This window comes from Euleptes europaea, chromosome 8 (assembly GCF_029931775.1).
Source record: "Euleptes europaea isolate rEulEur1 chromosome 8, rEulEur1.hap1, whole genome shotgun sequence".
Classification (NCBI taxonomy): domain Eukaryota; kingdom Metazoa; phylum Chordata; class Lepidosauria; order Squamata; family Sphaerodactylidae; genus Euleptes; species Euleptes europaea.
The window spans coordinates 3,415,481-3,485,575 of NC_079319.1; the positions used below are offsets into that span (position 1 = coordinate 3,415,481).

At 46.3% G+C, this 70,095-nt stretch overlaps 4 protein-coding genes across 4 annotated transcripts; 3 read left to right on the top strand and 1 right to left on the bottom strand.

Moving 5' to 3' along the window:
- Positions 1–1,494: 1,494 nt before the first annotated feature.
- On the top strand, positions 1,495–20,201 carry TOP1MT (DNA topoisomerase I mitochondrial). The gene is made up of 14 exons (XM_056854209.1): positions 1,495–1,652; positions 2,664–2,779; positions 3,694–3,815; positions 4,673–4,795; positions 6,493–6,680; positions 12,136–12,280; positions 12,361–12,504; positions 13,822–14,007; positions 14,312–14,380; positions 15,976–16,090; positions 16,744–16,871; positions 18,321–18,415; positions 19,336–19,485; positions 20,081–20,201. Exons 1-14 carry the CDS (start codon positions 1,495–1,497, stop codon positions 20,181–20,183), a joined length of 1,842 nt encoding a protein of 613 aa, XP_056710187.1. The 3' UTR covers positions 20,184–20,201.
- An 8,976-nt stretch (positions 20,202–29,177) lies between these two features.
- On the top strand, positions 29,178–36,904 carry LOC130481844 (lymphocyte antigen 6E-like). The gene is made up of 4 exons (XM_056854627.1): positions 29,178–29,264; positions 33,264–33,342; positions 35,634–35,753; positions 36,753–36,904. The coding sequence occupies exons 1-4, from the start codon at positions 29,178–29,180 to the stop codon at positions 36,902–36,904; spliced, it is 438 nt and encodes a 145-aa protein (XP_056710605.1).
- A 5,189-nt stretch (positions 36,905–42,093) lies between these two features.
- LOC130482062 (lymphocyte antigen 6E-like) lies at positions 42,094–45,948 on the top strand. Its single transcript, XM_056854877.1, has 3 exons — positions 42,094–42,148; positions 43,526–43,642; positions 45,743–45,948. The coding sequence occupies exons 1-3, from the start codon at positions 42,094–42,096 to the stop codon at positions 45,946–45,948; spliced, it is 378 nt and encodes a 125-aa protein (XP_056710855.1).
- Positions 45,949–62,020: 16,072 nt separating this feature from the next.
- On the bottom strand, positions 62,021–66,772 carry LOC130481392 (lymphocyte antigen 6E-like). The gene is made up of 3 exons (XM_056853997.1): positions 66,715–66,772; positions 63,748–63,867; positions 62,021–62,136 (listed from the first exon to the last, which is right to left on the bottom strand). Exons 1-3 carry the CDS (start codon positions 66,770–66,772, stop codon positions 62,021–62,023), a joined length of 294 nt encoding a protein of 97 aa, XP_056709975.1.
- Between the last annotated feature and the right edge of the window lie 3,323 nt (positions 66,773–70,095).

A 70,095-nucleotide genomic window follows, 5' to 3' on the forward strand; every position in this document is an offset into this window, starting at 1 on the left:
ATACCTGGAGATTTGAGGGACAGGAGGGGCCTTGGTAGGGGAGAAGGTCATACAGCCCACCTAGGGTTGCCAACCTCCAGGGAGTAGCTGGAGATCCTGCTATTACAGCTGATCTCCAGCCGATAGAGATCAGTTCCCCTGGAGAAAAGGGCTGCTTTGGCCATTGGACTCTATGGCATTGGAGTCCCTCCCCTCCCCAAACCCCGCCCTCCTCAGGCTCCGCCCCCAAAACCTCCCACCAATGGCAAAGAGGGACATGGCAACCCTAAGTCCACCTTCCAAAGCAGCAATTTTCTCAAGTGACTGGAGAAAATTATGTTAATGAGTTTTGTTATGTCTCCGTTTTCATTTTTTAAATGATTTTCTTCTTTTTTTCTCTTTATTATTAATATTATATTATTATTGCTTATCAAAATGTATTAAGGGGAAAGTATAACATTAAAATAATGACTTATAAGGATTAGAAAATATTAATACAAAGGAGACACCAGATATTTGTAGGGAGGGAGGAAGTCGGTGGGGAAGTCAACTATAATTAATTATATTTAATTCTGAAGACATACACCTAATAATTCTTTAATTTTTTATCGATTCAAAGATTGGCATATAGGATGTGTGGTCAAATGAGATGTATAGCAATTATTGAAAATTATATATATATATATATATATATATATATATATATATATATATATATATATATATATATATATATATATATATATAATTAATTAATTAATTAATAATAATATATAATATATAATATATTATATAATATATAATATAATATATATAATATATTATATTATAATATTAATAATAATAATATTAATAATAATTATTAATAATATTATATTATATTATTATTATTATTAATAATAATAATAATAAAAAGCAGCAATATCCTCCAGGAGAAATTGAGATCTCCAGAGTACATAGATTGCTTATGTATTTATAATTTAAGCCCTCCGAGCTGGTGGGTTTCGACAAAAGTGATTTAACTGTTGTGTCCACACTGCTTGGCCTGTGACTGTCCCAGCCAAAAACTGCACCCCAGCCACAAATTAAATTCAAGTTCTGCCTCTTTAATTGAGCTTAGTTGCTTTGGCAGCTCCTGGTTGGGGAAAACCAGTCGCCTTAGTAACCGGTTTGTTTGCATCCCATGGTGATAGGCGGGAGTTACTCAATGGCTGGACTACATTTCCCAGCTTCCCTTGTGGCTCTGGCATGATGGGCAGAGCACCTTTGCAAAGCCAGGAACTGCAAAGGGGTGTCCTGCAGGAGCCACATGTTGTAAAAGTGGGACTTAAAGCTTTTGCATTTAACTGACTGCTGCTTTTGTAATGTCGAGCCGAGGGGTTTGGGCGGTGAGGTTGAAGCGTTCCCAGGTGGGAGGACGCTGGGCATGCTCTGATGCTCAGCTGTGGACGCATGGGTGGCTGCAGGAGATTCGGTGCGCTCCTTGATGCCCAGCTGGGGCAGCAGCCGGTTGCCATGGGGAGGAAGTGGGGGTGTTTGGGATTGGGATTGTTCTGGCTCGGGGGTCCGCCTGTCAGCTACGAGCCCAGCCCGGCTTTCCTCTGCAATTTCCTGACGTTTACTCTCCGGCGGTCTTCTGCGTTGCACAAAAGGATGCCGATTCCCAAGGCCAGGTAAGAGGTCAGAGGCTGGAAGGTTTCTCTTCCATGTGTGTGTTAAGTGCCGTCAAGTCGCTTCCCACTCTATGAATCAATGTCCTCCAAAATGTCTTGTCTTTGACAGCCTGGCTCAGGCCTTGCAAATTCTCTTCCATGCCTCATGTTTAAGCAGCAATGGAAACAGAGCCAGAGGTTTGGCACATCTGGTTTTAAATCTATGGGCCAGGCAATGCTAACATCACAGTTGGACCTAAGTAGCTGCATAGAGAATGGGAGCAGGGATATTTAAAATTAAGTATGCATCAGATTAAGTTAGAATAGTGTAATGCCGTTACTCTTTTTTAATTTTAATTTTTGTTGCTGCTGAGAGCCGGCGTGCTGTAGTGGTTAAGAGCGGCTGACTCTAACCGGGAGAACTGGTTTTGATTCCCCACCCCTCCACATGAGCGGCGGGCTCTAATTTGGAGAACCAGGTTCGATTCCCCGCTCCTCCACGTGCAGCCTGCTGGGTGACCTTGGGCCAGTCACCGTTCTCTCAGAACTCTCAGCCCCACCTACCTCACAGGGTGTCTGTTGTGGGGAGGGGAATGGAAGGAGACTGTAAGCAGGTTTGAGACTCCTGATGGTAGAGAAAATCGGGGTATAAAAACCCAACTCTTCTTCTTTATGGGTAGAGATGAACAAAAAACAAAACAAAGGGTCTTAATGTTTTGGTTCCTCTGATCTTTTTTTCATGCTGTCGTATTTTAAATATGCTTTTAAAACTTCTGTTTTCATATTTATGTATATCAGAAATCAAATGCATAAAAACCACTAGTTTAAAATCAATAATTTAAAACTGCTAGTATGCCGAGGAACTGGCCCAGGGATCCTGGAGGAAAATTCCTTCCTTTGGGCATAGAGCTAGGGTCACTGGGGGAGTGAGGGGGAAAGGTGGTTGTGAATTTCCTCCATTGTGCAGGGGGTTGGGATGGATGACCTTTGAGGTCCCTCCCGGCTCTATGTTCTGTGTTTCTGTCTCCCAAGGTGGGAAGAGGATAAACGGGACGACGGTATAAAGTGGCAACAATTGGAGCACAACGGCCCGTACTTTGCTGCGCCTTATGAGCGGCTGCCACGTGACATCTGCTTCTATTACAACGGTAGTAGTTTTTCCTTTTTAAGATTGTACTGCATTGGTGACTGATCAAGAGAGCATCTTGACCGACGGGGGCTCTCCAGCGTGTTGGGACTATGGGTTGAAAACCAAAACTTGGTCTTTGTGATTCTCTCTCAAGTGGGTCTCGAGGGGGAGGAGGCTGAGAGGTGGATTTTGGAAGGCTTGGTTGTAAATTTGGGGTTGCTTATGAAACGGCCATGAAATATAGAACATTTGGGGTAATACTGTAGTGGTTAGACTAACTGTTACAGTAAGAACATAAGAAAGGCCCTGCTGGATCAGACCCAGGTCCATCAAGTCTAGCAGTCTGTTCACACAGTGGCCAACCAGGTGCCTCTAGGAAGCCCACAAACAAGACAACTGCAGCAGCACCATCCTGCCACATCCAGTCTGACTAGGATGTGGGAGAACCAAGTTTCGATCACCGTTCTGTCACGGAAGCGTGCTGGTTGACCTTGGGTCAGTCACACACTCAGCCTGTCTACTCTGAGTGGCTTGCCTCTTCCATTTTATCCTCACCACAACCTTCTGAGGTGGGTTAGGCTGAGAGAGCTGTGACTAGCCCAAGATCACCCAGCTGGCTTCATGTGGAGGAGTGGGGAAACAAATCCAGTTCACCAGATTAGCCTCCGCCACTCATGTGGAGGAGTGGGGAATCGAACCCGGTTCTCCTGATCAGAGTCCACCGCTCCAAACCACCGCTCTTAGCCACTATACCACGCTGGCTCGCTGTAAGTGAAGGTGCTACAGATTGATCTGTGGAACTTTAGTGTGCAGTGAGGGAGGGGTTCTTCATGCTGAGAAGGTTGTCTGTGCACCCTTTGTTTTGGTGTGGGAGGCTGCGCTATATTGTGAAGGCAAAGCCATCGGTCACTGGGTAACTGTGGACTCTTCCAGGGAAGCCTATGAAGCTCAGCCTGGCCACGGAGGAAATAGCCACGTTCTATGCCAAGATGCTCGATCATGAATACACAAGGAAGAAGATCTTCCAGAAGAACTTCTTCAATGACTGGACGAAGGTATTGGCTGCGCACGTGTGCAAGAATCACAATGGACGCACGAACCTGCCTTCTATTGAATCAGACCCTCGGTCCATCAAAGTCAGTATCGTCTGCTCAGACTGGCAGCAGCTCTCCAGGGTCTCAGGCAGAGGTCTTTCACATCACCTACTTGCCTGGTCTTTAACTGGAGACGCCGGGGATTGAACCTGGGACTTTCTGCATGCCAAGCAGAGGCTCTACCACTGAGCCATAGCCCTTCCCTAAAACACAAAGCTGCCTTACACTGAATCAGACCCTTGGTCCATCAAAGTCAGTATTGTTTGCTCAGAGCGGCAACGGCTCTCCAGGGTCTCAGGCAGAGGTCTTTCATATCACCTACTTGCCTAGTCCCTTTAACTGGAGATGCTGGATATTGAACCCGGGACCTTCTGCATGCCAAGCAGAGGCTCTACCACTGAGCTACAGCCCCTCCCTACAAATTTTCCTGCCCAATTTGAACACATGAACACATGAAGCTGCCTAATACTGAATCAGACCTTTGGTCCATCCAAGTCAGTATCGTCTACTCCGACCGGCAGCAGCTCTCCAGGGTCTCAAGCTGAGGTCTTTCGCATCACCTACTTGCCTGGTCCTTTTATCTGGAGTTGCCAGGGGTTGAACCTGGGACCTTCTGCATGCCAAACAGAGGCATGGAGTGCAGATGACTGTGAATGTGGGTACTGGCAGGGCTTGCAAGCAGGGCAGGGGAAGGTTGTACAGGTTGGTAGTAGATGCATGGGTACATGGGCAAAAGAAGGCCCCTGGAATGTACAACCAACCCTGTCTTGGAATGAGACCCACTTAACCATTTTCTGGGCTGCTTGTTTTTCCCTCAGGAGATGACCTCGGAAGAGAGGAAGAAGATCAGAGAGCTGGGGAAGTGCAGTTTCAAAGAGATCCATAAGTATTTTGTGGAGAAGCAAGAGGCCCAGAAAGCGCTGCCTAAGGAGGAGAAAAAGGTCTGGGTTCTGCTGCTTGACAGAATCCGAGGTCCCTTTGACTGCCAGAGAGTTGGCAGAAGATGACGTTCTTCGTGCAGTATTTGATTCTTGAATGACTAGTTAGAGCAGTTCCTCAGTGGAACAGGCTTCCTTGGGAGGTGGTGGGCTCTCTTTCCCTGGAGGTTTTTAAGCAGAGGCTAGATGGCCATCTGTCAGCAAGGCTGATTCTGTGAACTTAGGCAGATTATGAGAGGGAGGGCAGGAAGGGTTGTGTCAGTGCTTGGCTCTCGTGGCCCTTTCTTGCATGCCCAGGGTAACGCCGATTCTGCTTCGGGGTCAGGAAGAAATTTTCCTCCAGGCCAGATTGGCCAGGGATCCTGGAGGGCTTTTTCCATCTTCTGGGCATGGAGTAGGGGTCACTTGGGGTGTGGGGGGTGGTAGTTTTGAATTTCCTGCATTGTGCAGGGGATTGGACTAGATCACCCTGGTGATTCCTTTCAACTCTATGAGGGGTCTGGAGACCAAGTCCTATGAGGAAAGGTTGAAGGAGCTGGGTGTGTTTAGCCTGAAGAGGAGAAGGCTGAGAGGGGATATGATAACCATCTTCAAGTACTTGAAGGGCTGTTATAGAGAGGAGGGTGCCGAGTTGTTCTCTGCTGCCCCAGAAGGTCAGACCAGAACCAATGGGTTGAAATTAAATCAAAACAGACATTAGGAAGAATTTTCTATCAGAGTGGTTCCTCAGTAGAATAGGCTTCCTCAGGAGGTAGTAAGTTCTCCTTACCTGGAGGTTTTTAAGCAGCAGCTAGATGGCCATCTGCCAGCAATGCTGATTCTATGACCTTAGGCAGATGATGAAAGGGAGGGCGTCTTGGCCATCTTCTTGGCATGGGGTGGGGGTCTCTGGGTGTGTGTGTGTAAAGTTGTGAATGTCCTGCGTTGTGCAGGGGGTTGGACTAGATGACCCTGGTGGTCCCTTACAACTGTGATTCTATGACTGTCTTGACTTCATGGTCTCAGAGGCTAAATCTAGAATTATAACCCCACCCTGAGTACTTTTGATGGACAGTTGGAGGTTGTGCAAGGGAGGGGGCAACTCCATGGTGGAATGGGCCACCATATGCCCCTAAACGCTGTATGAAATTCTCCCTTATATTGAATACCCTTGGTCCATCAAAGTCATTATGATCTACTCAGATTGGCATCAGCTCTCCAGGGTCTCAGGCAGAGGTCTTTCATACCAGCTGTTAGACAGTCCTTCTAACTGGAGATGCAGGGGATTGAACCTGGGACCTTCTGCATGCCAAGGAGATGCTTTGCCACTGAGCCACAGCCCCTCCCAGGGGTGCGATGTCTGCTTGGCCTTTTCTGTTCAACCTGTTCAGGGGCTCAGCCAGAACATCGCACAAAGCCATGGTTTATTTGGTCTGTGGTTTTTTGTGTGAATCAAACAAGCTTCAGACCTTGGCTTTAGAATCTTGTTCGACCCTTAATTAGGCAGAGGAGGTGGAGAGGTCTATACCAGACAATCACGTTAACAGTATTTAGTTTAATTAAACCATTAACTGGGTCAAAGTCTCATTTAAAACGATCAGAAATTAAGTTCAGCGTATTAATTTACCACTTGGTCTTTCTTTTAAAAAAGAAAAGATAAAACGCCAGATAAAATGTTATAAAAACAATACCTTTGTGGTTGGTTTGTTTTTTTTAAACAGAGATTGAAAGAGGAGGCTGAGAAAATCCAAGAGAAATATGGCTACTGCATAATCGATGGCCACCGAGAGAAGATTGGCAATTTCAAAACAGAACCCCCAGGTCTATTCCGGGGTCGTGGGGACCACCCTAAAATGGGGATGCTGAAGAAGAGGATAATGCCCGAAGACATTATCATAAACTGTAGCAAGTGGGTACCTGAACTGTGAAGGGTGTGTTTGGTCCCCATGTCAGACTGACAGTGAGGGAAAAAAGTATTTGATCCCCTGCTGAATTTGCCCGTTTGCCCTCTGATGAAGAAATGACCAGTCCATAATTTTAATGGTAGGTTTATTGTAGCTGTGAGAGACAGAATAACAACAGGAAAAACCCCAGAAATCCAGAAGACAAAAGTCAGAGATTGATGTGCATTATAATGAGTGAAATAAGTATTTGATCCCCTATCAACCAGCCAGATTCGATCCCCTATCAACCAGCCAGATGTCAGGCTACCTGGTATCTTTACTGTATGTAACGAGCTGAGATTAGAAGAACCTGCTGTAAGGGAGAGGTCTTACCTGTAATCCAAGCTCGTTACAGTACCTGTACAAAAGACACCTGTTGACAGAAGCAATCCATCAGATTCCAAACTAGCCACCCTGACCAAGACCAAAGAGCTGTCCAAGGATGTCAGGGACAAGATTGTAGACCTTCACAAGGCTGGACTGGGCTACAAGACTATTGCCAAGCAGCTTGGTGAGAAGGTGACAACAGTTCATGCAATAATTCGCAAATGGAAGAAACACAAAATAACTGTCAACCTCCCTCGGTCTGGGGCTCCATGCAAGATCTCACCTCATGGAGTTGCAATGATTATGAGAACGGTGATGAAGCAGCCCAGAACTACACGGGGGGAACTTGTCAATGGTCTCAGAACAGTTGGGACCATAGTCACCATGAAAACAGTTGGTAACACACTACGCCGTGAAGGGCTGAGATCTTGCAGAGCCCGCAAGGTCCCCTTGCTCAATACAGCACATGTACAGGCCTGTCTGCAGTTTGCCAGTGCACATCTGAATGACCCAGAGGAGAACTGGGTGAAAGCGTTGTGGTCAGATGAGACCAAAATCGAGCTCTTTGGCATCAACTCAACTCGCCGTGTTTGGAAGAGGAGGAATGCTGCCTACGACCCCAAGAACACCATCCCCACCGTCAAACATGGAGGGGGACATATTACGCTTTGGGGGTGTTTTTCTGCTAAGGGGACAGGACACCTTCACTGCATCGAATGGACGATGGACGGGACCATGTATCGTCAAATCTTGGGTGAGCACCTCCTTCCCTCAGCCAGGGCATTGAAAATGGGTTGAGGAGGGTATTCCAGCATGACAATGACCCAAAACACACGGCCAAGGGAACAAAGGAGTGGCTCAAGAAGAAGCACATTAAGGTCCTGGAGTGGCCTAGCCAGTCTCCAGACCTTTATCCCATCAAAAATCTGTGGAGGGAGCTGAAGGTTCGAGTAGCTACACATCAGCCTCGAAATCTTACTGACTTGTAGAGCATCTGCAAAGAGGACTGGGACAAAGTGCCTCCTGAGATGTGTGCAAACCTGGTGGCCACCTACAAGAAATGTCTGACCTCTGTAATTGCCAGCAAGGGTTTTGCCACCAAGTACTAAGTCATCTTTTGCAAAGGGATCAAATACTTATTTCACTCATTATAATGCACATCAATCTCTGACTTTTGTCTTCTGGGTTTCTGGGGGTTTTCCTGTTGTTATTCTGTCTCTCACAGCTACAATAGACTACCATTAAAATTATGGACTGGTCATTTCTTCGTCAGAGGGCAAACGGGCAAATTCAGCAGGGGAATCAGATACTTTTTCCCTCACTGTAAGGGGAGTTTCTAATCTTAGAAGAAGAGTTGGCCAGCGTTGTGTAGTGGTTAAGGGCGGTAGTTTGGAGCAGTGGACTCTGATCTGGAGAACCGGGTTTGATCCTCCGCTCCTCCATGTGAGTGGCGGAGGCTAATCTGGTGAACTGGATTGGTTTCCCCACTCCTATACATGAAGCCAGCTGGGTGACCTTGGGCTAGTCACAGCTCTCGTAGAACTCTCTCAGCCCCACCTACCTCACAGGGTGTCTGTTGTGGGGAGGGGAAGGGAAGGTGATTGTAAGCTGGTTTGATTCTTCCTTAAGTGGTAGAGAAAGTCAGCATATAAAAACCAACTCTTTTTCTTCTTCTACCCCAATTTTCTCTACCTTTAAGGAGTCTCAAAGCAGCTTACAATCACCTTCCCTTCCTCTCCCCACAACAGGCACCTTGTGAGGTAGGTGGGGCTGAGAGAGTTCAGAGAGAACTGTGAATAGCCCACGGTCACCCACTTCATGTGTAGGAGTGGGGAATCGAACCCGGTTCTCCAGATTAGAGTCCACCACTCTTAACCACTACAGCACGCTGGCTCTCTTAAGGGCAGACCAAGATGGGAGAAAAGGGATGGAGATGTGAGAATAAGGGGGCTGGGTTTTTTTAAATTTAGGGTAAAGAGCCGAGGGGAAGGGATTGCAGGGAAGCGGTACCGAGCAGGGAAGGCTCCAGATTTGTTGTTGCCTAGTGCAAAGAAAGCAGCAAAAAGGTCGTTTGTAATGATTAATTTCAGGTTAATTTGTGCATCTTGTTTTCATGGCCCGGTGTCCCATTTTATCAGATGCAATTACATGCTAGAGAAGAACAAAGATTAGGCGAGGTAGCACTGCCAGTGTTGAAATGCCCTTGTGTAGATCTGTGATACGCCCACATTTGGAACATGTGGTACAGTTCGGGTCACACCATCTTTAAAAGGATATTGCGGAATCCAAAAAGGATCCAGGGGGTGGAGCGCTTTCTTCACTGGGACAGGCTGGAGTGTTACGTGTTTATTTGTTTAAGAAAAATTAACAGGACATGTGAAATTATGCATGGGGTAGAGAAAGTGGGTAGAATAACTTTTCACCCTATCCCAGATTATTAGCATTTGGGGCATCTAATGCAGTTGGTGGGCAATAGATTCCAGGCAGACATGTGGGTACATATGAAGGTGTCTTATACTGAATCAGGCCCTCGGTCCATCAGTGTCAGTATTGTCTACTCAGACCAGCAGTGGCTCTCCAGGGTCTCAGGCAGAGGTCTTTCCCATCACCTGCCACCTGATCCTTTTAACAGGAGATGCTGCCAGGGATTGAACCTGGGACCTTCTGTGTGCCAAGCAGATGCTCTACCACTGAACCACAACCCTTTCCCTAAAGACAGAACTTCACACATCCAGAAATGTGCATGGAATTTCATGCTGCAAGACAATTACTTTGCCTTGATGCTTTCACCCTGACACTTTAACATTTAGTTAGCCGTGTTGGTCTGCAGTAGAAGAGTTAGACTCGAGTCCAGTTGCACTTTAAGAGACCAACAATATTTTGGGAGTATGCACTTTTGAGAGTCAAAGCTCTCTTTGTCAGGGACCTCACATGCAGTGACTTACTGCCTCTAGACATGGAGTTCCATCCTGGCCAATATCTTTTATAAGGTAGATTGGTGTGAAAGAGAACCAGTGTGGTGTAGTAGTTAAGAGTGTTGGACTAGGGGCTGGGAGACCCAGGATTCGAATCCCCACTTGTGCCATGGAAGCTCGCTGGGTGACCTTGGGCCAGTCACACCCTCTCAGCCTAACTTAGCTCGCAGGGTTAGGAGAGGAGGACGACATAGGCTGCTTTGGGTCCTCATTGGGGAGAAAGGTGGGGTATAAATGAATTAAATATATTAAAAAGTTCTATTTAATGGAGTAGCAGCAATTTTTCTGCTACTTAACCACGCACTAGGTATTCCCAGCAATGTATCAAGAGTTTGAAAATGTTATAAAAAACATCGCTTTAAAAGGGTTTTTGGATGCCACGGCTAAAAAATGGTTGGAAGACGTCTTCACAGCTAAAGGGGCCAAACAAAGTGAGAACAGAATTTTTTATAACAGTTTCAAACTCTTAATACATTGGGGGGAATACCTAGTGCGGTAACAGCCCAGCTTCACACTAAACCCATGGCTAGTATGGATAGGAGACCTTAAAGAGAGATTAAAACTGCAAGAGAGGGCAGTTGAGGTCTAAGAATGTTATTTAGTTCATGAAAAATGAATATCCTGCCTTATATTCATGGTGGCTTGCAATAACCAGTGATTGCTCACTGAATGCAAAAAATATATTAAAAAAACATTAATTCAGGTAGAACATTCAATGTTAACAGTTATTCAAGCCCCCGAGACTAGGGGAAAACAAACATAAATTACAATCCATATAAAAAGCCCTACAATAAAGGCAACCAAGATCAAGTTAATTCATGCCATCGTATTCCCTATTACTAAGTATGGGTGTGAAACCTGGACAATGAAGAAAGCTGACAGGAAGAAAGTAAATTCCTTCGAAATGTGGTGTTGGAGGGAGAGCGTTACGGATACCCTGGACTGCCAGAAAAACATATCAGTGGGTTATAGATGAAGCCTGAACTGTCCCTAGAAGCTAAAATGACTACACTGAGGCTGTCGTACTTTGGTCACATTATAAGAAGACGAGAGTCCCTGGGAAAGACAGTCATGCTAGGAAAAGTGGAAGGCAGCAGGAAAAGAGGAAGACCATCAAGAGATGGATTGACTCAATAAAGGAAGCCACAGCCCTCAGTTTGCGAGACCTGAGCAAGGCTGTTAAGGAGAGGATGTTTTGGAGGACACTGATTCATAGGGTTGCTGTGAGTTGGGGAGGGACCGTGGTTCAGTGGCAGAGCATCTGCTTAGCATGCAGAAGGTCCCATGTTCAATCCCCGGCATCTCCAGTTAAAGAGACTAGGCAAGTAGGTGATGTGGAAGACCTCCACCTGAGACCCTAGAGAGCTGCTGCCGGTCCGAGTAAACAGTACTGACTTTGATGGACTAGGGGTCTGATTCAGTAGTGACTTAACGGCACTTAACACACACAATAATGGACTGTTTCCATTACAGGAAAGGCACAAGATCTTGGGTAAGAAGTGCATAGCTGACGAAGGCAGGACCGTACTGAAAGTTTGTTTCAAGGACAGGAGCTTCTGCCCGGCTCATGCTGGGGAAGGGGCCCCCTCTTATAAATATGCAGGCTAATCAGGAGCAGCCAAGTAGTGTTTGGAAGGGGGGCGTGAGAGAGCTGGGGCTCATTTTTCTCTCAGAGGAGCTTGTGCCTTCTTCTTTCAAATAGGGTATGATTTAGATAGCAACACTGGCGTAGGGTGTTCTGTATGCCAGCGTGGTGTAGTGGTTAAGAGCGGTGGTTTGGAGCAGTGGAATCTAATCTGGTTTGATTCCCCACTCCTAAACATGAGTGGTGGACTCTAATCTGGTGAACTGGATTTGTTTCCCCACTCCTGAGTGACCTTGGGCAAGTTACAACTCTGTTACAGCTCTCTCAGCCCTACCTACCTCACAGGGTGTCTGTTGTGGGGAAGGGAAGGTGATTGTAAGTTGGATGGAGTCTCCCTTAAGTGGTAGAGAAAGTCAGAATATAAAAATCAACTCTTCTTCCTCTGCCTCTTCTTCTTCGTCCTCCTCTGCCTCTTCTTCTTCCCCTTCTTCTTCCCTTGACTAATTTCGTGTCTTGCTTTATTTTTCTTGCCAGAGGCTCGAAGACCCCAAGGCCACCTCCAGGGCACAAGTGGAAAGAAGTTCGGTGTGACAATACGGTCACTTGGCTGGCGTCCTGGACAGAAAACATCCAGGGGTCCATCAAATACGTGATGCTGAACCCCAGCTCCAAGCTGAAGGTGGGGGGTTAGAAAACTGGTTCTGCACGGCACACCAGCTACTCTTCTGGGAAGGTTCACAGCGCTGCCTTTCTTTCCAGGGGGAGAAGGACTGGCAGAAATACGAAGTAGCTCGCCGCTTGAAGAAGGTGGTGAGCAAGATCCGATCTCAGTATCGTGCAGACTGGAAGTCCAAAGAGATGAAGAAACGGCAGGGGTCCGTGGCACTTTACTTCATTGATAAGGTAAGGTAAGGGCAGGCTTGCTGAGCTCTGAGGCTGGACCAGTTCTTCCTTAAGCTTAAAAATATAGTATCTTCGTCACCAGTTACAATTTCACTTTCCTGTCCCCGCAATGGGCCTACCATGTCCTTGTTCTTTGAGCACAACAAAAGAACCCTTTTTTGTTGTGTTTAGCATCTCTTGCTAGCCTAAGCTCATACTGAGCTTTAGCTTTTCTAACTCTCTCTGTACAAGCACTGGTGAATTGTTTATATTCATCCTTGGTTATAAGGCCCTCCTTCCATTTCCTAAAAGTCTTTTTTATTTCTCAAATCTTTAGAAAGCTGTTTATGAAGCCACCCTGGTTTCTTTAGGCTCCTCCAATTTTTCCTTCGTGGGATCGTTTGTGCCTCCAATATCTCGCTTTTAAGAAACTCCCACCCCTCTTGAACTCCCTTCTCCTTAAATATTTCTGACCACGGGATTCTACCCAGCCTAACTTTTATGTTAGTTAAAATTTGTTTTACTAAAATTCGATCTATATGTCTGACTGCATACAGCTTTTTCCTTCCCCAAGATTGTAAACTGTAAGGTTGTAAATTACATGGTCGCTACTACCCAGGGTGCCCACTACTTTCACCTGGTCAACCAGTTCTTCCCTGTTGGTGAGAATCAAGCAAGAGTCCACCTTAAAGACCAATGCTAATTTCTCCACGCCTACTACCCTTCTGAATATCACACTTAATCCTCTGCATATCACACCTTATCCAATCATGCCTGCTAATGTCATTTACTTGCTTTTGACATTTGCATTGCCACTGTGGATCTAATTCACTCTTCCCTACTTAAGGATAGATGGACTCACATTCCAGTCTAGGCTAACAAAAGCTCCTACCCTGCCAGAAATTTTGTTAGTCTACTGGACTGTTACTGCTACTGGACTGTTGCTCTTTTCTGCTGCTATTGACAGACTAACACGGCTACCCATGGTGGTGAGAACCAAGGCCAAGATAGCAGGACCCCCTTGTTTCCCTCTCCACTTTCTGGAAAATAAAGTCATCAGCAAGACAAGTCAGGAATTTATTTGACCTTTCATTTATAGCAGGGGCTTCCAGCTCCTGGTCTGACGCTGTAACCACAGCACCACACCGGTTGTTACACCTGCCTGACGATAAAAGTCCCGGATGTTGCAGCAGCGAGGATAAAGTCCCGCCTGTTGCAACCATGCAGCTCTCACCTGCGCATGTTTGAAACACATGATTAAATTTGGGTTGTTTCGCCACAGAGTGGGTTTGGGCAGAACATGTGTCGGCTGACTTTTCCTTCCGTGTCCCTTCCCAGTTGGCCCTGAGAGCTGGGAATGAAAAGGAGGAGGGGGAGACAGCGGACACAGTGGGATGCTGCTCCCTGCGTGTCGAGCACATCACGCTCCACCCTCGGCTGGATGGGAAAGAGAACGTTGTGGAGTTTGACTTCCTGGGCAAGGATTGCATCCGCTATTATAACAAAGTGCCCGTGGAGAAGCAGGTGAGGAAGGGATCCCTGTGGGGCCAGCCCAGCCTGTCCCCACAGGGATGGATTGGAACTTGGATCTTCTGGGTATTAGTCTGATATTCTGATCACTACTGGCTTTCACAGTTTAGCCGTAATGCCAACTAGCCTTTATTTGGCTTGTGGGTCTTTGATTCAGGACAGACTTCCAGCCGTAAGATGGCCCAGAGACTTTCCTGGTTATTCTGGAGCTGCTTTGGAGATCAATTTCCCCATGATCTTCAGGTCAGTTTCGAAGCGGAGTCTTTTCCTTTAACAATTTTTATCTCAATCACTTTAGGTGTACAAGAACTTGAAATTATTCATGGAGAACAAAGATCCTGGAGAAGATTTGTTCGATAGGCTGTCTGTAAGTAAGGGGTCTGTCTGGGGTTCTATGGGGCAGGTGCGTCATGCTGTCTGGTCTGAATTTTTGGTTCCCTGTGTCTTTAATGACTGGCTTGTTCTAGCAATGACAACCTTTTTGACCCTGTTGGCATATTTGGAATTTTGACCAGGAGTTGATTGAGCACAACCCCCAAAAAATGGCTTACAAAAGAGGTGGAGCCAAATGGAATGCCTCCCTCCTTGTACCTTCTTGGAAGAAGGAAAGCCTGAAGGGAGAATCATAGAGTTGGAAGGGGCCATAGAGGCCATCTAGTCCAACCCACTGCTTAATGCAGGATCGGCCTAGAGCATCCCTGACAAGTGTTTGTCCAGCCTCTACTTAAGGACTGCCAGTGAGGGGGAGCTCACCTCCCTAAGGCAGCTGATTCCACTGTTGAAGAACTCTTACTGTAAAAAAAGGTTTTCCTAATATCCAGCCAGTCCACCCGCAATTTAAACCTAGTATTGTGAGTCCTATCCTCTGCTGCCGACAGAAATGGCTCCCTGCCCTCGTCTAACTGACAGCCCTTCAAATACTTCAAGAGAGCGATCGTGTCCCCCCTTTAACCTTCTCTTCTCCACACTGAACATCCCCAACTCCCTCAGCCTTTCCTCATAGGGCTTGGTCTCCAGGCCCCTGATCATCCTCATCGCTCTCCTCTGCACCTGCTCCATTCTGTCCACATCCTTTTTGATGCGAGGCCTCCAGAACTGCACAAGATACCCCAGGTGCGGCCTGACCAATGCCGTGTACAGCGGAACTATGACATCTTGCGATTTGGATGTTATGCCTCTGTTGATGCACCCCAAGATCGCATTAGCCTTTTTTGTCATCTACTCAGATCAGCAGCAGCTGTCTAGGGTCTCAGCCAGAGGTCTTTCACATCACCTACCTGCCTAGTCCCTTTAACAGGAGATGCCAGGGATTGAACCTGGGACCTTCTGCATGCCAAGCAGATGCTCTGCCACTGAGCCATGGCCCCTCCCCTTGTCCAGCCTCTGCTTGAAATCTGCCAGTGAGGGGGAGCTCACCACCTCCCTAGGTAGCTGATTCCACTGTCCAACAACTCTTACTTTAAAAGTACTTTTTCCTAATATCCAGCTGGTACCTCTCTGCCTGCAATTTAAACCCATCTCTAGTTAAAAGTATCAGATAGTAGGTGATGTGAAAGACCTCAGCCTGAGACTCTGGAGAGCCTCTGCCAGTCTGAGTAGACAATACCGACTTTGATGGACATAGGAACTTGTGAAGCTGCCTTGTAGTGAATAAGACCCTTGTTCCATCATAGTCCAATGGTCTGATTCGGTAGAAGGCAGTTTCTTAAGAACATAAGAGAAGCCCTGCTGGATCAGACCCAGGCCCATCAAGTCCAGCAGTCTGTTCACACAGTGGACAACCAGGTGCCTCCAGGAAGCCCACGAACAAGACAGCTGCAGCAGCAGCATCAGTTTCATGTGACTGATGTGGGGGAGAGGGAGGAGGCATGGTTTAGACCCCCACTCGTGGTCTCCTGAAAGCCGTTTATCATGAAATTGCCTTCCGTCTTCATGAAGTTGCCTTCCCGTCTTGTCTTCCAGACAGCGTCGCTGAATAAGCATCTCCAGGACCTGATGGACGGCTTGACAGCCAAGGTCTTTAGGACATACAATGCATCCATCACGCTGCAAGAACAGCTGGACATGCTAACCAACGGTAAAGGGCTTGGGGGAAGCGGCTGCACCCACTCAACTCCGTCCAACAAGACATCCCAGGGCTCCCTGACACTTGCTTGGCCTTCCATTTTGAGATTGGGGAAGGGCCATGGGCTGGTGGGTTCTGACAACACGACTTCCCAGTGGTCTTGAACTCCACTACCAGCAAGCGTGGTGTAATGGTTAAGAGCGGTGGTTTGGAGCAGTGATCTGGAGAACCGGGTTTGATTCCCCACTCCTCCACCTGAGCGGTGGAGGCTAATCTGGTGAACTGGATTTGTTTCCCCACTCCTACACACGAAGCCAGCTGGGTGACCTTGGGCAAGTCATTTTCTCTCAGCCCCGCCTACCTCACAGGGTGTCTGTTGTGGGAAGGGGAAAGGAAGGTGATTGTAAGCCAGTTTGATTCTCCCTTAAGTGGCAGAGAAAGTCGGCATATAAAAACCAACTCTTCTTCTTCATGTGGAGGAGTGGGGAATCAAACCTGGTTCTCCAGATCAGAGTCCACCGCTCCAAACTACCGCTCTGAATTACTACACCACACTGGCAGCTTATATGGGGACCAGCGCTTGCCTCAAGCCAGTAGGGATCTGGAGATGCTCCCCCATCCTGGCACCGCCATGTTCCAGAAGCTCTTTTTTTTTGCTTCCACAGATGACGACAACGTGGCTGCGAAGCTCCTCTCTTACAACCGAGCCAACCGGGCCGTCGCCATCTTGTGCAACCATCAGCGGGCAACACCCAAGACCTTTGAGAAGTCTATGCAGAACCTCCAGGCTAAGGTGAGCCAGCAGGGGAAGTGAGGGGGGTGTTTTGCGAACTGGTTGTTTGACAGTTTGTTCAGCGAAGGGGAAGGATGCTTCCGTGTTAAGCGGCTTCCTGCCTGAATCTGGAAACTGATGCTGCTGGCCTGTTGTGGTACACCCCTTGGTCCATCAAAGTCAGTCTTGTCTACTCAGACCAGCAGCGGCCCTCCAGGGTCTCAGGCAGAGAGGTCTTTCACATCACCTACCTGCCTAGTCCCTTTAACTGGAGATGCTGGGGATTGAACCTGGGACCTTCTGCATGCCAAGCAGATGCTCTACCACTGAGCCATGGCCCCATACTAGAAAATCTTCACATGAACACATGAAACTGCCTTCTACCGAATCAGACCCTTGGTCCATTGAAGTCAGTCTTGTCTACTCAGACCTTGATGGACTGAGTGTCTGATTCAATAGAAGGTAGCTTCACGTGCCTGTATGTTTGTTCATGGGTTGTATGTTTGTGACCTGGGTCCAACCTTTCGCCCTGAAGCTCAATAGAAGGTAGCTTCACGTGCCTGTATGTTTGTTCATGGGTTGTATGTTTGTGACCTGGGTCCAACCTTTTGCCCTGAAGCTCAATAGAAGGTAGCTTCACGTGCCTGTATGTTTGTTCATGGGTTGTATGTTTGTGACCTGGGTCCAACCTTTTGCCCTGAAGCTCAATAGAAGGTAGCTTCACTTGCCTGTATGTTTGTTCATGGGTTGTATGTTTGTGACCTGGGTCCAACCTTTCGCCCTGAAGCTCAATAGAAGGTAGCTTCACGTGCCTGTATGTTTGTTCATGGGTTGTATGTTTGTTACCTGGGTCCAACCTTTCGCCCTGAAGCTCACTGGCCAACCTTGTGCCAGCCATACAGGGTTGTTGTGATGACCAACTGCTGATGGGGAAAGCTATATATGCAGTTCTGAGCTCCTCAGAGAAAGGGTGGGATAGATAGGGTCCCACCCATCCTTGTCTAGGAAGAGAGGTGTGGTCTCAGTGGAAAGGGGTGTAGGATGGGCTGTGACTCAGTGGAAGAGCCTCTGCTTGGCGTGCAGAGGGTCCCAGTTTCAATCCCAGTTTCAATCCCTGGCATCTTCAGTTAAAAGGATCAGGTAAATAGGTGATGTGGAAGATCTCCACCTGAAACCATGGAGAGCTACAGCCAGTCTGAGTAGACAGTACTTATTGGGGAGGGGCCATGACTCAGTGGTAGAGCCTCTGCTTGGCATGCCGAAGGTCCCAGGTTCAATCCTTGGCATCTCCAGTTAAAGGGACTAGGCAAGTAGGTGATGTGAAAGACCTCAACTTGAGATCCTGGAGAGCCGCTGTCGGTCAGAGTAGACAATACTGACTTTGATGGACCACGGGTCTGATTCAGTATAAGGCAGCTTCACGTGTGTTCATGTGTGTCTGCATTTGTCTTGGTTTTTACCTTTTCTCAGATCGATGCCAAAAAGGACCAGCTGACTGATGCCAAAGCAGAGCTGAAGAGGGCAAAGGCCTGTCACAAAGCCAAAAAGGATGCGAAATCTAAAGCGTGAGTGATCCCTGTTCTTTTGTAGAATGAGGAGGCAGGGAACTAATCTAATCTTTCCCAGCAGCCGCTGGTTGGCCATTGTGGGAATCAGGATGCCGGCTGAAAAACACCCATTTCTAAATAGCCCCCTTCTCCGTAGGGGGAACATGACTGCCATCTTTAAGTATTTGAAGGGCTGTCACTTAGAGGAGGGCAGGGAGCTGTTCCTGTTGGCAGCAGAGGAGAGGACTCACAATAATGGGTTTAAATTGCGGGTGGAAATGTACCGGCAGGATTAGAAACAAAATGTTTTTAGACAGTGGAATTGGCTACCTGGGGAGGTTGTGAGCTTCCCATCACTGGCAGTCTTTAAGCAGAGGCTGGACAAGCATTTGTCAGGGATGCTCTAGGCTGATCCTGCATTGAGCAGGGAGTAGGATTAGATGGCCTGTATGGCCCCTTCCAACTCTGTGATCCTATGAAGCATTTGTCAGGGAGAGTAGGAGAGAATGTAGCAGCTTCTTCCAAGGTATTCCATAGTGCGGCATGAGGACTAGAAATCTTCCTTGTAGGTAGGGGCTGGCCAAACTGGATGCCTTTTGGTTCTTGTAGGTTATCCGGGCTGTGTAACCGTGGTCTTGGTATTTTCTTTCCTGACGTTTCGCCAGCAGCTGTGGCAGGCATCTTCAGAGGAGTAACACTGAAGGACAGTGTCTCTCAGAGACACTGAGAGACACTGTCCTTCAGTGTTACTCCTCTGAAGATGCCTGCCACAGCTGCTGGCGAAACGTCAGGAAAGAAAATACCAAGACCACGGATACACAGCCCGGATAACCTACAAAAACCAATGAACTCTGAAAGCCTTCGACAATATTTTGGATGCCTTTTGCTTCCTGCCCATTTTCTGAAGCGTTGCTGTCCTCCCTTCTCTTTCCAACTAGTGCCGTGGAAAAGAAGAAGAAACTGGTAGAAAGGATTGAAGAGCAGCTGGACAAGCTAAACATGCAAGCCACTGACAAGGAAGAAAACAAACAGATTGCCCTGGGCACCTCCAAGCTGAATTATTTGGACCCCCGCATCAGCGTGGCCTGGTGGGTGAAGGGCAGCCAGAGTGGATGGGGAGGCAGGCCAAGGATGGGGGGCTCAGTTTGGATATTCAAGTGCCTTTCCAGCATGGTGTAGTGGTTGAGAGCGGCGGACTCTAATCTGGAGAACCGGGTTGGTTTCCCCACTCCTCATGAAGCCATCTGGGTGATCTTGGGTGATCACAGTTCTCTCTGAACTCTCTCAGCCCCACCTACCTCACTGGGCTTCTGTTGTGGGGAGAGGAAGGGAAGGAGATTGTAAGCCAGTTTGATTCTCCTTAAAAGGTAGTGAAATAAGTAGAATTAATTCCATAAATCATTAAGCAGTATATTATACTATAACTAAAGAATTAAGGAGTTTTCTGTAATAGTGTCTTCCAAGTTGGTCATTTTTATTATTTTAGTTGCTATAGAAGGTAATAAACATAAAGCACTTTTTGGAAGGTTTGTTATACTGTATGGATGGTTTTATGTAAGTATGTTGTGTTTGTTTTGTTTTTGTAATTTCTTTGATAATAAATAATTTTTTTAAAAAAGGTAGAGAAAATCAGGTATAAAAACCAACTCTTCTTCTAGTACTACTTGTTTTCCTCGCCTGCAGGTGTAAAAGATTTGATGTGCCCATTGAGAAGATTTACAACAAGACCCAGCGGGAGAAGTTTGCTTGGGCGATTGCGATGGCTGACGAAGATTTTGAATTCTAAGGCGTCACTTTTGGGTTGGCAACTACCAACACTACCTCCAGCTGGCTTTGGGAGCTGCTCAGCATTTTTATGCCTCTTTGGGTGCAAAATACATCTCTAACGGAAGAACTTGAGGCCTTGAGTTTCTCTCACGTTTTGTGTAGCTGAGAAGAAATGCCCTTTGGGGCGTGTCGGGTACCGGAATGCGGGAGCGGTCTTCCCTCAGTTCATTATTTTGGGTAACTTCTGTGACTGTTTGGACGTTTCTTCCATACATTGGCTTAACTTTCATGGCATTTCACCCCAAGGATCTTGGGAAATGCAGTTCTGTATTGGTGACCGGGTGCCAGAGAACTACAAATCCCAGGGTTCCATAAGTAGAGGCCATGACAGTTTCAGGACCAATTCTGGTTTGTCCTGTTGATGTCGCCGTTTGTGTTCCTCACACCTTTTCAGATCTCTTTTCTATGTCCCAGTTCTGAGGTAGCGAATGCTGTGTAGGAGCCCCAGTAAGAGTACTGTTCCGCCATTTTGTTGAATGTCTCCCAAGAATTATGGCATTGATAAGCATCTCATGGAGGGTGGTTGGATTTATGGCCCTCCACACTACCCAACCCCTTAAAGAATGCATGGCTCTCCATTAATTTCTTTTGTAAATCGAGCAATACTTGTACTGACCAGAAGAAGTTCAGTAGTTTTTTCCTCTGGGGGAAGGAATGGGGGAAGAGGGGTCTGACCAATAATTGGATTAGGTGTTCCTAATCCAGACCCTGTTCTCTGTATCAGAGTTCTATTTTACCCTAGCCCTCGATTCTCACATTTGCACAACTGGAAATTTGGGACAGGAACAAAGGGTTCCTTGGTGTAATCAGACCAGAGTAGGTTGTTGGGATACACGTTGGAGTGAACAATTGAATTAGAGGGCTGAGAATCTTACTGGGGGGTCCACAGAGAGGTGACCCCCCCCCCAAACTTTGTTACTTCTTATCTTGTGGGGAAAGAAACCTAACATGCCTCTTATGGCACCAAGGGTGCAGAAAAGGAGCTTACCTCCTCCAGTGATATTTGGTGGATATCACTTGAATTCACGCTGGAATTAATGGCTTTCCACCATTTATCAATAGCTTTCCTCTCCTGGTAGATCTCGCACCTTCTTGGCTATCAAAGGGGATTGTGATGGCTTAACCCATTGAACCAGATTCCGGAACATTAGGCATAAGATAGGGGACAGTAAAGGGTCATGCTGTAGTTTTGTAGAGAAATTATCTGTTTGTGGCACAATCACTTTCACTTGTTGGACAATGTTTGTACTTTATTGTGGAGGGTGTGGGAAGCGTACGGTCCTGATCCTGGAAGAAAATAGCGTTGGATGGTCTGACAATCGTTTGTTATCAGTTCTGGTTTTGCTAGTAAGTCCTATGAAAAGGGTAAATGGTTATTTTTTTCTCATATGTCTGAACTGGTGCCTTTCATATAGGCCAAACAAGGTTAGTAATGCCCCTCTTAATTTCTCAGTAATTAAAACAAGTGCCATTGGTTGGTTGGAAGTGCTCTTAATAGCTGGTCGTTTTCTGTGTTCAAGGGGCTCAGTAACCCCTCCTGGGATGTCCTTCTTTTTTGATGTTGAGATGCTTGGAAAAGCTCTTCATTAAAATCTTAATATTTTTCTCTACGTTGGTTTCTGTGTTGTGACTGTCAAGACTGATAACGACGTTGGGAGAACTTGCTCTGGAACATAATCTGTAGTGGTGAGACAGAAAAGTCAGCGTTCGATGTGATCAGACGGAGACTTTTAGACAAAGAAATGCAGGAACTTAGAAGCCATGCAAATAGTAGATGTCCCCCCTTAGAATCATAGAGTTGGAAGGGACCACCAGGGTCATCTAGTCCAACTCCCTGCACAATGCAGGAATTTCACAACAACTTCCCCCACACACCTCCAGTGACCCCTAATCCATGCCCAGAAGATGGCCAAGATGCCCTCCCTCTCATGATCTGCCCAAGGTCATAAAATCAGCATTGCTGACAGATGGCCATCTAGCCTCTGCTTCAAAACCTCCAGGAAAGGAGAGCCCACCACCGGCCGAGGAAGTCTGTTCCACTGAGGAACCGCTCTGTTAGGAAATTCTTCCTAATGCCTCTTCTAAAAAACCTCCAGGGAAGGAGAGCTCACCACCTCCCAAGGAAGCCGGTTCCACAGAAGAACTGCTCTAACAGTTAGAAAATCCTTCCTAATGTCTAGCTGGAAACTCTTTTAATTTAATTTCAGCCCGTTGGTTCTGGTCCGACCTTCTGGGGCAACAGAAAACAACTCGGCACCCTACCTGAGTTGGGAGCCTTGGCCAAATAGACAACATACAGCACTATACTTTAATTGTCTAACTGCACCGCAACAGTGTAGAGCATACATACTTCCCAGGCTAAATGCACAACCCTCCGCCTTGTTAGATGGAAGATTTTATAAAATCCCATTTGCGGATAGAGTTTGCCCTTGCGGGAATGGTAAAATTGAATAACGTGTGTGCCCTTTTTATGCTTGTAGCCGATCTCAGTTCATTGACCTGCAGTTTGTAAACGGAATGGCTCTTTGGTGAAATCAGAATATCCTCTCCCCCCCTTTTTTTTTGGAGTTGGGAATGTTTAGTCTGGAGAAGAAGAGGTTGAGGGTGGACAGGATTGCTCTCTTGAAGTATTTGAAGGGCTGTCCCTTCAAGGAGGGCAGGGAGCTGTTCCTGTTGGCAGCAGAGGATAGGACTCGCAATAATAGGTTTAAATTGTGGGCAGAAAGGTACCGGCTGGATATTAGGAAAATTTTTTTACAGTAAGAGTTATTCGACAGTGGAATCAGCTACCTAGGGAGGGTGGTGAGCTCTGGCAGCCTTTAAGCAGAGGCTGGACAAGAACTTGTCAGGGGTGCTCTAGGCTGATCCTGCATTAAGCAGGGGGTTGGACTAGATGGCCTGTATGGCTCCTTTCAACGCTATGGTTCTATGAGCTCAATTGTAATAGCGGAAGATCTCCAGCTACCACCTGGAGGTTGGCAATCCTATTGTTTGGGCAGACATCCAAGGACACGCAGCTGGGAAACAGATGTCACTGTGTATTGCATAGGCAGCAGGGGAGTTTTTGTCTTTTAAGCATATGATGGCAACTGCAGAGCAAAGGCAATTGCATCATGCATTTTGTTGCGCCGAGCTTTAGCTGAAGGATGTGTCTCTTTTGCCCCTCTTTTTCCCAGGAACATCGTCAGGCGATTAATTTCAGTGAGGTAAGCTGCAGAAATTGCCCTTGCTTTGGGGCACGGGAGAACCTGCATAATTGCTGGGGATGATCAAAGAAGAACAATGAGCAATTTGTTGCATTAAGGAGCAATTAAGCCCTCTTTATCCCTAATGGCTTGGCATGCCCCTCTAGCTTCCCTAAAAGTATCACACAGTGAAGATCCTGGTGGTGTGGCGGCAGCTGCTGTCCAAGCAACATTTTAAAAAATCTGCACAGCCAATCATAGAGTTGAAAGGGACCACCAGGGTCAACTAGTCCAACCCCCTGCACAATGCAGGAAATTCACAACTACCTCCCCCCCACACCCCCAGTGACCCCTTCTCCAGGCCCAGAAGATGGCCAAGATGCCCTCCCTCTCATGATCTGCCTAAGGCCATAGAATCAGCATTGCTGACAGATGGCCATCTAGCCTCTTCTTAAAAACCTCCAGGGAAGGAGAGCCCACTGCCTCCCGAGGAAGCCTGTTCCACTGAGGAACCGCTCTAACTGTTAGAAAATTCTGCCTAATGTCTAGACGGAAACTCTTTTGATTTAAAATATTGTCGAAGGCTTTCACGGTCAGAGTTCATTGGTTCTTGTAGGTTATCCGGGCTGTGTAACCGTGGTCTTGGAATTTTCTTTCCTGACGTTTCGCCAGCAGCTGTGGCAGGCATCTTCAGAGTAGTAACACTGAAGGACAGTGTCTCTCAGTGTCAAGGGTGTAGGAAGAGTAATATATAGTCAGAAAGGGGTTGGGTTTGAGCTGAGTATTGTCCTGCAAAAGTAATGTGCTAATCATTGTCCTGTAAGTATCAAGATAATGTGCCAATGAGGGTGTGGTATATTAATATGGAACCATTGTATCCTGAAGTGATCTGTTAATGTGTGAAATCCAAAGCTAATCTGCATGGCTATTGTTGAATGTTGTCTTTGTTAGTCTGGAGGTTTTCAGGACAGGAAGCCAAGCCTTATTCATTCTTAAACTCTCCTCTTTCCTGTTAAAGTGGTGCTGATGTTTATGAATTTCAATGGCTTCTCTGTGCAATCTGACAAAATAGTTGGTAGAATTGTCCAGTCTTTCAGTGTCTTGGAATAAGACCCTGTGTCCTGTTTGGGTCAGTCCCTGTTCAGCCACTGCTGATTTCTCAGGTTGGCCAAGTCTGCAGTATCTTTCATGTTCTTTTATCCTTGTTTGTATGCTGTGTTTTGTGGTCCCGATGTAAACTTCTCCACAGCTGCTAGGTATACGATATACTCCTGCAGTATATAAATCATCTTTTGATTTAATTTCAACCTGTTGGCTCTGCTCCGACCTTCTGGGGCAACAGAAAACAACTCGGCACCCTTCTCAGTATGACAGCCCTTCAAGTACTTGAAGATGGTTCTCATATCCTCTCTCAGCCTTCTCCTCTTCAGACTAAACATCCTCAGCTCCTTCAACCTTCCACCAGTGGCTAAGACTAGGACAAGTGTTTAGGCCAGAAACTACTCCAGCAAGAAATTTAGCCCTGGGCTTCTCATAAAGCAGGGTTGCCAGGTCCCTCTTCGTCACCAGCAGGAGCTTTTTCGGGCGGAGCCTGATGAGGGCAGAATTTGGGGAGGGGAGGGACTCCAATGCCATAGAGTCCAGCTGTCAAAGCGCTCATTTTCTCCAGGGGAACTGCTCTCTATCGGCTGGAGATCAGTTGTAATAGCGGGAGATCTCCAGCTACTACCTGGAAGTTGGCAACCCTACGCATATAGAGGGCATTCAAATAAGTAGTGGTATAAAATGCAACATGTGTGTAAATGAACCATTCATAGAATATAGGGAAAACAGCTGTGGGGTAACCCTCTCCTGATGGGCTCCTTCATGGGAGTTAAAATCAAATAAATGCCATCTCAAGGTGTGGCAACGAGGTGTCCCGTGAGAAACTATGCAGTGCAGCCCCGTCTGAGCTCCTGCTCTGTGCAATCATTCTAAACACCAATAGGCATCACTTTACGCTTGCTCACATTGCGTCTCATTTGCCATTTTAATGCCCGTTCATCCAGTTTGGAGAGATCCTTTTTGAACTCTTTACTGTCTGTTTTTGTTTTAAACACTCTAAATAATTTGGGCAAGATGGATGCTTGATTCATCCTGACTTAAGGAGCAAAGAGGGGTGTGTGTGGGAGTCTCCTGACCTCTGAGGCTTCTGCAGTTGTGATAGGGAATATTTTACATTGAAGAGCAAAGTCCCAAACCCTTTCCATGTCATCCTGGCTTAAACTGAGACTTGAGTTTCCTTACTCATTGCAATCTCTAATATCTCTATGGAACCTTCCCCTCAGAAGTTCTAGTTGGCTGCTCTTCGCATGTTTTATCAGACCATAATCTTGTTACCAACAGCAGTTAATTTTCACTTAAATGTAGGACTGTGTGTGTTAAGTGCTGTCAAGTCACTTCCGACTCATGGAGAACCTATGGATCAATGTCCTCCAAAACGTCCTATCCTTAACAGCCTTGCTCAGGTCTTGCAAACTGAGGGCCGTGGCTTCCTTTATGGAGTCACTCCATCTCATGTTGGGTCTTCCTCTTTTCCTGCTGCCTTCAACTTTTCCTAGCATGATTGTCTTTTCCAGTGACTCTTGTCTTCTCATGATGTGACCAAAATACGACAGCCTCAGTTTAGTCATTTTAGCTTTTAGGGTCAGTTTAGGCTTGATTTGATCTATAATTCACTGATTGGTTTTTTGGCAGTCCACGGTATCTGTCTCATCCAAATCCACATTTCAAAGGAATCTACTTTCTTCCTATCAGTTTTCTTCATTGTACAGCTTTCGCACCAATACAATGGAATAGGGAATACGATGGCATGAATTAACTTGAGCTTAAGATCATAGAATCATAGAGTTGGAAGGGACCACGAGGGCCATCTAGTCCAACCCCCTGCACAATGCAGGAAATTCACAACTACCTCCCCCCACACCCCCAGTGACCCCCACTCCATGCCCAGAAGATGACCAAGTTCCTCTCCCTCTCGTGTTCTGCCTAAGGTCATAGAATCAGCATTGCTGACAGATGGCCATCTAGCCTCTTCTAAAAAACCTCCAGGGAAGGAGAGCTGACCACCTCTCAAGGAAGCCTGTTCCACAGAGGAACTGCTCTAACAGTTAGAAAATCCTAATGTCTAGCTGGAAACTCTTTTGACTTAATTTTAACCCGTTGGTTCTGGTCCAACCTTCTGGGGCAACAGAAAACAACTCGGCACTCTCCTCTCTATGACAGCCCTTTAAGTAGTTGAAGATGGTCATCATGCCCCCTCTCAGTCTTCTCCTTTTCAGGCTTGATGGCCAGTGACACATCCTTGCACTTCAGAATCTTTTCTGGCTTCTTCATTGCTGCCCTTCCCAGTCTCAACCTCCTTCTGATTTCTTGGCTGCAGTCTCCATTTTGGTTGATAATGGAGCCAAGGATTAGAAAGTCTTCAACCAGCCATAGCTTTTCGTGCTCCATACAGTCAAAAGACTACTTCCCCCTGAATTGACTTCATCCTCTTCCTTATCTGTTTGTTAACTGCTAATCCTGCTCTAGTCATTTACACAAAGAATTTACACTTCAAAGGCTCAGGATGTTCACACTCACTTATCTGTCTCATCCTCTCCCTGCCCCCATAGTCTTCTTTTTAATTATAATTCCTAGTTTGATTTGCTAACATATAATCAGTATAGAACTGTTGTGATGTGGTTTTCTCCTCTAGCCAGAAGGAAGGCTTTATAGACATCAACAAAATGACTTTGCAAAACCCCAATTCCCTCTCTGCATTTACCTGGACTTCTTACCTGGCCTTGCTTCTCATCTCACCTCTGACCACTTCTGGGGTGGGCCATGGCTTAGTGGTAGAGCATCTACTTTGCACACAGAGGGTCCCAGGGTTTGATCCCTGGCATCTCCAGGTTCAAAAAAGGATCAGTAATAGATGATGTGAAAGGTTTCATCCTGAGACCCTAAAGAGCTTCTGCCAGTCTGAGTAGACAATACTGACCTTGACAGACTAAGGCTCTGACTCAGTAGAAGGCCACTTCATGTATTTACCCTGCCTTGACTTCTACAAAGAAAGTAGCTCTTCACTGAAAAATAAATTAATTCATTGCCAGGGGAGGTCGTGACAGCTGCCATTTCTTAAGCTCTTTTCATAAGGGGACTAAACAGATTGATGGAAGAGAGATCAATCCGTAGCTATTCACCACAATGACTCAATGGAACTTCCATGTTTAGAGGCAGCATGCTTCTGTATAATAGTTGCTTGGAGGGCAATTACAGGGACTCAGGGCGGACTCCCTGTCCTGCTTTTGTCCCAGGGACATTGAGCTGGCCACTGTGAGAACACATGAAGCTGCCTTATACTGAATCAGACCCTTGGTCCATCAAAGGCAGTATTGTCTACTCAGACCGGCAGCGGCTCTCTAGGGTCTCAGGCGGGGGTCTTTCACATCACCTACTTGCCTGGTCCCTTTAACTGGAGATGCTGGGGATTGAACCTGGGACCATCTGCATGCCAAACCAGATGCTCTACCACTGAGCCACAGCCCCTCCCTGAAACAGGAAGGTGGTCTAAATGGACTCTTGGCATCTTCTTGTGGTTCTTCTGGCATTTGATCCAACAATACCGGCATGGACCTGGCCTCTTTGAGAACTTCTTGCTGTTATTTGGCCCTTTCCAACTTCTTCGCCTCTAGTCCAAAGCCACCAGCTCTGAGCTTGTTTCTTTTTCTCTGCTTACTTATTCCTGAGCCCCTTGAATCTACGCTAACATCGAGACTAAACTATTGTAATTAGGACTGCCAGCTTTGGAAACACCTGGAGATTTTGGGGCGGAGCCTGAGGAGGGCGGGGTTTGGAGAAGGGAGGGACTTCAATGCCATAGAGTCCAATTGCCAAAGTGGCCATTTTCTCCAGGTGAACTGATCTCTATCGGCTGGAGTTCAGTTGTAATAATGAGAGATCTCCAGCCACCACCTGGAGGTTACAGCTAATTGAACAACTCAACTAACACTGTTATATAGTATTGGCAAGAAAAAAAACAGTGCAGGCAATTATATCACAAACATATATTCATAGAAAAGTGCAAAACATGAAACAACTACAACAGTGCTTATACAAAAACTTCACAAATACACAGTGATGTAACTATGTACAGCATCATTCACAATGTGAAGAGCATATTTAAACAAAGCACAATGGCTATCTTCCAACGTGACAAGTTCTGGAAACCAGTCCACATATAAGCTTCTCAAGTCAGTGACTGCTGGAACGCCTCTTGCTGCTCCAACTAGGTGACAGAGGGAACGCTATCCCTGATATCTATAGTGCTTTCACCAATAATTTGGCTTCATCAGCCTCAGCAATATGGTTAAAGCCCACTAGTATGGATTCCTAATAGGAGGTATGTTCAGGTTGAATGCCTTCAACTTATTCCATTTTTGTTTCATTTTTTATTTCTTTATTGGCTCCCAACAAGGTGGGCTGCTAAAGATGGAAATGAGTTGTCATTCTGGAAGATCTCCAGGCCCCATCTGGAAGTTGGCAACCCTATTCTATTGGATCCAGCCTAGCGAATCTTCCTTTCTTATGTCTTCCCAAGTGACATCTCTGCAGGTGCGGTCTGTTGCCACACCACTTTGCTTGTTTGCGCTAAACATGTGCAACGCCACCCACCAGTTGGGCAAGACTGTGACATGTGCATCGGTGTCCAAATGTAGCTCTTGGCCTTCCACACGCCTCTGAACGGCATGCCCTGGAAAAGCCACGCCTTAGCCAGCCGCTTCCTGCTCGGCCCAATTATCGCCCTTCAGTGGATTCTACTGTCCCAGGGACAAGTGAGTCAATGACCAGGAACCCTCTTAATTAGGTTTTCTCATGAACAACCCAATAACTTTCAGTACAATAACCCAACTTGTGTGAGTTTTGCAAGGGGTGAAAATCACACCTGTTGAGCAAATGTAATTCACTGAATCACAGAACCATGGAGTTGGCAGGGGGGCAGATAGTCCATCTAGCCCACTGGTTCCCAACCAGGGGTCCGTGGACCCCCAGGGGTCCGCGAGAACTAAATTAAGGTCCGCGAAACAAAGTTATAAACCCATAATAAATTAATATTTTCAATTAAAAGTTCTCTATTATAAAAATATATGTATTCAAATATTATTCTAAGTTTAATGTTTAACTAACAGTTATGATTAAAGTTTATTTTCAAATTCTCTGAATTTTTATTTTGAACCTTGGGGTCCCTGCACTGAACAAAAAAGTCCTAGTGGTCCCTGGTCAAAAAAGGTTGGGAACCACTGATCTAGCCCAACCACTGCTCAATGCAGGATCAGCCTAAAGCATCCCTGACAAATATTTATCCAGCCGCAGCTTGAAGACTGCTAGAGAAGGGGAGCTCACCACCTCCCTAGGCAGCCGTTTCCACCGCTGAACTACTCTCACTGTAAAAAAATATTCCCCTAATATCCAGCTGATAACATCCCCCCGGTAATTTAAACCCATTATTGCGAGTCCTATCCTCTGCTGCCAACAGGAATAGCTCCCTGCTCCCCCCTGCACACAATACTTCAGGTGCGGCCTGGCCAATGCAGTGTACACGGGGACTATGATAACTTGTGATTTGGATGTTATCTTTCTCTTGATACACTCCAAGATCGCATCAGCCTTTTTTGCCGCAGCATCACACTGACTGATCACATTTAGCTTATGGTCCACCCGTACCCCAAGGTCTAGTTCACACACAGTCAGGGCCGGATTTAGGTTTGATGAGGCCCTAAGCTATTGAAGGTAATGGGGCCCTTTATATGTCCAGCTGTCCTTTGTCAACAACAAATTGTCACTGTTTTTGTGTTGAATATATGCTATATGGTAATTTATGCAGAATGTAGGCACCCTATATATAGAAATGAGCAAACCAGTGATATTTTAGGGAGCAGGCTAGCAGGCGGGGCCCATTACTTACATCATAGGAGCCTACACAACCCAAAAACACTGTTTTCTATTCTGCTAGCAGAGAGCAGATTTCCAGCATCCTGTTTTCAACCAATGGCCAGGTGAAAAACAAAACTTTTGGCTAACCCACAAGATGCCACTGATCAATCGGTCAGCAAAAGAGAGAGCTTCTGTTTAGATCAGTGGTTCCCAACCTTTTTTTGACCAGGGACCACTAGGACTTTTTTGTTCAGTGCAGGGACCCCAAGGTTCAAAATAAAAATTCCGAGAATTTGAAAATAAACTTTAATCATAACTGTTAGTTAAACATTAAGCTTAGAATAATATTTGAATATATATTTTATAATAGAGAACTTTTAATTGAAAATATTAATTTATTATGGGTTTATAACTTTGTTTCACGGACCTTAATTTAGTTCTCGCGGACCCCTGGGGGTCCGTGGACCCCTGGTTGGGAACCAGTGGTTTAGATGCTGCCTGCTACCACATGCAAATAACTACCCCTGGAGGTTTTACAGAGCTTCACGCACATCATCTGCAGGTACTTCTGCCATGGGCCCTGTGAGGTGGGGCAGTATTGTTCTATTTATATTGCAGATGACGGGCCAAGGCTGATTTAAATAGGACTGCTGTGCTTAATCAACTACCATCTCGATCATCCTGTCCCTGTAAGTATACATCTGTGACTCCATCCTCAATTAATTCTGCAAGGGTATAACTTTGCCAGATACTGTCTACCTTGGCCTTCAACGCCCTTTAGGAGGACCAAAATAAAAATAATTTGCATGGAACGTCCGTATGCTGAGTGCATGACGCTGCCAAGTCTGAGCACAGGTCTCTTTGTTTATTCTGATTTCCTCTCGATCCTAATTTAACCCCATGCGATCTTCTTCAGAGTAGCACATATGCTTCCTCTTCTTATCCTCGCCACATCCTTGTGAGGGAGGCTGAGCTGAGAAGGAGTAAATGGTGTTTTAAAAGGAGACCAGGCTGGCACTTATAGTAGAATGGAAACGTCTTCCAGGTAATAGACGCTTTCACCAATGATGGCTTCTTCAGCCTTGTTGTTTTCTTAATGCTACATAGTGGTCTGGTGGTTCTGGTTTGAAACACCTGCAGCACATAGCCAGTGGATATACAAGTCTGATTTCCCACTTGGACGCTTGGAAAATCTGTAGGAATTCTTTCTATTTTCGGGACCAGCTCTTACAAAGACTGAAATTATACTGGAAAGTCTTTAAGACTCAAAGAGAAACATTAGACATAGATTTGTTGCATATATTGTTCTTTGACTTGTCTTTTGATATTTTTGTATAATGTTCTCTTGTTTGACTGTCGCTCACCTATAGATATTGCTTGCACCACGTTTTGTATTGACTATCTCCTTTTGAATATATGTATAGAATTGAGCCTTGTGTGGATTGTTTTTGCACAACACCACCTGGAGGTTGACAACCCTATGAAGAATCCAGCCCCAGCGTTGACTTCCACTACACACTTCTGACCTCTTATCTCTACAGTTGCCATCACTTCTGGGCACTGGCTTTTCACATGGCAATCATGGCTGGCTTGTTAGCCAGGCAGGGTTGCCAACCTCCAGGTAGAGCCTGGAGACCTCCCAAAATTACAGCTGATCTCCATGCTGTAGATACCAGTCTCCCCCAGAGAAAATGACAGCTTCAGTGGGTGGACTCAATGGCATTGCATTCTAGCTGAGCCTATTTTGTAGCCCTGCCTCTGTTGTAGACTGCATCAGAACATGGAAGATCCATTTTAACTAGCATGGCTGATTGGAGGGGTTTTTGTGGGCACAGCTGGGAGGGAGGGAGGCTTGGGTGGGTGGTGCTGGGGTTGCCAGCTCCAGATTGGAGAATACCTGGAGATTTGGAGGGTGGAGCTGAGGGTGGGATTTGGGGAGGGGAGGGACTTCAGTGGGGCGTAATGCCATAGAGCCCAGCTTCCAAAGCAGCCATTTTCTCCAGGTGGATTGATCTCTGTTGCTTGGAGATCAGTTGTAATTCCAGGAGATCTCCAGCCACCACCTGGAGGCTGGCAACCCTAGGTGGCCCTGAGGTTCAGGGGGTGGGGTGGGAATGGCCTAGAGCAGTGGTTCCCAAACTTTTCAGGCCACCGCCCCCTTGGTTCCACAAACTCAACCTCAGCACCCCCTACCCTATGCAACAACACAGTTGAAGGGGGCCACCTCTAGCACCCCCCTGCTGCCCCCTTGCCTCTTAGTGCCCCCCTAGGTAATCCCACCGCCCCCCAGGGGGTGGTATTGCCCACTTTGGGAACCACTGGCCTAGAGCAACACAACTTCTATTTCTTCCCAGATGAGCCCCTCTTGACAATTTCCTCTTGACAATGGATAGGGTTGCCAGGTTCCTCTTTGCCACCGGTGGGAGGTTTTGCGGGTGGCGCCAGAGGAGGGTGGGGTTTGGGGAGGGAAGGGGCTTGAATGCCATAGAGTCCAATGGCCAACATGGCCATTTTCTCCAGGTGAACGGATCTCTATCGGCTGGAGATCAGTTGTAATAGCGGGAGATCTCCGGCTAGGACCTGGAGGTTGGCATCGAAGTCCCTCCCCTCCCCAAACCCTGCCCTCCTCAGGCTCTGCTCCACAATCCTCCCACCGGTGGCAAAGAGGGACCTGGCACCCCTACCTAGAGCAGGGAGCAGGCGGTTGGAGCATTTGGACGGCCCCAGCCCCGCCAAGCAGCTGCCTCCCGCCACTCGCCCACACGCATTCCAGTCTGCTCCTGGCTCTCCCAGTCCTTGGATAAGACCTGCCTTCCAACCTGCTGCCTTCTCAGTTGGTCCACCCTGAACGCCCCAGAGGTTCATAACCTGCCCTGGAGGAGCCTGTTTCTGCCCCCAAGAAAGGCAGAGGCGAGCTGCGGGAGACGATGAAGTCGTTCGTCGTGATCCTTCTTTGTGTACTCCTGTGTGCCGACCAAGGTAAGACTCCAGAGGAAACCAAGGCCTTTTATGCATGGCTCTTTCCCCCGGGTCACCCCTCCAGTGACTTCAGCTCTTTGTTTTGATTGTGCCAGCGTGGTGTAGTGGTTAAGAGCGGTGGTTCGGAGCGGTGGTGGTGTAGTGGTTTGGAGCCAGCGTGGTTTGGAGCCAACGTGGTGTAGTGGTTTGGAGCGGTGGACTCTAAGCTGGAGAACCGGGTTGGTTTCCCCACTGCTGCTGCTTCCGACCGTCGGAGGTCGCCTTGCTCTCCCCCTGCATTTCCGAATTCGAGATAAAACAGGTCCCGGGAAACACGGGCAAAACACTTGGAAACGCAGGGGGAGAACAAGGCAACCTCCGACGGTCAGAAACGGCATGCATGATCAAAGCAGAGACCCGAAGTCATTGGAGGGGTGATAGCGAGGGAAACAGCCATGCACAAAAGATCCAAAGGGCTCAAGGTCCCAGTGCCTCATGTGCATGCAATCTCCTGTTTTCAAAGGTGACGGGATTTTGATGTTTTTAAGGACATCCCCCCCTGGCATGGATTAACAATTTCCAGCCCTTCCCACGCTCACCAGAAATTTCTGTGCTCCCCTTACAAGAAGGAATTTGGTGTAATCCCATGAAATATGGATGGCTTTTAGATGCTGGAGAAAGGTCTCAGGGTGGCCCCTTATTTGCCGCTAGTTCTTGCCGTTGTGTGGTAGATGTGTTCAAACAAACCCACAAATGAAGCTGCCTGATACTGAATCAGACCCTTGGTCTATCAAGGTCAGTATTGTCTACTCGGACTGGCAGCAGCTCTCCAGGGTCTCAGGAAGAAGTCACCTACTGCTTGGTTCTTCTAACCGAGGAACCAAAGTCACCCGCTTCCATGGCAGAGTGGGGATTCGAACCTGGGTCTCCCAGATCCTAGTCTGACATTCTAACCACTACACCACACTGGGTTCAAGGATGGATGCCCAGGCAGCAAGAGGAAATCAGGAGAAGTGTGGCTAGCACTGTTTATCTGGATTGCTAACCTTTGAGCTCTGCACAGGGCGAGCTACATTTTAATAACAGTAATCTCCGACCCTCCAAGTGTGATGACCGTAAGCAGATGATGAGAGGGAGGGCATCTTGGCCATCTTCTGGGCACGAAGTATGAGTAACTGGGGGTGTGGGGGAGAGGTAGTTGTGAATTTCCTGCATTGTGCAGGGGGTTGGGCTAGATGACCGTGGTGGTCCCTTCCAACTCTATGATTCTATGATGAAAAGCGACATCGCTCAGTGATGTGTGCATGTCTTTAAAAAGATCACCTGCAGTGCAGCTGTCTTATATTCAACTTGCTGAACTCTTGAATATGTGCCGAATGTTTACAGATCTTCACCTGTGAGTCTGATATCTCTGTTTAATGCCAGTGCAATTTGGTTTCCAAATGTGAATGTCTATTTCAGGGGTCCCTAATTGGGCACCAGGGTGCTCGCCGATAACTTTTCTGGCACCCGCCAAGTGTTTTTAGGAAGCGGGTGGGGCCAGGTAGGGCTTTTGCCCTGCGAGGCTTCTCAATGGCTATCGGAGAAGTGATTGGCCGTGCAGATTTTTAAAAATGTTACTTTGGCACGAGAATCTTTACTGTGTGACTGAAGTAAAGCTATGAAAATAATTTTGTGGCTGGGTTCGCCTCCTGAGGAAGCCACTTTGTGGCTGTGTCTAGCGTGGCCAGCTCCAGGCTGGAAATACCTGGAGATTTTTGGGGTGGAGCCTAAGGAGGGTGGGGTTTGGGGAGGGGAGGGACTTCAATGCCATAGAGTCCAATGGTCAAAGCAGCCATTTTCTCCAGGGGAACTGATCTCTGTCTGTAATAGCAGGAGATCTCCAGCCACCGCCTGGGGGTTGGCAACCCTAGCTGTGCCCACCATGCTGTTTCAGAATTCCAGAGGTGCCCGCAGGCTGAAAAGGGTTGGGGACCTCCGGTCTATTTCAGTGCTTGATTCTTGTCTGTTGATATCTCTGACAGATTTTGAGAGATAACTAGCAATGGGATTTGGCATTTGACAGCTGACAGATTATGAGATTTCATCTTGGATACTTGCCACTAAACACCATGCAGGAGATGCCAGAGAGTGTAAAGTGATTTCAAACCTTCAGAGGAAGCGTGCCATGCGGAGTGTATGTTCAAAAGAATATTTGGGTTTCAAAGGTGAAATCAGCCGTGCCAAATTTGAAGGAGAGTGGAAATGTCAGCAAAATACTGCGTTAATGTTCATTTCAATCGCCGACACCGTTCTTTCTTTCTTTTCCGCAGTTCACTCGCTCGTGTGCTTCTCGTGCGAAAGGCAACGTCGGAACTGGAGATGTTTGAAGCCTACCAAGTGCTCGTCGGAGGACAACTTCTGTGTGACCACCGTTAGCACTTATGGGATGAGTACGTTTCAGGCGCATTAGTGGTCGGCTGCCGGCCAGACCGCACGAGCAATCGATATTCCCCCTCGGGCGGGGATATTTCTTACCTCCAACGGGGTTGTCGTCTTAGCCATTGCTAAAATATCACGAGTGCAAATCCAGAGAAGTGATCTGTCATGTTTTTTATCCAGTACTACTTCTGAAGCAGTCATAAGGTTGTCTCCTCAGCTGTAACCTCACGAGGATCCTGTCTGAGAGGTAGTAACTGGCCCATGGTCTCAAAGTTAGCTTTAAAGATTTGAACCAAAGTTAGCTTTGGGGTTTGAACTGACGTGACCCAGTCCTAGGGCATCTCAAACTGTGTATCTGGTTAGGTACCTGGTTAGGTTAGGGTTGCCAACCTCCAGGTGGTGTGGTAAACCAAAATTAGCGTGCTGTAGTTAGCTAGCAAACCAAGGAACAGCATACAATTGCAAAAGAACAAAAATTACTTCTTTATGCTACCATAAGCATATAAGAGTACAACCAAATTTTGGTACAGACATAAATAATGTCAACAATAAGACAATTGGCCACACTACAAGGAAAAGTCCTAGAATGTGACTAGGAGCATAACTTTCTTTCCTTTTCTTTTCCAAGAGGTAAGGAGTGATGGAACAGTCAACAGAAGCCCGGTTTCCTTTCTGTTTCGGCTTGTACAAACAGGGTTTGCCAACCTCCAGGTGGTAGCTGGAGATCTCTTGGGATTACAACTGATCTCCAAACGATAGAGATCAGCTCCCCTGGAGAAAATGGCCGCTTTGGCCATTGGGCTCTATGGCATCGAAGTCCCTCCCCTCCCCAAACCCGTCCCTCCTCAGGCTCTGCCCCAAAAACCTCCCATTTGTGGCGAAGAGGGACCTGGCAACCCTAAGCAATAGTGCTAATTTTTTGCCTAAACGGCTGCGATTTTGTTTCTCTTTGTCACATGTATGTGAACAGTAATGCTTCTCTCCTTTCTGTTTTTGCCTGCCTGCTTCAGCTTTCCTGACCCGCAGAAGGAGAATCTCCAAGAGGTGTTCGCCAACTTGCCCGTCTTTCAACATAAACCTGGGCTTCGCTTCCTACTCCGCCACCTGTTGCCAACATTTCTTATGTAATCTTTGGGGATACAGAAGGTGGAGACGACAGTGATGTGCCTGGCATCCCAACAGACGTTCTCATGCTTGCAATGGGAGGGTGGAGGGTGGGTCATCACCGGTGGCCTGGTTTCTCAGTGGAATTCAACGTTGCAAGCTGTTAGGCCCCTTCTCCGGGTTTTCAGCGGAAGGACTAAAATCGCACGGAGGACCCGGAACCAGAACGTCCTATTGTCTGCTTGGCTCAAGAACTTTTGCTTATCAGCTCTGCCACATGTCCTTGACTTATGAGTAGGGTTGTCAGCTCTGGGTTGGGAAATATCTGGATATTTTGCGGGTGGAGCCTAGGGAGGGTGGATTTGGGGAGGGAAGGGACCTTAAAAAGGTAAAGGTAGTCCCCTGTGCAAGTACAGGGTCATTACTGACCCATGGGGCGATGTCACATCATGACATTTTCTAGGCAGACTATGTTTATGGGTTGGTTTGCTGTTGCCTTCCCCAGTCATCTACATTTAACCCCCAGCAAGCTGGGTACTCATTTTATCGAACTCGGAAGGATGGAAGGCTGAACCAACCTTGAGCCGGCTCCCTGAAACCGACTTCCGTTGGGATCGAACTCAGGTCGTGAGCAAAGCTTTGACTGCAGTGCTGCAGCTTTCCACTCTGCGCCACGGGGCCCATGGAAGAGAGAGACGCCCGCAGGGTACAATGCCATTGATTTCATCCTTCAAATCAGCCATTTTCTCCAGGGGAAGGGATCTTGGTTGTCTGGAGATGAATTGCAAAAACAGGAGGGCTCCAGGTGCCACCTGGAGGCTGGCAACCCAACTTACGGGACATCGCCCCTTAGGATGGTTGCCAATTTCCAGGTAGTGCCTGGAGAGCTCCTGAAATTATACCTGATCGCCATATGACAAAGATCAGTTCCTCCAGAGAAAATGGCTGCTTTAGAGGGTGGACTGTATGGCATTATACACTGCTGAGCTCCCTTCCCTCCCCAAACCCCACCTTCCCCAAGCTCCACCCCCAAAATCTCCAGCAATTTTTCAACCTAGAGTTGGCAACCAGCCTCTTGCCTCAGAGCCATGTAGCTTGAAGAGGGTTGCCCTCTTGGGTCCAGAATATGCAGGCCACTCAATGTGATGTAATTCTTTTAAAAAACCCTAGGGTTAAAAGCTAAATTAGAAACCTCAGCATTCCCTTCCTCCTTGACGCCTGTTTCTAGAGAAGATCATGTGCTGGCTTATTAAGAACCCTAAACTCAACCTATGCATAAGAGGTAAACTTGCACCAGAGCTGAACAATGTCTATCTATGAAAGTGTGTGTGTGTGTTAAGTGCCGTCAAGTCGCTTCTGACTCATGGCGACCCCATGAATGAAAGTCCTCCAAAACGTCCTATCTTTGACAGCCTTGCTCAGATATTGCAAATTGAAGGCTGTGGCTTCCTTTATTGAGTCCATCCATCTCTTGTTGGGTCTTCCTCAATGTGTACGCTATCAATAAAGGGCACTTATGGCTTTTGAAATGTCTTTCAGTTTATTACGCTTCTTCATTGGAAATGTGAACAAGGGTCTTAAAGCAGCTCAGAAACAACAAAAGTCTAACTGAATAAACACTGTTACTACTAAAGTCTAGCAGCAAAGTATAAAATGTCAGAAAACCTGAACAGGAGAGGAAATGGGGGACATAACTCAGTACCGAGGTATCCCTCTCCAAGGGCCGGGGCGATATCTTCAGCCAGAGCCCAAAGTGCAGAAATATGTGCCAGGCAGAAGAGAGGAAGTTTCACAGGTAGGGTTGCCAGCTCCAGGTTGGGAAATACCTGGAGATTTGGAAGGTGGAGCTTGAAGAGGGCGAGATTTGAGGAGGGGAGGGAGTTCAATGGGGCATAAGGCCATAGAGCCCACCTTCCAAAGCGGGTGTTTTCTCCAGGGGAACTGATCTCTGTCGCCGGGAGATCAGTCGTAATCCCAAGAGATCTCTAACTACCACCTGGAGGTTGGCAACCCTACCCACAGGTGGGGTACCACAACTGCAAAGTATCTCTCATTGGTAGCCACCTCTACAGGTAGAGGCAAACTAAAGATGGTGTCTTGGCGAACACTTAGCCGATGGGTACACGGGATGGCTATCCAACCCCTGCCCTGCCTATGCCATTTCAGGCTTTATTTATTTATTTGATTACATTTTTACCCTGCCCTCCCCAGCCCGAAGGCCAGGTTCAGGGAGGCTTACAAGATCCAGAATAATAAAACTAATTGGACATTAAAATATAATTTAAATACAGCCTCAGGTCCCACCCCACAAATATCCAGGTATTTCCCAACCCAAAGCTGGCATCCCCAGCTATAGCGCAGGATGTAAGTGAGCATGCTGAGTAGGGTTTGTCGGATTGCCATCCTCCAGGTACATAAGAACATGGCATGCCTGCCATGGAAATGCTGCACTTCAGGGGAGGGGCAGTGGCTCAGTGGTAGAGCCTCTGCTTGGCATGCAGAAGGTCCCAGGTTCAATCCCCGGCATCTCCAGTTAAAGGGACCAGGCAAGTAGGTGATGGGAAAGACCGCAGCCTGAGACCCTGGAGAATTGCTGCTGGTCTGAATAGACAATACTGACTTTGATGGACCAAGGGTCTGATTCAGTATAAGGCAGCTTCATGTGTTCACTTTACATTGCTGTGTAATGGAGGGTCAATTCCATCAGCTCCCTTGCATTTAGGGTTGCCAACTTCCAAGTACTAGCTCTCCTGCTATTACAACTGATCTCCAGGTGACAGAGATCCCCTGGAGAAAATGGTCGCTTTGGCCATTGGACTCTATGGCATTGAAGTCCCTCCCCTCCCCAAATCCCACCTTCCTCAGGCTCTGCCCCCCAAATCTCCTGCTAGTGGAAAAGAGGGACCTGGCAACCCTACTTGCATTCACAATCCCAATCAGCCTGAGGATCAGTAGGGTTGCCAACCTCCAGGTACTAGCTGGAGATCTCCCGCTATTACAACTGATCTCCAGCCGATAGAGATCAGTTCCCCTGGAGAAAATGGGCCGCTTTGGCAATTGGATGTGGCATTGAAGTCCCTCCCCTCCCCAAACCCTGCCCTCCTCAGGCTCCGCCCCAAAAATCTCCAGGTATTTCCCAACCCGGAGCTGGCAACCCTACAAGTCATCTTTTGATGAACGTGATCTTTCTCCGTTGTCATCTGCCAGATGCCATTGGGACATCTCTGAGCAAGGCACACCCTCAGAGTACTCACAAATCTGACACTGCCTCTCTTTGCTCCAAGTTTCACTCCTCAGCAATTATTGAGCAACCAAAGATTCCCAGGGTTGGTTACCCCCGTACTGGTGGATCTAAACAGGTGCCGCCACCCCACCTCCCTCCCCAAGCATTCATAGTTTCCTAGCGGGGCTTTAGATGGAAAGAGTTTCAGCCTGGCACGGCATCCGTGCTTTGGAGCAGTATGGTTACATGAGAGCTGAAATTATGTATTGTGTTCGGGGTGGTAGCTGGAAAGCAGGCGATGGGCTCGCTGCCATCTGAGGGACAAACCGAGGCACCACGGGAGCTGCTCACAGGCTCGGTACCTTCAGCCTAACACAGTCAAGCCCGTTTAGCCTCTGACTGGAGCGGGTGGTGGCGAAATCTGAAGAGAGCCTGGAGAGGAGACGACTGAGAGAAGAAGAGTTGGTTTTTATATGCTTCCCGACTTTCTCTATCACTTAAGGAAAAATCAAGCTGGCTTACAATCACCTTCCCTTCCCCTCCCCACAACAGACACCCTGTGAAATAGGTGAGGCTGAGACAGCTCTAAGAGAACTGTGACTAGCCCAAGGTCACCCAGCTGGCTTCATGCGGAGTAGTGAAGAAACAAATCCAGATTATCCTCCGCCGCTCATGTGGAGGAGCGGGGACTCAAACCCGGTTCTCCAGATTAGAGTCCATCGCTCCAAACCACCACTCTTAACCACTGCACCATGCTGGCTCTGATAACCATCTTCAAATACTTGAAGGGCTTTCACAGAGAGGATGGTGTGGAGTTGCTTTCTGTTGCCCCAGAAGGTCGGAGCAGATCGAGCGGGTTGAAATTAAATCAAGAGTTTCCGGCTAAACATGAGGAAGAACTTCTTGGCAGGTAGAGTGGTTCCTCAGTGGAACAGGCTTCCTTGGGAGGTGGTGGGTTCTCCTTCTTTAGAGGTTTTTAAGCAGAGGCTAGATGGCCATCTGTCATCAATGCTGATTCTGTGGACTTAGGCAGATCATGAGAGGGAAGGCAAGAAGGGTTGCACCAGTTTTTGGCTCTAGTGGCCGTTTCTTACATGCCCAGGGTAATGCCGATTGCCACTTTGGGGTCAGGAAGCAATTTTCCTCCAGGGATCCTGGAGGGGTTTTCCCCATTTTCTGGGCATGGAGTAGGGGACACTGGTGTGTGTGGAGGGAGGTAGTTGTAAATTTCCTGCATTGTGCAGGGGGTTGGACTAGATGTGCAGGGGGTTGGACTAGATGACCCTGGTGGTACCTTCCAACTCTATGATTCAATGATTGTACTGATCATCAGTCCCCAAAGCAGTCAGTCTAGGAGTATCTTTGGAGGGGCAAATATAGAAAGACAGAGCTGGAAGGATCCTCAAGGGTCATCTAGTCCAACCCCCTGCACAAACCAGGAAATTCACAACTACCTTTCCCCTCCCCACTCCCCCAATGACCCTTGCTCTATGCCCAGAGAAAGGCAAACCTCCAGGATCCCTGGCCAATCTGTCCTGGAGGAAGATTCCTTCCTGACCCCAAAGTGGTGATTGGCATTACCCTGGACATTTAAGATAGGGCCACGAGAGCCAAACACTGACTCATCCCTTCCTGCCCTTCCGGCTGTGAATTGGTTGCACTTTACGCAAATTGAAAACAAATTCCTGGCTTGGCAGGAATCTATCCTGCCCTGTCTTACTTTCATCATTCTCTGCAGGAGATATTATGGCGTACTCTCTAAACAATATGGCCCAACCGTGCATACTTTGGCATACAATGAAATGCATTATCTGTGCATGCGCTGGTTTCTTTGGAAGCCGCGAGTGAGTAACTCCTGCCCCGTTTCTCTGGAACAACTCCCTCTCATAACCTCAGTTGCTCTCTGTATCTTCACTCTTTCAAACCCAAACACTCCCAGAGATTATCATAATAAGGGCCAGGTATATAAAAGCCACCAAACCCAGCTGCCCTTCCCAGGCAGGCTACAGAGAGAGGACATCAGAATGCCAAAGCGTTTGTTCCTTGTCCTGTTGGTGGCCGTCCTGGGCATCACCGAAGGTAAAACTTGGCAAATTCTACCATGGATTAGATGGAGAGGCACAAAGGAAGCAGATCTGGAAAGTCAAGGGGATATTTTAGATGAATTGCAAATTTAAGAATGCAGGAGCATGCACCGGCCAGTCGGATTTCTCTTTAATTCAGGCCAGGTGCTGGATTTCTTTGATGACAGTTCCAGAGGCTAGCCATGTTGGTCTACAGTAGAAGAGCTACATTTGAGTCCGATATAGGGTTGGCAGGTCCTCCTTCGCAACCAGTGGGAGGTTTTTAGGGCAGAGCCTGAGGAGGGCAAGGTTTGGGGAGGGGAGGGACTTCAATGCCATAGAGTCCAATTGCCAAAGCGGCCATTTTCTCTAGGGCACTGGTTCCCAACCGGGGGTCCATGGACCCCCAGGGGTCCGCGAGAACTAAATTAAGGTCCGCGAAACAAAGTTATAAATCCATAATAAATTAATATTTTCAATTAAAAGTTCTCTATTATAAAAATATATATTCAGATATTATTCTAAGTTTAATGTTTAACTAACAGTTATGATTAAAGTTTATTTTCAAATTCTCTGAATTTTTATTTTGAACCTTGGGGTCCTTGCACCGAACAAAAAAGTCCTAGTGGTCCCTGGTCAAAAAAAGGTTGGGAACCACTGCTCTAGGGGAACTGATCTCTATCGGCAGGAGATCCGGGCAGAAGCCAAACGTTTCCTTCTGTAGGGGCAGTCAATGCTCAGCTTTAATCAAGAGCTGGTTTTATATGCTTGTTTGTGTTTTTATGTTCTTTATAGTCTGCCTTTCTCACTTGGACTCAAGAATTGAGCCGGCCGAGATCCTGCGCACAAGAAATTTTTTGTTTTAAATGATTTTAATCTTGGACTGTTGATTTTAATTGTTTGTACATATTGATGTTTTTATTATGTGTGATACATGGTATTGTTACCCACCCTGAGCCTGGGCTTGGCTGGGTTAGAGGGCGGGATACAAATCTAAATAATGATGATGATGATGATGATGATGATGATAAAATTCAGCACAAACCTCCCTGCTAGGTGGGCCGTGACCAAATCTTTGACATGTATGTGATAAAGATCTTTTTACTTGGCACACTACGTGTCATCGTCTTTGAGTCCCTGTGGGAAAGCTGGACGATAAGTACTATAAATAAATAAATACAAAATAAATCCTTTGACTCCATTCCAAGAATTGCACATTCCCCCAGTACAAAGGGAACTTCTGCTGGTATGAAAGAATCCTCTTGAGCTGGTGGAAGGCCCCCATTAACAGAAGGGCGTTGCAAGATCCAACCCAACGTAAACAATAAGTAATCATCATTCAGATGGCAATACAGATATTTTCGCTCTGCTTGTCTCCCTTTCTCTTGAACAGGACGAGAGGATGAGCTGTGGTGTTACCGATGTGAACATGAACGCTCTCATGTGAACTGTGAGAAGTTGCAGAAGTGTGCAGAAAGAGACTCCCATTGCTTCACAACTGTGGCGCGTGGTATGTGCACTTCTCTCGAAAGCTGCGGTTCTCAAGTGGGAGGTGGGATTTCTTCTGCTGTCTCCAACAACCGATCAGTAAGCCCCAACCCCAGCTCATGGCTGAGCTGGGACAGAAGGTTGTTGAACTAGGGTTGCCAACCTCCTGGTACTTATTGGTGCCAATAAATTTTTTTGCTGTGTAAGCACCAATAATTTTTTTTTGCTGTGTAAGCACCAATACGATTTTTTGCTACTTTTGTATTGGAGACTCCGTTGCAGATTTTCTAACCATTGGTACTGGCACGGAGGTGCCTATTTTGTATTGTAACCTCCTGGTACTAGCTGGAGATCTCCTGCTACTGCAACTGATCTCCAGCCAATAGAGATCAGTTCCCCTGGAGAAAATGGCTGCTTGGGCAATTGGACTCTATGGTATTGAAGTCCCTCCCCTCCCCTCCCCAAACCATGCCCTCCTCGGGCTCCGCCCCCAAAACCTCCAGGTATTTCCCAACCCGGAGCTGGCAACCCTATGCTGAACGTTGCAAGTTTAGAGCTGGGCAAGCTACACCTGCCCTTCAAATGGCTTGGCAATTTGTCTGGAACATGCGCCTGTCAGAGTGGAGCGTCATCTAGGGAGTGGATGTTTCCGAAAGATTGTTAAGCAGCTCAAGGACCTCACGGGGTGGGGGGGATGACACATCTGGGGTTTACTAGGGTTGCCAGGTCCCTCTTTGCTACCAGCGGGAGGTTTTTGGGGCGGAGCCCTCTAGCCTCTGACGGAAGGACGTCAAAGTAGAACAAAGCAGAACAAAGTAGGACAAAGTAGAACAAGGTTGTTCTCTGTAGAACAACAAGATACCACAATTCGTGGAACTACTTTCTTTCTTTCTTTCTTTCTTTCTTTCTTTCTTTCTTTCTTTCTTTCTTTCTTTCTTTCTTTCTTTCTTTCTTTCTTTCTTTCTTTCAATTTTTTATTGAATTTTAACAAAACATACCATATAAAAAGAAAAAATACAATAATATTAAAAGAAAAAGAACATTATAGAAGGGTATTAATACAACATATTCAATACAATTCAATATTCAATACAATCATCATCAATCTAAGTATTCAATAATACCCTTTTCCCCCCACCCACCGAAAAAAAAAAAAAAAGGTGATCCATCACCAGACTTCCGAAGAAGTGTCTGGTAGTTTTATGTATCAATTGTCTAAAATTTAATTTTATTTCAAAAAAATTATTTTCTATAACTCACTAAATAACATCATAAAATCCATTTTTGCCATCTTGTCCCAATATGAGGTGGCCTTAAACCATGTTTGTTTAAATTCTTCCATTACATGGAAAGGATATGGAACTACTTTCTGACTGGAAACGAAACGGCATTATTCAGCCAATGCTGCATTTGTGATATTTTGATCCATTTTTATGAATTTAATGCGACTGAAGAAGCTATTCTTTGAAATAGGTCTAAAGGATCATTCCCTATCTCGCATTTGTTCATTTTGCATATTTTACTTTTTGGATCACACTCCCAAGCCGCATTCTACATTTACGACATCGGGAGCACTGCTCCTCTAAATTTTGGAAGCTGCGGCAGCAAAGAGGGAACTATATATCGCATCTTCAGACGGGACTATATCCTGTGATATATCTCTGGACATTGGGCTCAACTGTCATTGCAAATATGCCAAGTGGAGTCCCAATTTCTATGTTCCAGTCTTATGCACATAAGAATGTACTGATCATATTATATATCTATGTTGTTATAGTTTCATAGTTGTGATAGGTTATAGATAGTTTAGTAGTAGTGTAGTGTATTTATTTAGAGTGGTATTTGGGCTTCACAATATATTGGTTTAGTATCCAGTACCTTGTGTGATTTATCTATATGACCTGGGCTCATAGTGCTGTTCTCTTCAACTACCTGGAGGATGGCAAGCCTATTGATGGACCAAGGGTATAATTCAGTATAAGGCAGCTTCATGTGTTCATGTGAGGTGGAAATTATTGGTAGGGAGAAGTGGAGAACGGCGGAGGACTAGATTTCACATTGGGGTTTGGAAAAGCCATATCTTCGGCTCTACGTCACTTTCATGGTTGTTTTCCTCCTTCAGGGGAGTCTGGCGAAGACCTGCTCTATAAGGGATGTTCTCCGCGGTGCGCCAAGTATCCAGTCATCGTGGCGTCCCCCCTGCCCAACTCGACGCAGTGCTGCCACACATCATTCTGCAACAGAAGCGGGGCCGCCAACATGAAAAGTAGCCACGTGGCGGTGGGCGTGGGGATCTTGGCCAGTGTCCTCTACATTTTGCAGTCTTGATTGTGAGAAAGACTGGCAAAGGGTCAGATTGGGTCATACACAAAAGGGTCACTGAGGCTCTGCTTTTCCCAAAGTGCAGCATCCAGAGTTCTGTCGTGGGCACCAAACTCATTCTCCTCAAGCACCGAAGTGGAGCTTGTCCCCTGCCCTGATCATTGTCCCTGAAGATAAGGTGCTCTGCCCAGCATTCCCCTAAACCAAGTATACCAAGTCAACCAAGAACCAGTGTGATGTAGTGATTAAAAGCAGCGGTTTGGAGCAATGGACTCTAATCTGGTGGACTGGGTTCGATTCCCCACTCCTCCACATGAAGCCAGCTGGGTGATCTTGGGCGAGTCACAGCTCTCTCATCGGGAGGCCAGATCTACCCATTGGCTTTCTTGGCAGTAGACCTGGCCTCCAGGGGCCCATAGAAGCCAATGGGTAGACCTGGCCTCCGAGCGGGGGGGGGGGGGGAGTCAGCCCGACCAAGAGCGCCTGGCATAGGCAGAGAAGGAGGGTCGGGTAGTGGGGTGAGGGACACAATGCGGTCGGAGGGGGTGAGCAGGGCTAGGCCTTCCTCTTGCCCGCCCCCTGGCGTGCCAGCCGGCCACAGGGGCTCATCGCCCGGCCAAGGGGGGGGGGCGGCCACAGTGGCGGGGGCGGCACCAGCTACACCCCGCACCCGGGCAGGCGCATTGCCTCACTGCACCAGCCACCTAACTGAGCCCCCCATATGGGCACTGGTTGCCGGGGGAGGGCTCAGCCCCCCCGGCCAAGTTTGGGGGGGCTCGAGCCCCTGAGCCCCCCCATAGTTTACGCCTATAGTTGGACTAGATGATCCTAGTGGTCCCTTACAACTCTATAATTCTATGATTCTATAGAAGTCTATAAAACTATAGAGGTCTATAAAATTATGCATGGTTTGGAGAGAGTGGACAGGGAGAAGTTTTTCTCCCTCTCCCATAATACCAGAACACGGGGTCATCTGCTGAAGCTGGAGGGTGAGAGATTCAAAACAGATAAAAGGAAGTATTTTTTCACGCAACGCATAGTTAAATTGTGGAACTCCCTGCCCCAGGATGTGGTGATGGCTGCCAGCTTGGAGGGCTTTAAGAGGGGAGAGGACATATTCATGGAGGAAAGGGGTATTCATGGCTATTAGTTAGAATGGATGCTAGTCATGCTGCATACCTATTCTCTCTAGTATCAGAGGAGCAGGCCTGTTATTTTGGGTGCGGTGGAACACAGGCAGGATGGTGCTGCAGCAGTCGTCTTGTTTGTGGCTTCCTAGAGGCACCTGGTTGGCCACTGTGTGAACAGACTGCTGGACTTGATGGGCCTGGGTCTGATCCAGCAGGGACTTTCTTATGTTGTTATGTCTAAAGGAATTCTGCTTACACTATAGTACTTGGATGGGAGACCATCAAGGAAGTCCATCATTGCTGTGCAGAGGCAGGCAATGGCAAACCACTGTTGTTCATCTTTTGCCTTGCAAACCCCGTTGTCCTGAGGTCATCATGACTCACTGGAACTTGACGGCCTGGAATTATTATTACTAAGAGTGAGTGGACTGGGGGGGTCAAAGCGGAACCTCAGCAGAAATGAAAGGATGGGTTCTGCCCATCTGTAGGGCCGAGTTTAAATCACATTGGTTGGGAATGTGCACTTGAAGTCCTTCACATTTATTTCGTTTGTACACTTTTATCTAGGGAGGGAAGTTAGCGTGGTAAAGCCCGATCTCATGAAATTGCAGAAGCTAAGCAGGGTTGGTACATGGAAGGAAGACCACCGAGGAAAGTTCTGCAGAGGAAAGTGATACCAAACCACCTCTGCTTCTTGCTTGCCTTGAAAACCCCCAGCCGGGGTCGCCGTAAGTCCTCTGCGACTTACGTACGTATGTAAATTTTAATCTCTTTCTCAAAGGATTTTAGGGAGACAGGCTTTGTTCTGTGTTACTCCATTTCATCCTCTCTACAACCCTGTGAGGTTGGTTAAGCTGAGACCTAGCGGCCCAAGGTCAGCCAGCAATCTTCCACTGCAGAGGGGGAATTCAAATCCGGGTCTCCCAGATCCCATTTTTACATTCTGACCACTCAGAGTTACTACACCACGAGGGCTTTCATTCCAGCGTGGTGTAGTGGTTAAGAGCAGCGGACTCTAATCTGGAGAACTGGGTTTGATTCTCCGCTCCTCCACACGAGCGGCGGAGTCTAATCTGGAGAACTGGGTTTGATTCTCCGCTCCTCCACACGAGCGGCGGAGTCCAATCTGGAGAAATGGGTTTGATTTCCCACTCCTCCACATGAAGCCTGGTTTTTGACCGTGGGCCAGTCACAGTTCTCTCCAAGCTCTCTCAGTCCCACCTACTTCACAAGGTATCTGTGGTGGGAAGAGGAAGGGAAGGAGATGGTAAGCCGGTTTGATTCTCCTTAAAAGGTAGAGAAAGTCAGCATATAAAAACCAACTCTACTTCTTCATCTTCGTCACCATCATCATACCCATTCTGAATCTGATGTGGGGAACGCCTCCATCACAAAGTCCAGGTTTACAAAACACAATTGGAAAGAAAAAAAGGAACACGGATCTTCCCATCAGGTCTGACCCTATAAACCTCCCCCTCCTTTGCTGGTAGGGCACAAACCTGGAAGCTATTCCACCTCATAAAGGAGATGGCAAGTAGATACCCACCTCAGGAATCCTGCATACTCTCTTTTTCAGTCCGGGGTAGTCTGGGTAAAAGGCGGCTTCATTCAAAGGCCATTCGAGTTTGGTTATTGGCTTTTATTTGGGAGGCCCGAGGTTGCACATACTCTTTTCGCAGCAAAAAAGAGAATTGGATGCTTTGTCGACCGGTTCTCGTTCCAATGGACACCTATCCACACACCTCTTGGTGATCAGCAGCTTGGAATCATTACCTTGGCAGGGAAAGAAAGAGAAAAGCACAAAGTGAAAGTCCACAAAGTGGCTCAGTGGTAGACCCTCTGCTTGGCATGAAGAGGGTCTCAGGTTCAATCCCTGGCATCTTCAGTTACAGATCAGTTAGTAGATGATGTGAAGGACCTCTGCCTGAGATCCAGGAGAGCTGCTGCCAGTCTGAGTAGACAATACAGACTTTGATGGACCAATGGTCTGATTCAGTATAAAGGCAGTTTCCTATGTACATCATGACATGATTAAACATCTCCCACAATTATTTTGCTCCTTTCAGTCATTGTTACTCTGTCTTCTTCTGGTCAGGGGCCAGAACCTAGAGATGTTGAATGTTGCTAGCAGAGCACACTGGATTGTCAAGCAAGTGAGGGCAGTAAGTTTTCCAACCCTGGGTTGGGAAATTCTGGGAGATTTTTTTTTTGGGGGGGTAGAGCCTGCAGAGAGCAGGGTTTGGGGAAGGGAGGGACCTCTGTGGGACATAATGCATGGAGTCCACTCTCCAAAGCAGCCATTTTCTCCAGGGGAAACATCTCTGTAGTCTGAAGATCCATTACTATTCCAGGTAGGGTTGCCAGGTCTTTCTTCACCACCAGCGGGAGGTTTTTGGGGTTGACCCTGAGAAAGGTGGGGTTTGGGAAGGGGAGGGACTTCAGTGCCATAGAGTCCAGTTGCCAAAGCAGCCATTTTCTCCAGCTGAACTGATCTCTATCTGCTGGAGATCAGCTGTAATAGCAAGAGATCTCCAGCTAGTACCTGGAGGTTGGCAACCCTAATTCCAGGAGATCTTGAGGTCCCACCTGGAAACTGGCAACCGTATTGCTGCAGGTTACTTTTGCAAATGAGCAGTTTGTTGCCATGTGTGAACTGGTTGTTGGAAGTGCTGGAAAGAGAACAGCACTGAGTCACTTACCCCGGCCCGAAACAGCCCCGATAGTTAGACACCTGTTTTCATTTTCAGGGCATCGAGACATCCTCAGGCACTTCCAGTTGGTGGTCTGATCTTTACAGGTGAAGCAAAACAGGGCGTGAGCTGCAAGCAGAGGGAGGGGGAGAAAGCAAACCTTGAGGGGAAGTTTCTGGAGAAATAGAAAAGCTGTAAAGGCTGAGCTCACGTCTTCCACGGGCTGGATAACATCTGGATCCCTCTTCCCAGCTGGGTTGGAAAACCAAGTCGCAGCCATTTAAAGTTTCTGTATAGGAACCACTGATTTCCAGAACTGGGGGGGGGATCTTGTTGGCAGAGTGTGCTGAGTACATGATTCCTTTCCTTTCCTTTTATCCCTTAGAAGCTCCTTGATCAATTGATCTTGAGCAGCATAGAGTACATGATTAAAAAAATTATTAGAAAGTTGCTCTTTATATAGGGAACTACATTTTCGGCCAGGAAAGCTGAGAGACAGAGCCTCTAGCAGTCTAACTAGCTAAGGAGGGAGAGAGAAGGTAGAATGACTTCCAAGTAGGGTTGCCAACCTCCAGGTACTACAAGAAAAGAAGGCTCAGTGCTGTAAGGATAATTGGAGCAACCCAAAACAGCACTATAACACTATAAAGCAAATAAGTGAATTTTATAAAGTGCAAAGTGAATAAATATATACAGCATATACAAAGGGAGTACAACCAGATACAAAATTTACAATAACAATCCAATAAATATGACTTATCAAGAGGATGCCAAGGATCCTGATTCAACAGGTAAGTTCAAGTAATCAACCAATTAAGGTATCATTTGATATTAGAATTTTTTGAATCATTTAAATTCTTTTTAGGTTGCAGTTATTGGAACAAAGCCACAGGAAAAAGATGTCAGACGTGTTGTCTAGATCGGGACCACGTTTCGCATATGGCTTCTTCGGTGACCTGTATCTGTGTATCAAAAATGCATGTATTCAACTAATAAATCAACATTTATAATAGACATTAAAACATTATTTAATCAATAATAAAAAGACTATGCAAGCATAAATATTCTTACCAATAATAGATATAAGTATAAGTGCCTTAGTAGGTGTTGTCTCATAGGGACCGCAAAGATTTGTATCCAGGTCTCCAAAAGGACAGAATAGTCAAGGAAAGATAAGGATGGTATTTAAAAGTAAAAAGGATTTGGCTCTTAAATGATCGCAGCTGTAGCAGACAGGCTCAGAAAAAACTCAGAAAAAAAGGGTTCTTAAAGTGATGCTATCCTAAAAAACAGGAATAATCTAATTCATTGTTTAGACCATTGGGAGACAATGTTCCCATAAGGAAAATAAGTTTAGTCTCCATTTGGTGCAATATTTTTTGGATATTTTGCGAGTCATAGGGTCGACCACGGAATTGCCATAAAACACAAAAGGAGAAATCCCTATCTCCATGTCCTTTTTCCAAAAAATGGGCAGTGAGCGGGGCTTCTAAATTTCTGGAGCGAATTCTAGAAGAATGTTCAGAGATCCTGATCCTCACGGGACGTATGGTGCTGCCAATGTATTTTAAACCACATTTACATTCCACGCAATAAACAACATTTTTTGAAGCACAATTAAAGAAATTTTTTAGAAAAAAACGGAAACCAGTGGTAGCAGATGTGAGCTCTTTAACTGTAAGGCATACATTACACACTGAGCACGTACCACAACGATGATGTCCTATTGCTGGCGGCAAAAGTAAAGAAGTGGAAAAAGAAGGCTGGGGAGAAATGTCAGTGTGAACCAGGAAGTCACGCATGGATCGTGGGCGGCGTAATCCGCATAGAGGTGGATTTTTACAGCCAGGTAAGGTTTCTACTAGGTGCCAATGTCTTTTGATTATGTTATTGATCAGATGAGCCTTGGAGCTATGTTGTAAGGACCAAGTAATGTTAGTAGAAGATGTAGGTGGTTTTGATCTTAAAAGTTCCTGTCTGTCTTTCAGATCTGCTCTGGTTTTGGCTGACTGTAAGACGTGGGGTGGATATCCTTTGGCTGACAATGCATTGTTTAAAGAAGCAGCTGTATAGTGATAGTCTGTTGAAAGAGTTGAATTCCTCTTTATTCTTAAAAAATGACTGTAAGGAAGGTTGTTAATTAAGTGTGGTGGATGAAAAGAAGAAAAATCAAGTCCTGCATGCTTAGTTAGGGGTTTGGTATAGGGTTTTACTGCCAGAGTAGACCCAGCAGTAACAAACACTTCCAAATCCAGAAATGGAATGGAAGTCTTACTGAACGTACCAGTAAAAGTAAGGTGAGTATGAAGAGTATTAACCCATTCTAAAAACTGTTTGTAGGCAGCCACTGACTTGAAATTAAAGAACAAATCATCAACAAAACGTTTATAAATAAGAATGTCATCTGAAAAGGGATTGTTTTGGAATATGAACTTTTTTTCGAAGTAAATCATAAAAATATTGGCTATTGAAGGAGCGCAAGCTGCGCCCATACTGACTCCATTAACTTGTAAATAAAATTGATCTTTATACCTAAAGTAATTATGCTCAAATAATATATCCAAAAGTTGCAGCAAAAATTGGGTAGGCGGTGAGGGGTCATTTCTAGAGTCTAAAAGATCTTGGATAATATTGCGCGCTTCATTAAGGGGTATATTCGTATACAAAGATACGACATCTAAGGTAGCAAAAATACTATCAGATGGAATAGATTTGTTTTCCAGTTGAAAAATAAAATCTCGAGAATCTAGAAGAAACGAAGAGGTAGAAGAAGCATAAGGTTTTAAATAATAATCTAGGAACTGGGCAATAGGTTCTAGAAGTGATCCTGAGCCGGAAATAATAGGACGGCCAGGGGGAGGGCGAGTAGTTTTATGCACTTTGGGTAAAGTATAAAATACAGGTGTTCTAGGAAATTTATTCTGTAGGAATTCAGCAGTTTGTGATGTGATATAGCTAGCTGCAAGACCTTCATAGACAGTTGTTCTAATAATTAATTCTATAGCTTTAACAGGGTTAGTAGAAATGGGACGATAGAAAGCAGAATTGGAAAGCTGTCGCAAATTTTCATTGTCATAATCACAGTAATTTAAAATAACAATAGATCCACCCTTATCTGCCTCCTTTATGACAATGGATTTATCTTTATTTAATTGATCAACAATCATTTCTTGGGCCGGAGTGAAATTTATTGAAGTGGGAATATGTCTCTTTTCCATCAAAGACACATCCCGAAGAACTAAATGTTGAAAGGTCTGAATGAGATGATTGGGGTTAGCAGGAATGAATGTGGAAGGACATTTAAAAGGTTGCCTCGCAACTGATGAACCCTGAAAAAAATCCACTTTGGCAATGGGATTCTATGGCACTGAAGTCCCTCCCCAAACCCGGCCCTCCTCAGGCTCTGCCTCCAAAACCTCCTCCTGGTGGCGAAGAGGGACCTGGCAACCCTACTTCCAAGAAGAAGCAGAAAATTAGACCTAAGAATATCAGTCTAAGGCACTGGTTCCCAACCGGGGGTCCGTGGACCCCCAGGGGTCCGCGAGAACTAAATTAAGGTCCGCAAAACAAAGTTATAAACCCATAATAAATTAATATTTTCAATTAAAAGTTCTCTATTATAAAAATATATATTCAAATATTATTCTAAGTTTAATGTTTAACTAACAGTTATGATTAAAGTTTATTTTCAAATTCTCGGAATTTTTATTTTGAACCTTGGGGTCCCTGCACCGAACAAAAAAGTCCTAGTGGTCCCTGGTCAAAAAAAGGTTGGGAACCACTGCTCTAGGGGCAGACAAGAGGTGTGAAAAGGGTGGAAAGGTCTCCAGCCTTACATCCCTAACTAACTGACCGCTTGCCTGCCCCCGTTAGGTCTTCTTCTCAACAGTCTGTAAACCTCAGCTTCCCCATTTACTCCAAAGGAGACAGCTGCTCTCTATGTGGCTGTGTAGAGTTTTATCGAGGCCCAATGGATCGTGATTGTGGTTAGAGAGAATCAGGTCAAGCACACAATAAAACAAGAGTCAAAGACTTTTCTCTTAATCAAACAAAAATCCTTTACTTTCCTAAAAATAGGGAGGGTTACATGGAGTAAAAACAAATAGCAATCTTTCTATCTATAAATCTTGCTAGGAATGCTAGCAGGTACTAAGGCTTAAATCCCTTCTGTCTGTGTCCCAGCTCAGGAGAGCTAAGAACAGGCATCTTGCTTCGGTGAGATTCAAAAGCAACTGGCCCATCCTGCCCCAAAGTTTAACACCTTTAACAAAGGGACAGGGTAATGAACTATTCTGACTCCGTGTCTTTCTGCACGTTTGCAATGGCGATTTGCTAGCCAACAGAATACTTACATCTGTTATTTCATCATCATCTTAAGACTATCTAAGCTGTTGATGCAAACAAGTTAACTCTTTAACTGCCCTGACAGAAATGGAACTCGCATTGAATCCCCATCAAGCCCCTTTTCGAGTTACATTGCCGTCAGACTTATTAACATATCCCATAACTAACATATTATTTCACATCAATAAGTCCTCTTTGTTGCTTGTCTTTCACTGACTTAATCTTGAGTTGAAGATTTCTTCCTTGTCTTGCTTGATTTGCAGTCTTGTAATTTCATGAACTTGAGAAATTCCAGTATTTTGTCTCTGATTATTTGTACATCCATCACTCTGGTCTCTTTCTGTTTCCATGTCAAAACAGTGTCTCTCTTCAAAGAGTTTGGATCCTGCTGACTTGTCCAGTTGTTCAGCAATTTTCCTTGCAGTTGATTCAGTGTCACAACAAATTAAAACATTGTCCATTAACATTAAAATGTATTGCCATAGTCCATTTTCCTTTCTGCTGAATAGACACTTCTCTTTATTTCCCCTTTTGAAGCCTTGCTTCTCTAGTATCGAGGTAAGCTCATGATTAACTGCCACATTAAGCTTCATCACTGGCATTTTCTTTGAAGTTGCAATATTCAAGAGTATGTGTATAGCTTTATATTGTTGCAGTGATTTCTTCTCCCCACTGAGAAACTTTTCTTCTCTCTTCTCCCAGCTTGAGAAGTCACTGTTCGCTTCAGAATGGTTTAAGGTGGTTGAAACCTTTACATCTCCATCAGCTTCAGGACTGCCCCCTTCTGATTCTGTATCCTGTAGACCAATGGTTCCCAACCTTTTTTTGACCAGGGACCACTAGGACTTTTTTGTTCGGTGCAGGGACCCCAAGGTTCAAAATAAAAATTCCAAGAATTTGAAAATAAACTTTAATCATAACTGTTAGTTAAACATTAAACTTAGAATTATATTTGAATATATATTTTTATAATAGAGAACTTTTAATTGAAAATATTAATGTATTACAGGTTTATACCTTTGTTTCGCGGACCTTAATTTAGTTCTCGCGGACCCCTGGGGGTCCACGGACCCCTGGTTGGGAACCAGTGCTGTAGACACTTCATTGCATCAGGCGGCCTAAGCTCCCACGCTGAGGTTTCACCTCTTCCAACTTTCACATCACCCATTCTCTCATTCACCTCATTCACAATGGGAATTTCCTTTCCCCTTTTGTTTCTCGGGATGCTAACATTTCCTTCACCAGTAGATGGCGCTAGAGGTTCTGTTGAATCACTGCACACCCCTCAGCAATTCAGCTTCCAATTCATTTGCACTTTGCACATGCTCTGAAGTTTCAACACAATGTTCACATTGCTCATAACTCTTCACACAGTCCTTTACTGGCAAGCCAAACTCATGTAGTTGCTGCCTTACAGATTCCATATTCCTGCGTGCTAATTTCATATGCCAAAAATACACACAATCTTTATGCTTACAATCCTCAGTATTTAAACTTCTGATCTCCTCATTGTAGCCAACAAAGTATTCTTTCTCATCATCAACAACTTCATCTCCTTCTGCACAAAGTTCATTGTCTTTCTCATACTCAGACAGTTCATCAGCAATATTAACCAATATTAACCAGATAAAGATCAGTGTCCTCCATTTCAATAACATATTCCTTGCCTTCTGGGTCAAGGAAGGAACTATATTCATCCGCTATTTTGAATTGATAACCTGCTTTGATCATCCTTCCCATCGAAAGGAGGCATTGCTTAGCCTTTAGAAGGTACATCACATTCTGCAAGTTAATCTGCATGATTGTATCTTTTAAACTGCGTATATAAATGGTTGCAGTTCCCACTTCATTGCACACAAACGATCCCCCATTCCTCAGTGGAACAGGCTTCCTCGGGAGGTGGTGAGCTTTCCTTCCCTGGAGGTTTTTAAGAAGAGGTTAGATGGCCATCGGTCAGCAATACTGATTCTGTGACCTTAGGCAGATCATGAGAGGGAGGGCACCTTGGCCATCTTATGGGCATGGAGTAGGGAATCACTGGGGGTGTGGGGGGAGGTAGTTGTGAATTTCTTGCATTGTGCAGGGGGTTGGACTAGATGACCCTGGTGGTCCCTTCCAACTCTATGATTCTATGATCCTAAGCTGGTTTGATTCTTCCTTAAGTGGTAGAGAAAGTTGGCATATAAAAACCAACTCCTCCTCCTCCTCCTCCTCCTTTTTCTATTGCAACTTGGCAGCGCTCATTAGTGCAAGAAGCTCTTGTCTGAAACGGGACAGGAGCTTGTTCCAGCTCTGCACTAATAGGCATAAAACCTTTGCTCATACTCTCAGATGCTCAGCCCATTGGATCCCCACCCATATATGTGCCAACCTCCAGATGGGGGCTGGAGTTTTCCTGGAGTTACAACGGATCTCCAGGCGACAGAGATCAGTTCCCCTGGAGAAAATGGTGACTTTGGCGCAATCAAATCCCCACTGAGCTCCACCCTCTCCCCAAAACACCACCCTCTGCAAGCTCTACCCCCCCCCCCAAATATCTATGAACACATGAAGCTGCTTTATACTGAATCAGACCATTTTGGTCCATCTAAGTCAGTCAGTTTTGTCTATTCAAACCAGCAGCGACTCTCCAGGGTCTCAGGCTTTCACATCGCCTACTTGTCTGGTTTCTTTTACGGGAGATGCCAGAAATTAAACCTGGGACCTTCTGCATGCCAAGCAGATGCTCTACCACTGAGCCATGGCCCCTCCCCACCCTCGGTCCATCAAAGTCAGTATTGTCTACTGTGACTGGCAGCAGCTCTCCAGGGTCTCAGGAAGAGGTCTTTCACATCACCTACTTGCCTGGTTCCTTTAACTGGAGATGCCGGGGATTAAAACTGGGACCTTCTACAAGCTAAGCAGATGCTCTACCACTGAGCCACGGCCCCTCCAGGAATTCCTCAAGCCACAGTTGGCAACCCTAACAGGTCCTCCCCTGTAACTACAAAATAATATACATCCTTGTACATTCAGATCAAAACAGTTTCTTTACAAATAGATTTACTTACTAGGAAGCTAACTTAGGATGAAATCAGTGGACCTTACTTCTGGGCATGGAGTAGGGGTCACTGGGGATGTGGGGGGAGGTAGGTGTGAATTTCCTGCATTGTGCAGGGGGGTTGGACTAGATGACCCTCGAGGTCCCTTCCAACTCTGTGATTCTAGGCACAGGCTGTTAAAAGTAGAATGTCCTGTTTTGGTGTTCCCAGCTGCCCTTCCCCTCTTTGGTTTTCTGTATATCCTACAATGAGAGAAGTGCAGCATTGCTTACCTATGTGGACGCACACCAGAATGCTCAACAAGGAATTCAGAGACAATGCCTTCTTCATGTTGATCGGCTAGCTCACTCTGGATGAGGAAGTGACAATTTATATACCATCTTAAGTCTGGGATAAATGCAGCGGGGGCGTCTCTGGGTGTTGCATGCAATAGGCAGAAATAGGTGTGACCTCTTTTGAAGTCCTCAGCATGGAGAGACTCTGTGGGAAAGGAGCAAACCAAAGAAAGCAGATCTTATCAGCCAGATCCCAAATCGGACCACTGATCTGTTTAACTCAATGGTCTTTTACGCATGGGAGTTTCACCTGGGGTTCAAGGCTCTCTTGACCTACACTGTTCTGCTCCGAATCCTAAAAATGTTATGCATGTGGTTGCTTGCCCTGGAGAAAGTCCCAGGGTTTCTGGGGTACTGCCGAATCACCAGCTCAAATCCAGAAGCATCTGAACCCCGCTCCTTGAAAACACTGCTTTGTAATTAGTTCTTAGTGCTTACTGTGAGAAAAATGTCCCCCCCCACGCCAGCTCCCTTCCCCCGTGCTTTGGCTTATTCATGGAAATGGGGACTATTTGACCCGGGCTGATCTCAGGGGAGATCGACGAATCGAGTTACAACAGGATCGGGAAGACCCGGACATTGTGTGAGATGGGCGCGAGGTCATCTCTGACGGCCGGAAAACTCATGCATAATCCCAACGTAAAACCGAGTTGGACTAACGGAGAAAGTAAGTCAAAGTGCCCATGCATAAAAGACCAATTGGTCTACTCTGCTCCCAATGGCAGCAGCTCTCTAGGGCTGTTTCCACGTGGCAAGGATTCTCTTAGGGTTGCCAACCTCCAGGTACTAGCTGGAGATCTCCTGCTATTACAACTGATCTCCAGCCGACAGAGATCAGTTCCCCTGGAGAAAATGGCCGCTTTGGCAGTTGGACTCTATGGCATTGAAGTCCCTCCCCTCCCCAAACCCGGCCCTCCTTAGGCTCCGCCCCCAAAATCTTCTGCCGGTGATGAAGAGGGACCTGGCAACTCTGGATTCTCTGCATTGCTTCCATTGCTGCTGCAAATGCAGAGGTGTGCACATTGGTGACAGACCTTTCAAAGGCAGGTGTTTTCAGCACACTGTCTTTTCATTCTCCAGGTAATTCCCAATCTGGAGCTGGCAACCCTAAGGCCTGGGGATCTCCCAGAATTCCAAGTGATCTCCAGACATCAATTCCCCTGGAGAAAATGGCTGCTCGGGGTGGGTGGGTGGCATCACATCCCTGCTGAGTTCCCTCCCCCTCCCCAAACCCTGCCTACCCAGTTCCCACCCCCAAATTGCCAGGAATTTCCCAACCCGGAGTTGGCTGTGCCTCTCAATTAAATTCAGCAACACTTATTGTATTGATAGTTGTTGGCAGTGTGTGTGTGTGTGTGTGTGTGTGTGTGTGAGGAATCAAAGAGCTGGCATTTGGACTCTGGACAACCAAGAAACAACCAGGTATAGCCTGCATGTGGCTGTACAGTTTGATGGAAAAAAGCATTTTCCCACCTTTTGGTTATAGGGGAATAGACCTCATCATAGCGAGCAGTTCACATGAACACATGAAGCTGCCTCATACTGAATCATCATCATCATCATCATCATCATCATCATCATCATCATCATCATCATCCCTTTATTGGCATAAAAACATAATACACAAAGGGTACAAAAGGAATGGAGATATTAAAAAGGGCCCTTTATAGAATAGTTAAAAGACAGTTACATCGAATAGCGCTGTTTGTTGATACTGCCATCTAATTAACCATTTGACGGGCTTTTAAAACTTTAAAAACTGTGCCACCGTCTCCAATATATGGGGCGAACGATTGTTCAATAAATAAGAAACGTTAAAAGAATCTGAGACTTTCTGTCTATTAACCAACAGGGGACTTAAAAGTTCGTTGCGAGATTCTGTGTAGAAGCTACAATAAAATAAGACATGAGCAACCGTCTCAATACAATTGTTGCCACAAGGGCAACAGACAGAGGGATTTCCCAAAATCTGCCGTCGAGTAGCGCAGATGGCAAAACACTAAATCTGGCCAGAGAAATGGCTCTACGCTGAGAAGGATCACACAGGTGAGATAAGTATGGGGAGGGCTGAGAAAAGTCAAAAGATACCCCTAAATTTGATGGGGAGCATGTTTTATTAGCAGCACTATTTAGGTCTTGAAGTCCTATATCTAAGAGTCTGCATTTTATCCTTTGAAAAGCTTCTGCCTCAGTAAGCATAAGCAGGGAGTCGAAGTTAAAGCCAATAGATTTAATTTTGCTCTCAATATGTTGAAGCCACTTAGAAGCATGTGACACCATGAGCATATAATAGATAAGGGAAGCTGAATCAGACTCTTGGTCCATCGAGGTCAGTATTGCTTACTCTGATTGGCAGCAGCTTTCCATAATCTCAGGCTGAGTTCTTTCCTATTACCTACTAAAGGTAAAGAGGAAGACCCAACAAGAGATGGACTGACTCAATAAAGGAAGCCACAGCCCTTAATTTGCAAGATCTGAGCAAGGCTGTCAAAGATAGGACATTTTGGAGGACTTTCATTCATAGGGTCGCCATGAGTCGGAAGCGACTTGACGGCACTTAACACACACACACACACTAAAGGTAAAGGTAGTCCTCGTTACAAGCACCGGGTCACTACTGACTCATGGGGTCATGTCACATCCCGACGTTTACTAGACAGACTATGTTTATGGGGTGGTTTGCCATTGCCTTCCCCAGTCATCTTCCCTTTCCCCCCCAGCAAGCTGGGTACTCATTTTATTGACCTCAGAAGGATGGAAGGCTGAGTCAACCTTGAGCGGGCTACCTGAAACTGACTTCCATTGGAATCGAACTCAGGTTGTGAGCAGAGCTTTTGACTGCAGTACTGCAGCGTACCACTCTGTACCACGAGGCTCCTGCAGTATCATCTCCTACCTGCTCCTTTTAACTGGAGATGCCAGGGATCAAACCTGAGACCTTCTGCATGCCAGGATGTTCTACCACTGAGTCACAGCCCCTCCCCCAACAAATCAAGCGGCCTTATACTGAATCAGGCCCTTGGTCCATCAAGGTCAGTATTGTATGCTCAGATTGGCAGCTGCTCTCCAGGGTCTCAGGCAGAGGCCTTTCCCATCATTTGCTACCCTATCCTTTCAACTGGAGATACCAGGGATTGAACCTGGGATCTTCTGCATAGCAAGCAGATGCTCTACCACGGAGCCTTGGCCCTTCCCCAGCTGCAGGGAAAGGACAGACTGTGAATTACTAGCGATATGGTAAAAGGGGCTGAACAGACGGACACGTTTTTTATTCTAGCCTAATGGGCTTTAGTTCATAAAGGCTTACGCTAGAATAAAAATATGCTCACCACCAGACTCCTGTTTATTATTAGCAGAGGAAAGGACCAGAAATTCGGGACTGTCCTTGGTAGAAAAGGGCTGTTGGAGCAAAGGTAATAACCCCACCCAGATAAGGAACCAGCCTCTTCTTCCAGCTGGCGTTTGTTCGTCAGGACAAGCTCGGGTCCAGCCGATGATCAACACGTTCCTTCTGCATTGGCAGGGGAGAGGGAGGCGGCATCCAAGTGATAATCTATCCAGCTGATTGGCAAAAGTGCACCACACCCCATTCAAAGTTTGTAGCCCCCCTTCAAAGACAACAGTGTAAAAAGTAGGGTTGCCCACACGTGGTTGGGAAATACCTGGAGATTTGGGGGGTGGAGCCTGAGGAGGGTGGAATTTAGGGAGGGGAGGGGCTTCAATAGGGTCTAATGCCATAGAGTCCACATTCCTCATTGGCCATTTTCTTCAGGTAAAATGATCTCTGTTGGCAGGAGATCAGTTGTAATCCCAGGAGATCTCCAGCCACCCCCTGGAGGTTGGCAACCCTAGTAAAAAGGGATGAGTGGGTATGTTGCTCTTTGATCAGCCTAGGGTTGCCAGGATCCTCTTCGCAACTGGTGAGAGGTTTGGGGGCGGAGCCTGAGGAGGGCAGTGTTTGGGGAGGGACTTCAGTGCCATAGAGTCCAAGTGCCATAGAGTCTCTATCGGCTGGAGATGAGTTGTAATAGCAGGAGATCTCCAGCTAGTACCTGGAGGTTAAGATAAATATACACAAGTATATTTATATCCTCGTTGTTGCTTGCAGCAGCTACAGCTACCTTTGTACAGAATTTACTTTTAGAATTGATAAGTTTCCTTTATCACATTTAGAGCACTTGCACTTCTTTATTTGTCAATATATGCTTTTTGCAATCAATTGAGAGTCTGTACTATCTTTATCTCAACCAGTACCTGGAGGTTGGCAACCCTAGATCAGGCTCATCCTGGGATCAGCATGCATTGTAGCTCTGCCAACCTCCAGGTGGGGCCTGGATATCTGACAGATTTACAACTGATCTCCAGGCAAAAGAGGCAAGTTCCCCAGGAGAAAATGGCAGCTTTGGAGGTTGGCATTATACCACGCTGAGGTCCCTCCCCTCCCCAAACCCCGCTATTCCCACGCTCCACCCCCCAAGACTCTAGGAATTTCCCAATCTGGACTTGGCAACCCTAATAAGCCCTCTTTGGTGGGACTTTCATTTTGGAGGCCAGATGTTGCACCAGGAGTAGCCACAGCAGTAAAGAGAACTGGAGAAATGGGTCAGCATGGGGCAGTCCGGAGCGCACATCTTGGTGATGAGCCGTTCACTACCTAGATGAGAAAAAAAGAAAATGAGAGACGAATATCGCACCCGAAGTGACATCATCATATTGCTGGTGATACGGAACGTTCCAGTATTTGGGCAAAAATTCTATGGTAGAAACCATTTTTGCCACACAGTTTTTGCCCAAATATCAGAGTATCTCATGTCTCTGGTTAAATATAAGCAGCCACTGTGATGCAGCGACAAAAAAAGCTAATGCGATCTTGGTGTGCATCAACAGAGGCATGATATCCAAATCGCAAGAAGTCATAGTCCCTCTGTACACAGCATTGGTCAGGCCACATCTGTAGTATTGTGTGCAGTTCTGGAGGCCTCACTTCAAAAAGGATGTGGACAGAATCAAGCGGGTGCAGAGGAGAGCGATGAGGATGACTAGGGGCTTGGAGACCAAGAAGCCCTAGGAGGAAAGGCTGAGGGAGTTGGGAATGTTCAGTCTGGAGAAGAGGAGGTTGAGGAGGGACAGGATCTCTCTCTTGAAGTATTTGAAGGGCTGTCACCTAGAGGAGGGCAGGGAGCTGCTCCTGTTGGCAGCAGAGGATAGGACTAGCAGTAATGGGTTTAAATTGTGAGCGGAAAGGTGGATATTAGGAAAAGTTTTTTTACAGTAAGAGTTGTTCAACAGTGGAATGGGCTCCCTAGGGAGGCGGTGAGCTTCCCCTTCACTGGCAGTCTTCAAGCAGAGGCTGGACAAACACCGTATCAGGGATGCTCTAGGCTGAACCTCCCTTGAGCAGGGGGTTGGACTAGATGGCCTCTATGGCCCCTTCCAACTCTATGATTCTATGGCAATGCAATGGCATCCCTTCTGGTGCACGATGGAAATGACGTCACCAGCAACCCTGGCCCAGGCCTTCCCCTGCTTCTGGAGAGCCCACCCCCCATTGGCCAGCTGAACAGCGGTGGCGGTGGGGGGACAGTGCCCAAAGCCCAGGGGGCAGTGCCCTGGCACCTCTGGTTTGAGTAAATACTGTACTATCAAACCTCTCTCCTCAAAAAGAGGCAGAATCAGAATGACTGGGGTTGCCAACCTCCAGGTACTAACTGGAGATCTCCTGGTATTACAACTGATCTCCAGCTGATAGAGATTGGTTCACCTGGAGAAAATGCCCCCTTTGGGAATTGGACTCTGTGGCATTGAAGTCCCCCCTCCCCAAACTCCGCCCTCCTCAGGCTCCTCCCCCAAAACCTCCCGCTGGTGGCAAAGAGGGACCTGGCAACCCTATGAATAACCCCCCCTGAAACTTCTATTGTGTGGGGAAGTGAGGAGGGTGATGTCTAATATACCCTTGAAGAGGAATGTGATCCGTGGCATGGAAATGGAGTTGGCTCTCTGCCAGGGTTGCCAGCTCCGGGTTGGGAAATACCTGGAGTTTTTGGGGGTGGAGCCTGAGGAAGGTGGGGTTTGGGGGGGGGAGGGACTTCAATAGTGTATAATGCCATGGAGTCCACCTTCCAAGCGGGCATTTTCTCCAGGTGATCTGATCTCTGTTGCCTGGAGATCAGTTGTAATGGTGGGGGATCTCCAGCCACCACCTGGAGGTTGGCAACCTTATTCTATGCAGAGGTTCTCGGAGGTGCGTCATCTGCTGGCAGCTTACTATTTTCAGAAGGGACTGCAATCGTCAGGCATCTCTGAGCATTTGGGGGGCAAGAGGACATCCGGAGGCAACCCCAGTTCGACGACTTCTGTTCACAGGTGAAGCACATCATGGAATGAGCTGCAAAGAAAGGAAACATCAGATTGGCTCCAGCTTGACTGGAGGAACAGTCCCAAAACTCGGTGTTTCTCCCTCATTTTCTCATTTGCAAAGATGAAGCAAGGAGACGTGAAATGAATTCCACTAGCCTTCGTAAGAAATAACTATTGACATAAATAAAGTTGTAGAAACATTAAAGCGAGCTGCGAACCAATAACGCTGAAGCCAAGAGCACATATATTTTATTGGATCATACATTTTCACAGCACTAAAAGGGAAAATATTATTTACTGAAAAGCCAAGTGCAAATAAACAAAACCATCAATTAAAACTTGGAAGTGCAGCCGCTAATCCACGCGAATCCATTTGGCTCTTTTTGTTCTCCACTCTTTCAAAATCAATCTTCCGCTTGATTGAAAAAAGACTTTTTTGAATCTCATTTCCAGCTGCTTTTCTGCAGTGATAAGAAAGTCATTGGAGAACCATCACACAGAGGGAGGGGGTGTGACCACTGCCCCCCTCATGCACCCCATGAACTCATGAGCACCCCATGAAGCTGATGGGCAGTATACTCAGGGCAGAAAAAAAGAAAGCCGTCATAGAATGCAGTGGTGGCCACCAGTTTAGAAGGGATTAGACACATTAATGGAGGATGGCCATTAATAAGTCATGATGGCTCAATGGAACCTCCTTGTTCAGAAACACTATACCTCGGAATTCCAGTTTATTGTGCATGTAGAAGCAGCACAAATACAGGATACAGCTGCACAGGTAGTGACTCTGTCAAGGTGTGGATGTCAAGGGGCCAGCACTGAGATCCTGCACCCCCCCATAGGAGGGAGGGCGTGGTTTGGAGCAGGGAGGGACTTCAATGCCATAGAGTCCAATGGTCAAGATGGCCATGTTCTCCAGGGGAACTGATCTCTGTCGCCTGGAGATCAGTTGTAATAGCGGGAGCTCTCCAGCCACCACCTGGAGGTTGGCAACACTACCCTCTAAGCACAGATTCTGCACTGGTTCATCGTTTACCACTTGATTGCTGGCTGCGTGTGAAGACAGACATAATGGCACCAGGGTCTGGACTCTGGACCCCTCAAATGAGCCTAACTTTGCAGTTTGCATTACTGATCGGGCTCTTTGCATCGTGTGAACAGTCTAGTATTTTTTTCTTCAGTAGCACTTTATCAGCTTTCTTTCTTTCCCTTGATTTAACAGCCACTGGCTTTCCATCAACCACTTTACACTTTAAAAAGAGGAAATGAAATGTAATTTTTTCTTGACACTATAAAGAGAAAAGTTGCCACGTCTCTCATGCAATTGACCGATCTATTTGACAGCAGATAACGCAATATCTACTTCTCAGAAAGTGTCTTCAGCTGTTTTATCCAGGGAGTGATATATTTATTTCATGCAATATTATTTTGTGGATGTGCTAAAACAATGTGGGTTAGGGCGTTTATTTGATCTGGACAAAATGGGCATTTTGTCATCGACTGAGTCTAGGGCATTAGTACATCTCGCCAATAAGAAAGCTCATCTGAACTGATGAATTTCTAACCAGCAGAAATGGCAAGGAGAAAGTTCTGTTGAAGGGTATCTGGAAGAAGCAAGGTGAACATTTACGATTTGCGTCCTTAGACACTAAGGACCAATCCTCATTTAAGATCTTATTTTGTAATTGTTTACAGCTTACTTTCTGAGTAGGTCTTTATGTTTATTTTAAAGGCTAATGAATCTGGAGGTTTTCTATTTAGAGGCAACGTAATTGGTGCTTTATAAAACTATGCAGGAGATGGAAAAAGTGGTTAGAGTGAAAATTGTCTCTCCCTTCCCATAATAGTGGAACTTGAGAACTCATGAGCACCCCATGAAGCTGATGAGCAGTATATTCAGGGCAGAAAAAAAGAAAGCCGTTCTTCACACAATGCAATTTGTGGAATTCACTGTCATAGGATGCAGTGATGGCCGCCAGTTTAGAAGGAATTAGGCACATTAATGGAGGATGGCCATTAATAAGTCATGATGGCTCAATGGAACCACCATGTTCAGAAACAGTTGACTTTGGAATTCCAGTTTATTTATTTATTTAAACATTCACACCCCACTTTTCCTCCTGCTTCAAGGCTGCGTACAGGAATAGTTTTTCCAGTTATAACCAGAATAAAAATAACAAACCCCAGAACAAACTTCCAAAACTTCTGGCAGACCGTGGCATGAAACAGAATGTTGGACTAGGTGGGTCATCGATCTGATCCAGCAGCGCTCTTCCTGTATTCTTACTCCGCTACACATCCACTATCCAACAACAAAATAAAACCAGCACCCACCCCTCAGAAACGTTTTAAAATAGCTGCAATACTTCTCTGGGCACTGGATGCAGGGAAGCATGATGGTAATGGCGCAGGTGTTAGCCAATAGGAACTCGCCCCAAATGGACTACATGGGAAACATGCAGAGCTCGCCCCAAGAAAGAGAAGTTGACATTTGTATTGAACAGGGTAGGGATGTTTTCAGATCACCCTCCCTCAGGTAAAGATGTTTGTCTTTACCACAAGATTTGTTCTCCAGCACCCTTTGTTTAATTTCAGGGAGTCCATGGGTGCCCCTCTAGGGTCGCACATGCCTGCTTTGCTGACATCTCTAAAATCACCTCTAAGCATCACATAGCTGGCTTGTGCTGTTGGACCAGCCCTGGAATTGGTATCTTCAGAAGAAACATCTGGAATTGTAGCCCTCTTGAGGGACACCATCCAGCAGGTTGTCCAGAGTTTCTTGTTTGCTGCACTGGTGTGCTCTACAGCAAACATGTCATGGACAAACAGCTGGAATAGACCCTCCCAAGAAAGGGACAAAACCCCAACAGCTTACCTGTCCCCACAAACAGAGCCGCTCCCACCAAGAAAGCCAAGAAATATGTGCTCTTCATGGTCTCTTCCTGCCTTGCTCTGAAACGGCAGCAGCACCTTTGGAGAAGTGATGAACTATCTGGACACTCCAACCCAAATCACAATTGTAATGTTTATGGGTGTCACAGAAGGCCAAATGGGTGTGAGCTCTCTAGGGACATAGGTAGATGAGGAAACAGCCCAAAGAGATGTCTCTGTCTTCTAGCCTAAATACCACATGACTATTATTAATTAATTAATCAATCAATCAATTAAGTAAACTTACACCCTGCCCTCCCTGGCACTGCTGGGCTTGGGGCAGCTTCTAACAAATGAGTACAATAAACCAGATAGAATACAAGTAAATACACCAACATTAAAACATACCAATAAAAGATTAAAATTGGACCCAGTTTAAACATATATGGTGCCCTCACCTTTGTACTCTCTTTTAAAAAAAATTATCCACCACATAGAAGAAGAAGAGTTGGTTTTTATATGCCGACTTTCTCTACCACTTAAGGAAGAATCAAACCGGCTTACAATCACCTTCCCTTCCCCTCCCCACAACAGACACCCTGTGAGGTAGGTGTGGCGGAGAGAGCTCTAAGAGAACTGTGACTAGCCCAAGGTCACCTAGCTGGCTTCATGTGGAGGAGTGGGGAAACCGACCCGGTTCTCCAGATTAGCGTCTGCAGCTCATGTGGAGGAGTCCACCGCTCCAAACCACCGCTCTTAACCACTACACCTTGCTGGCTTTTGCAAATCTTAACTGTTGTTTCTCCTCATCGTTTAGGGTCACTTGAAAAACATGGAAAGTTTGCCATACTAGAAAATATTTCCATGTAGGAAAGAGCATACAACGAAGTCCTGTGGAGATATTCTTCATTCCCCTTCACCCTGTCCCTCTGATGTCAACACTTGCAAAAGGGCAGGCCAGAAGAACACAAAACCTGCCTTCCTGGATCAATGGTCAGCGGTCTATTTCACAGCCCATTGGGCATTTGGGGTATTTTGAGAAAGAAGAGTAGGCTGTGCTACCAAATGGCTTCTTATGCTACCTCACAAATGTTTTTTAAATAAAGTTTCAATAAAATAAGTTGGGTGTTAGTGTGTGAATTGAAAACGTAGGTTTTGAAGATAGCCAAGAAAACTTTCAGGTAATAATGTAATTGTGGAATTTCTTAGTATTTATCCAGTTGGCATAAATTGACATAAATTGTGGTGGCTAATCATAAGACTTTCTATTCCTTGGCTCCATCATCAACCCAAAGGGAGACTGCAGCCAAGAAATCAGAAGGAGACGGAGACTGGGAAGGGCAGCCATGAAGGAGCTAGAAAAGACTCTTAAGTCTAAGGATGTGTCACTGGCCACCAAGATAAAGTTAATTCATGTCATCGTATTCCCTATTACTATGTATGGGTGTGAAAGCTGGACAATGAAGAAAGCTGATAGGAAGAAAGTAGATTCTTTTGAAATGTGGTGTTGGAGGAGAGTTTTACAGATACCGTGGACCACTAAAAAGAGAGATCAGTGACTTCTAGATCAAATCAAGCCCGAACTCTCCCTAGAAGCGAAAATGACTAAACTGAGGCTATGGTACTTTGGTTGCATTATGAGAAGACAAAGAGTCACTGGAAAAGACAATCATGCTAGGAAAAGTTGAAGGCAGCAGGAAAAGAGGAAGACCCAACATGAGATGGATTGTCTCTATAAAGGAAGCCATGGCCCTCAGTGTGCAAGACCTGAGCAAGGCTGTTAATGATAGGATGTTGCAGAGGACATTCATTCATAGGGTCGCCATGAATCAGAAGCGACTTGACAGCACTTAACGCAATCATAGTTGCCTGACCTTGATGCCCCAGGCTGGCCTGATCTGATCTCAGAGGCAAAGCAGGGTTGGCCCTGGTTGGAAGTCCAGGGTTGCTATGCAGAGGTAGGTAATGGCAAACCACCTCTGTATGCCTTTTGCCCTGACCTGGGTGGCCCAGGCTAGCCTGATATCATCAGATCTTGGAACCTAAGCAGGGTCAGCCTTGGTTAGTACTCAGATGGAAGACTGCCAAAGAAGTCCAGAGTTGCTACACAGAGGCAGGCAATGGCAAACCACCTCTGAACATCTCTTGCAGTGTAACCCTCACGCAAGGCTGCTGTAAGTCCTCACACAGCTGTCATATAGAGGAGGGTGCTGAGTTGTTTTCTGTTGCCCCAGAAAGTTGGACCAGAACCAACAGGTTGAAATTAAATAAAAAAAGTTTCCAGCTAAACATTAGGAAGAACTTTCCAGCAGTTAGAGTGGTTCCTCTGTGGAACAGGTTTCCTTGGGAGGTGGCTTCATGTGGAGGAATGGGGAAACCAACCCGGCTCACCAGATTAGAGTCCGCCACTCATGTGGAGTGAGAAGAAAAAAACCAGTTCTCTAGATTAGAGGCCTCCTAACAACCACACTGCTGCTAACCACTACACCACTAGACTTTCCCTCCAGGCACCTGGCATCCCGAAAAGGCAACTACCCTGTCCTGCTGTTTGCCTGGCACAACATACTGCCTTTGAACATGGAGGCTGCATTTAGCTACTCCATAAATTGGACTCTATGGCATTGAAGCCCCTTCCCTCCCCAAACCCCACCTTCCTCAGGCTCCACCCCCAAAACCTCCCACCGGTGGCAAAGAGGGACCTGGCAACCCTATCCATTGTCAAGAGGAAATTGTCAAGAGGGGCTCATCTGGGAAGAAATGGAAGTTGTGTTGCCATCTTGTAGTTGGGCAAAACATGGGCTGCACAACAGCACAATGCATGGACTCATAGCTTTATCATAGGTGTTAAGTAAGATTATCTTAATTACTTTAAATATGGAGTTGCAAACAGGTCACTGATACCTAAGGATTATAGCCCATGACACTACGTGCTTAGCCACCCTATGAAGCAGCCATAATTGGTAGACCATTGGTCCATCCAGCCCAATATTATAAGAACATAAGAACAAAAGAAAAGCCGTGCTGGATCAGACCCAGGTCCATCAAGCCCAGCAGTCTGTTCACACCCGGCCAACCAGCTGCCTCTAGGAAGCCCACAAACAAGAAGACTGTAGCGGCATTCCCCTGCCTGTGTTCCAAGATAATGCTCCTCTGATCCTGGAGAGAATAGGTTCTCTGATCCTGGAGAGAGATCAGGGTTGCTCTAGGCTGATCCTACATTGATCAGGGGGTTGGACTAGATGGCCTGTATGGCCCCTTCCAACTCTATGATTCTATTATTCTAGGTAGGCATCATGACTAGTATCCATTTATATTTATCCATTGATTATGACTGACAGAGGATCTACAAAGTGGTTTCCAGGCTTCCTATCTGTGTCTGCCTAAT

Bases quoted from the DNA above. Each gene is read 5' to 3' on its own strand.
- LOC130481844 (XM_056854627.1), top strand. From the start codon at position 29,178: ATGCCCTGGAAAAGCCACGCCTTAGCCAGCCGCTTCCTGCTCGGCCCA. The intron at 29,265-33,263 runs GTGAGTCAATGA...TCTGCCCCCAAG, and splicing joins TTCTACTGTCCCAGGGACAA to AAAGGCAGAGGCGAGCTGCG. The intron at 35,754-36,752 runs GTACGTTTCAGG...TGCCTGCTTCAG, and splicing joins CGTTAGCACTTATGGGATGA to CTTTCCTGACCCGCAGAAGG.
- LOC130482062 (XM_056854877.1), top strand. From the start codon at position 42,094: ATGCCAAAGCGTTTGTTCCTTGTCCTGTTGGTGGCCGTCCTGGGCATC. The intron at 42,149-43,525 runs GTAAAACTTGGC...TCTCTTGAACAG, and splicing joins CGTCCTGGGCATCACCGAAG to GACGAGAGGATGAGCTGTGG. The intron at 43,643-45,742 runs GTATGTGCACTT...TTCCTCCTTCAG, and splicing joins CTTCACAACTGTGGCGCGTG to GGGAGTCTGGCGAAGACCTG.
- TOP1MT (XM_056854209.1), top strand. From the start codon at position 1,495: ATGGGGAGGAAGTGGGGGTGTTTGGGATTGGGATTGTTCTGGCTCGGG. The intron at 14,008-14,311 runs GTGAGGAAGGGA...CAATCACTTTAG, and splicing joins AAGTGCCCGTGGAGAAGCAG to GTGTACAAGAACTTGAAATT. The intron at 16,091-16,743 runs GTAAAGGGCTTG...TTGCTTCCACAG, and splicing joins GCTGGACATGCTAACCAACG to ATGACGACAACGTGGCTGCG.
- LOC130481392 (XM_056853997.1), bottom strand. From the start codon at position 66,772: ATGAAGAGCACATATTTCTTGGCTTTCTTGGTGGGAGCGGCTCTGTTT. The intron at 63,868-66,714 runs GTAAGCTGTTGG...CTTTCTTTGCAG, and splicing joins GGCTCTGTTTGTGGGGACAG to CTCATTCCATGATGTGCTTC. The intron at 62,137-63,747 runs GTAAGCTGCCAG...TTTCTCATCTAG, and splicing joins TGCAGTCCCTTCTGAAAATA to GTAGTGAACGGCTCATCACC.